Source organism: Microtus oregoni, unplaced genomic scaffold, assembly GCF_018167655.1.
Source record: "Microtus oregoni isolate MIOR12 unplaced genomic scaffold, Mior012 000054F_ref0000373, whole genome shotgun sequence".
NCBI classification, from domain to species: Eukaryota; Metazoa; Chordata; class Mammalia; order Rodentia; family Cricetidae; genus Microtus; species Microtus oregoni.
The window spans coordinates 2880922-2941869 of NW_024543830.1; the positions used below are offsets into that span (position 1 = coordinate 2880922).

The window sequence follows — 60948 nt, forward strand, 5'->3', positions numbered from 1 at the left end:
GATCTTCTAGAAGACTTGTCTTTACCACCTCAGTGAGTTACTCCTCAGCAATTGTGAACAGCAACTGATCAGATTTGTCTATAGTTACTCATGAGCAAGAATGAGAAACACCCTAATACCCCCAAACCCATTCTGATGATGTTACTAAGTCTCCACACAAGAGGAGGTAACTCATTCCTGTTGTGTAAGATTGGTCCGAATATACCAGGCGGTAGTGGCACATGCTTTTAATCCCAGCACTCGAGAGGCAGAGGCAGGCAGATGTCTTTGAGTTACAGGCCAGCCTGGTAAAAGAACTAGTTCCAGGACAGGCTCCAAAACTATAAAGAAACCTTGTCTCAAAAAACCAAAATAAGAAAAAAAAATTGATTGGCCCAAATAGAATAAAACAAACTGGAGAAGGGGAGCAGAAGCCACATAGTTTTTCACCAACATGCCCAGAGGCCAAGGCAGAAGTCTAAAAGATGTTGCTCCTTCAGGTGCAGACTTTCAGTGACCAGCTGAGCTTTAGTGGAGACAAGGAAGCAAAGGTGAATCAGACTCCAGAGTCAGTGTAGTGGTACGCCCTGGGAACTGGGTGTGCTCCCTAGACTGCTGCCACTTCTGAGGTCTTGTGACACGGGGAGCTTCACGAAATCAGGGCTGCTATTCAGAGCCTTTTACCCTGCCAGTGACCCAAGCCTGGCCCAGATGTAGTGACTATCCCGTGTGATCCCTTTAAGCCAACATTCCATTTATTAAGCCTCACTGGGTTATGAAAAAGGATGGAGTAAGAGAGGCTACGTATGAGTTCTACATGGCAGGTCAATCACCCATGTCACCAAGGACAGATATAGATGACCAAAAGGACGCTTTCCCACACATTGCCCTCAACTCTATGCTTGCTTTGAAAATGTTCCCTATAGTTAGATGTCCTTCAATGGTCCGTGCTTGCTTACAATGCACAAGCCGTGGGTTTGATGCTTAGCACCGCAAGCCTGACAACCAAAACATCACCTTTTTCCCTTGGTTCACAGCTGTACAGTATTTGGAAAACACACATATAATCTATACAGTATAACCCACTTCACTTATCGATCACTCCCTGAGCACCCTGACCGCATCCCACCCATTACAATGCAGAGGACCAAACAGAACACCGAGGAGGCCATGAAGATCTTACAGGCTCAGCCAGACTTCAGTGACAACGCACAAGTCTAAAGAGGACAGATGGAAAAGTTCAATGTAAGAGGGGAAAAGTTAACCACACAACAAAGAAAACCACATTTTATTAAACTGGAAAACAATATTGGAGGCAATTTCCCCCCCCCCCCCCAAAGCTGGGAAAGGTTAAGTGCAAGTGGCTACAGAGAGAACGAACAGGTGGTCTGTGCACACATGCCTTGTGTGTGTGGGTACACATGCCACTTTCTGTCCTTCCCCATATACCCCAGAAGGCATCTTCAGGGCTACCCCCAGCTTTTCTTTCTCCATTCTGTAGCCTGTTTCTCCTTTGACCCTGGAAAGTCACGCCGCATCTTCGATGGAGGAAATTTAGCATCTCTAACCACAGGTCTGTGATACAAAAGTTGCAGTTTTGGCTCTTGAGTAGTTTCTGTTTGCATTCACCAGAGCAGCCAGGGGCCCTTGGTCAAAGCCCGAATCTCAAAGAAAAATGTCAAACCTTTAGAACTGTTATTTTATTAAATGATATTAATACACATTCCAAAAGGATTTCATTGTTCTTGCCTCTTAAAAGCATGTATTTGTTTTCCACACTGAACACATGAGAGTATCAATCCAACATAGCTATTTCCCCCCCTAAATCTTAACAGGTTACCCCACCAATTAAAAATATGGAGGTGGGGGAGGGAGCAGTAATTTACAGCCGATTCAAAACCTAACAGCTGAAGCTTAACTGTGTCAATGGTAATGTTAGGACCGAGTGGATATTCTGCGAGAAGAAAGCTGAGCCAATTCACATTGTCTAGATAGCCTTGCTGTACCATACATAGCATATTGTTTCTGATATCAGAAAGGATCTGTCCTACACTGCTCACTGCACCCTCCAGGGAACCAACAGAGTTCTGCTGACCTCCATCCTTGGGAGGGCAGAGAGGTGCAGTGAGGAGCTATCATCTAAGCTGACTGGAGAGTGAACTCTCAGGAAACCTTTAAGGATCCTAGTTCTGATCTAGCATCAAGGAATTTTGGGTGGTATAGAGTATTCATAGAATTCTTTGTCTGTGGTTTTACAATGAGCACCAAGGACCTTAGGGACAACTACTTAATTCTGCTTCATGACTCAAGTCCTCGCTGAGACACACTATGTTGTACATTCTTTAAAAAATATCTTGTTTATTTTGTTTAAACTCAGGGGAAAATACAAAAGTCAGAGGATGGTACGGAGTTTAAATCACAGACACAGAAAGAAAATCCCTTGTTTTATCTTTATGAATACCAGAAATGTCTTTTGTTTCACTATATCACATATATACAGTTGTCTTCATTTACTGTTGCAGACAGATTTCCTTAAAATATCCAACAGCTTCATACAATCCTCACTTCCACCCTGAAAAACACTCAAGATTTTGTGGCAAAAACAAAAAATGTCCCACAAAAGCCCAACCCCTGGGGAGTCCACCCTTGAACTGTACAAAGTACTTGTCTCATGTATTGGCCAGTATGTGTTTGAGGACAATTGCTGCTACACTCCAGAAAACACTATCCCGGTACTCCCAGGTTTTCTTAGAAAACCAAATGGTCAGAGAGCCTTTTCAAGTAAACAGCGGAAGAAAGAATTCACATTCTTTTATTCTAGACTGAAGAACATCACTTAATTTCGGGGGGGGGGGGGACCCAATCCCGAAAGTCACAATTCTCCTGCTCTCCCACCCCCGTTTGATGCTTTTTTACTAAACAAATGTCTTAAGACTGAATATAACTATATTTCCTTTGCTTTGCTATGCTACATACCCAATCCCCTCACAAGGTCATGGAATCATGCATTTTTGTGGACTGAACTACAGAAGTTTGAGAAAGGAAAGAAAGAGCTGGATCAAAAAGGGAAGTGAATGAAGACGATTTCTTGCACCCTTACATGGAACACAGATCCCAGACTATGTTGGACAGTTTTTCTTCTGAAAGTGGTTTGTTCTGAGGCAAAGGATTGTCTTTGATCACATGTTGCACTTTTCTCCATCTTTCCTACCCCACTGAGAAATTCAAAGCACTCCCTTGATTCCTGAAAGTTCTATCCTAACTTGTCAGAATCCCTTCAAAAGCTCATTACTGTTTGACACACCTACCTGGAGATTATTAGCGTTTACCCTGGTGCAACACACCAACAGAAATTGTAGTAAGCGGTATTTGCTTCTCAGATAAAGATAAAAGCACTCCAAACACAGTGATTGTCTTTCCCCTAAGTATAAGATGCAGAAACACAAACAAGCCTTTTAATGTAAGGAAGAAAACTCTTCCCTTCGTGGCAATGACACAGGCAAAACATCTGCAAGTTGACATGGGAGGTGGGCACCGAAAACATCTAGTTACTAACTGCTGAGGGCCAACTTGGATTCAACAGGACCCCACTTCCCCTGTAACAAAGGCCAGCAATACCCACCTGTCTTCTCCTCTGAAGGAACAAGAGCAGGGTAAACAGAGGACTGAGACGGGGAAATTACTCTAAAGGCAAAGTACTTCCTCCGGTAGTTCATGTTTGCAGAAAACCACCAGTGAGGCGGCACTGTAAAACGAACGTCTACGTAAACATTTAAGAAAGCAAGGATAATATTTTAGCTACACTTGTTTAAGAATTTAGTCAGAATTAGTAACTCAGGGAGAAAAAGTCAGGGAAAACAGGGGGTAAGAGCTTAGAACAAATATGCAGACCCATCCAAACGCTTCCTTGTCCACAAAGGACAGATGGTCACACAGCACCATTAATGATCCCTTCCCTAGTTTACATACCATGACCATTCCTCATCTTCATATTGAAATTTTATTAGGCTTCTCACTTAAGGATGAGACTTTTTCTTTCTTTTTGAGACAAAGTTCCACTATATAGCTCAAGCTGGCCTCAAACTTGCCATTCTCTCCCGTCCCTGCCTCCCTGCACTAGGACTATGGGTGTGTGCCACCACACCCAGCAAGAGAAAACTTTCTTCTACATAGACTGAAGTTTGTACTGCCTAGATTCACTGCCTGGTAATAGTGCAGAGGAGAATGCTTAAAAAACAAAAACAAAAGATAATAAAGAACTCTGTCTCAACATGCCTTTAAAATAAAGCAAATACACCTGGCAGGCCCAAAATTGCCCATATTTTGTCCTTCTGCAAACACCTCTTGGCCTTCAGCAGGGCAGAGCATACAAAGGGAGAAAAGCCGGTCCCAGAAGTTGCTTAGCTGGAGGGGGAAGGAGACAGAGATCCTCCCACCACTATTAGCAAGTTCAACCCCCAAATGACACCCCAACATTGCACATGTTATTACCTGTACTGACCGAAGTTTTATTTCAAATGTAAGTTATCTTTCCAATAGAAATGGGATAAAATATTGTTCTCCTTCCTACTCCCCAAACCCACAGCCAAATGAAGTGGACTTAGTTATGTTCACTTTTTTTTTTTAAAGAAAGGGGGAAAATGCAAGTAATTTGGGAAAGGTCCTAAGTGCACGGCCACCATGTATGCTTTCTGAATTTGGAAGGGAAGCCCTTCATTAAAAACAAACAAACAAACAAAAAATTCAAGAGAGGAAACAAAAACAAGAAACCAAACTACTACTTCCAATGCTCTCTAGACTGTTCAAAATGCCTTCCCTGATTTCCATCAGTACCTGGGAGGGAAGAATGGGCGTTTTGGTGCAAAGAACGGAGGGCCTCTAACAAAAGGTGGCCGGGGTCTCTTTAAACTGTGGAATGGGTCTCTGCCGAGAAAAGCTTCCCTAGGCCGAAAGTCTGGCCGGGGACTCCGTAAAATCATACCACTCCGGCCGATGGCGTCTCTGTGTGCGGGACCCAAGGGAAGGCCACTGCTGCTGGTGTTGCCTCCCCCACCTCCTCCAAGGGCTGGGCCCAGATGCTCCAGAGGGCGGGAAGGCAGGCTCAGGCTCTCTCGTGCACGGCTAAGACCAGGGCCATTGAGGTCCCTGGGTCCTGTGAGCACCCCAAAATGCTCAGCCAAGGTCCCTTGAAGGAGGGAACTATGGTCCTTGGGAAAAACTGCCACAGGCCCAGTCACTCCATGCTCTGGCAGTGGTGGTGTTGGGAAAGGTACAACCCCAGAGTGGTCAACAGGAGGCGGAGGAGGGGGTGGAGTAGCAAAGGGGACACCACTCCCTCCACTGCTGCTAAGTTCCCCAGGGGGTGGAGGAGGGGGTGGGGGAGGGAAAGGAACTCCGCTGTGCTCTCCAGGAGGAGGTGGTGGAGCAGCGTGGGCCAGAGATGCCTCCTTTGTAAAGGGGTTCGAAAGATCCACAGAGGGCAGATGAGTGGGTGCCTCTCGAGAGAAGATACCACCATGATCCTTAGGAGGGGCAGGTGGGGCAGATGACGGCCCCACTGGCTCTCTTTGGAAGGGTGTCCCATGTTCCAAAGGGGATGGGGGGAGATGATGCTCAAATGTTGAGTTGAAACTGCTGGAATGAAAGCTGGCGACACTCTCCTGAAACTGGGGTGCCCGTTCCTTGTATGGCGTTGTCTTAAAGCCAGTGAGGCCTCCGCTGCTCCCACCCCCAAGGGATGCCAACTCAGAGGCACCTGAGGGACCATTGTCAAAAGAGCTGCCTGGTGTGCTCAGATCAAACCAACCTACTCTTGAAACCTCTCGCCCATGTCCTCTATTTCCCTTCCCAGGAACTCGTATGGACTCTACAGTCTGTATTGGCTCCCCTGACATCCTCCTATTGGCTGCATTATGATAACCCAGAGTTTCTATGGGGGCTCCCTTTTCTTCTGTGCTATCAGGCAAGTCTAAACAGGAGGAAGAGACGCGGGTTTCTATGCGATAGTGTTCTTCCTGTTGCTGGTCAGGGGTAGGCAAGCTGGGCTGGGTGAGGTTTGACAGACTGACACCATCACTTGAAGTACCCTTGTTGGGGGTCTGGCCAAAATGCTTATCATCTGAGGGTTTGCGCGAGGCGTTTTTAAGCATATTCTTAAACTCAATCGTCGATGTGGCGGAAATCGTGGAGGCCAGGACTTTGTCCACACCTGATGTGGGAGGGTGTCCAGTTGGAGCAGCAAGGGTATTCTGCGAAGAGAAAAGGGAACGATGTGGGACTGAGTGAGGAGAGTCTGGGTACTGCTTCTGTGGCAAAGTGAGATGCCCAGTAGTAGGCTGAGACAAGTTACTGTGGTTGGAGTCAGGGGTGAAAAATGAATCATTCTTACTCGGTGATGGTGACCGATCAGACCCAGGTTCATTCCCTCTTATGCTGAAGGCACCAAATAGCCCAGGGGGAGATGAGAGCTGATCACAGTTCTCACTAGAGTCAAGGAGGGCCCTTACAGATGGAGGGAAGGCAGACTTTACCCCAAACTCTTGGGCCCTGTGGTTATAACTGGACAGAATTGGCTGATACTCAGTGGTGTCAGAAAGCTTGCTTGACTTCAGGATGGATTTGGCTGGTTTCTTCTCTAAGTTCATCACGGCAGAGGGGGGAGGCCCTGAATACTCAAAATCTCGGTAATCCTCATCTTCCTGGAAAGAAGTATCAGGGAAGAACTTTTCCTGTGACGACTCCATCAGGGAAGATGGTCTCTCTACTCCCTCCGAAGGCTGCTTGTAGGGAGAATCACTGGCCAGGCCAAAGGGCCGATACGTAGACACAGAATTGGGGAGCTCTTGAGGGTAGCTTTCATCTCTTCCAGGGGGTGGTGATCTTGTACTGCTGGGTGTTGAGGAACCAGGGCTGATGATCTTAGATAGTAGGGACATAGTATCTACACTGCTGGATGTGGGCTTGTCCATCATCTCATCCTGGGTGGGCGTCCCACTCCGTTCATCCCGAACAGGGGTTCCATCAGTGTTGTCTGCTGAAGTGCTAGTGGGACCACGCTGGAAGTCTGAGGAATGGCTCTCTGATGGGGCACTGGATCCCAAACTGCTCAGGATTGGGATGTTTAAATTTAAGCCACTGAAACCAGGATTACCTTTTAAGAAGTTGTGGATCTTCATTTCCAGGCTTGGGGAAGTGGACTCTGATTCCAGCTTTGGCTTGGAGACCTCTGAGGATTGGCACATGGCAACTTCAGCAGGTGGGGCAGCAGGGCTAGTATTGTGGGTACCTGTAAATCCTAAAGTACTGGACGGTAATTTAAAAGGAGTGCTGGGGAGCACTGGGCTCTGCCCAACCGGCGCCTTGCTTGCTGAAGTTGAAGAGACTTCAGCAGTTGACGAGTTAGGAGAATAGTTGAAGCTTTTGGAAATAAAGGACTGTGTATTGGAGAGCAGGTTTCGCCCCTTTATGGTAGAACCTGTGGTGCTAGCAGGGGACGTTGTAGAGCTCTGGGATGCAGCATCACTGGCTGGCACTGGGTTCCCAGTAACACTCTGAAGTAAAGATGACAGGCCTGCAGAAACACAGAGTAGAGGAGTTAAAGAACACTACCCACACCGTGATGAAAACAAGGCGGGCTTATTAGATATGATCATTCACTCTGGTGATGAAAACAAAGTGGGCTTATTAGATATGATCATTCACTCTGGTGGGAACCAGACAGATTTTAAAACATGAAGTTAAAAGGAATCTAGACTAAGCAGGCAGTGTCTAAATGTCACAGAAAACATCAGGCCTATTTATCAACATAAGACAGCAAAGCATTCAGACATTCCCAGAACAATCCAGATAAAAGTCCAATAATAAAAGGTCACAGGAAAGGGGGATTTTCAATGTCAGAATCATTCATAGTTTAAACAAAGCAAAGCAGGAGAGGAACGGAAGCAAATTCTTAACACAACATTCCAAGCCAGTATCTGTGTCTGAGCTGTGGAATCTCTCTAAACACAAATGAATTTCCCACCTTTCTATTCTTCATAATTTACTCCAATATGTTAGCAAGCACTGCTGTTTTCATGAAGAAAAGAACATATACAAAATTCAGAAATCTGCTTTAATAGAGAATATATGAAGAAGTTTATCTCTTGTTAGATTAGTGTCACTTTTAAAATTATTTTGCATGTGTATGGGTGTTTGGCCCCCCTAGCCTCATGTATGTCTATATGCCACATGCATGGCCAAGGAGGCCAGAAAAAGGTACTGGATCCCCGGAACTGGAGTTACAGACTGCTGAAAGCTATGTGGGCAATGAATTTCATCTCTCCAGCCCTGTCTTTTTTAATTAATTTTTTATTTTATGTGCATTGGTGCTTTGCCATGGGTGTCAGAAGCCCTGGAACTAGAATTACAGACAGTTGTGAGTGTGGGTGCTGGGAATTGAACTTGGGTCCTCTGGAAGAGCAGTCAATGTTCTTAACCACTGAGGATTTTCCTCACCCAGTCTTGTCTTTTATGGGGGATGGGAGTTTGTAGGAGGGGTCTCATGAAATCTAGGCTGGCATTAAACTCTAATCCTTTTAAGTTGGGATTTTAAGTGTACACTATCACATCCAGTCTTTTTTCCCCTTTAAAATTTGAATTTATTTAATTATTTATATTTGAGGCAGGATGTCAACTACCTAGCTCTGGCTGGCCTTGAACTCATGGAGCTCTGCCTGCCTCTGCTTTCTGAGTACTGAGATTAAAGGCATATGCCACTACAGCCAGCTCTTTTCTTTTTTCTAAATTATTTTTATTTATGTGTATATATTTGTATAAATGTATGTAATATGTGTTCAGGAAGAAGGCATTACATATTCTGGAGCTAGTCACAGGTGGTTGTAATCTACCAGATATGAATGCTGAGAACAGAATTTGAACCCTCTACAAGAACAGGTCACGCTCTTAACTGTTGGGCCACTGTTCCAGCCCCTCTTTTCGTTTTCTTCTAGTTTTTTTTTTTTTTTTTGAGACAGAGTGTTGCTATGTACGCCAGGCTGTCCTCATTCAGTCTTCCTTTCTCTTAATAAAGGTAGGATCACAGGCGTGCATCACAGAGATTGCTTTCAAGACCAAGGCTGTGAAAGACAGCAGTGACAAACAGAAAGCAGGCACCACACAAAGATGGACAAAGCCAGACCAAGAGAAGTGCTGATATTTACATACAAAAATGCACAATTCCTGCTTTACCGCTAGGAAAACCCAAGGATTATTGGTTTGTACAAACTGACAATGATGAGATTCAACTCTGTTCACTAACTGACAAACCTCAGAACCATGAGAAAAAAAATCTTTGTTGCAAGCTAAAGTTAATGAAATCAAAGTGCTCTGAAAATGAAACGAAACAAACCCCAGGATCTCCTTACATAGCTGGGATGGACTCATGGTATTCTTCCCTGCCAAAATTACAAATGTATACCGCCATGTCCGGGCAAAAAAACAGTCTAAAAGACAAAAAACTAAAAAGGAAGATCCTGTGAACCAACCATATTTTGTCAAGTTTATTCACTTCCTAGACATAAATGAAAATTTTAGTTCTTGCTAAATCTGCCAAAAGTATCTTTTGGTAAAGAAATATCTAAAGAAAATATTCCTGGGGGCTGGAGAGATGGCTCAGTGGTTAAGAGTGTTGCCTGCTCTTCCAAAGGTCCTGAGTTCAATTCCCAGCAACCACATGGTGGCTCACAACCATCTGTAATGAGGTCTAGTGCCCTCTTCTGGCCTGCAGGCATACAAACAGACAGAATATTGTGTGTGTGTGTGTGTGTGTGTGTGTGTGTGTGTGTATATATATATATATATATATATATATATATATATATAATAAATATTTAGAAAAAGAGAAGAAAATATTCCTGATACTTCAGTTAGTGCTTCTTCAAAATATCAATTTAAAATCGTATTTACTAAGGAATTTAAAAATTAACTCTCTTTGTGCACAGGCACATGTGGCACCTACATGTGGGAGCCAGAGGTCAACTTCAGTATCAGCCTCTCAGGAGCCTCCACCTGTCTCTGAGGCAAGGTCTCACTGGGAGCTGGGGCTAACCCATCAGGCCAAGTCAGCTGGCCAACAGGATTCTTTTGTTACTGCTTCTCTGGCACAAGGATTCCAAACACAACTCCAGGCCTGGATTTAATGTGGGTACCATGGATTAAGCTCAGGTCTTCATGCATGCACAGAAAACAATTTACTGCCTGAACAAATCCTAAAGTTAATTTCAGTAAATGGGCCTCATCATGGCACGTTCATACACCACGTGTCATTAAACTTCATTAGTCACCTTTCCACCCTCCACCCTCCTCTCTGTGGACAGGAATTCCATCTGCTGTCATGCCACATCTATTTCACCCCCATCCACGATCTTTTCTTCACCTCTCATGGATCTTTATTTTAACATCTACACAGACAGACACAATTTATTATGCCTTTGACAGAAAATATGGTTATTTGTATTTCTGTGTCTTGCTTAACACAATAATCTCAGTTACACCCATTTCCCTGCAAATGTTGGGTTTTTCAGGTTCTTCATGAGGCTGGATTAAATTAGAAGGGTAGTGTGCATATTTCATCTCTCTTGGCTGGTTCCACTTTCTGCCACTGAAAGCAAGGCAATATTAACAAGGACACACAAGAATCCCTGTGCTGTGTTCATGTGAGTTCTTCAGATGTAGACCCAGGAGCAATCATATCTGAGTTCCATTTTCAGTCAGGAAAGTTCATCCTGACTTCCATGGTGGCTATACCAGCTTACAAACCTACAGACCAGACACAAATTTTATTATTACTGTTTCTGCTTCACATACTGGCATAAATTGTGATCCTTCTGACACTGCCTCTCAGGTAGGGGTCAATTGCAGCATGTCTGTCCTTTGTTTATTCTTTTATTTTTCAAGACTAGATGCTCTAGAACTCACTATATACACCGCACTGGCCTCAGACTCACAGGGATCCACCTACCTATACCTCTCAAGTGCTGTGATTACTGGTGTGAGGTATGTATGACTATTATGTCTCAGACACTGTGGGCATGTGCTTTCACAGAGCACTGTCTTCTCAGATAGACACTGTCAGGCCAGTGCGATGGCTCAGCAGGTAAAACACCTGATGCCAAGCCTGACGATCAGCGTTTGATCCTCAGCACCCACATTGTATGAGAGAACCAATTTCAACAAACTGTCCTTCAACAAATAAATAAATTAAAAAAGATATTAGACTTTCGTAATATTTGTAATATGACGTTTTTGTCACTTTACTACATTTCTTTCACGTCAACAAGCCGTGAAGTCTTTCTTTTGAAAATTTGTCAACAAATTGTGGATAACAAAAACAGAACAAAGTTCTAAGAAATTTTCTTTTCTTGTTTTGAGACAGGCTTTCTGAACTCAGATCTGCCTGCCTTTGCCTCCAGAGCACTGGGATTAAAGGTGTAAAAAAATTGTATTCTCAGGGTGGTAGTGGCACATGCCTTTAATCCCAGCACTCAGGCAGGAGGACTCTAAGATACAGTTATGTATCTGAAGGGAAAAAAAACTAATATGAATGACTTTAAATTTGTTACTCCATCTACAAGATGGTGGTAGAAAGGGAGAATCCAAGAGCACTGTAATCTCTCTTGAGTTGTACAAGATGAGCTATTAGAGATTATCAAACCTTTTTTTGTGCTTAAAACAAAACGACCACCACAACAACACAGTGCTAGAAAGATGGCTCACTGGTTAAGAGCACTGACTGCTTTTCCAGAGGTCCTGAGTTCAATTCCTGGCACCCACATGGTGGCTCACAACTGTTTGTAGCTCCACTTCTAGGGGAATCTGACACCCTTACCCAGACATACATGCAGGCAAAAACACCAATACATATAAAAATAAATTATATATATGCATATTATACACACACACACACACACACACACACACACACACACTCACACACCACCACAGAAACAGAATCCCACTGTAGCCTAAGTTAGCCTTCAACTTGAAATCTGAGTATCCTAAGAACTGGGATTACTGGGAACATCAATTCTTTCCTGTTAGTTCCAATAGAGAGAGGTTTCAGATGATCACTGAATAGTATTTACTTTTATAAAATAAAATTCTTTGTCTAAGGATAAACAATAATTTATCCAGAACAGTTTGGAAGTAATACATAGCTGTAGTGCTCTTCTCACAGCACGGGGCTCTTCACTAATACTGACATGTTACACTACATACATTCTGTGGCTGAGACTAGTCTATGCATTATAGGATATTTAACAACATCTGTCTGACCTGGTTTTATAATGATGACACTCTTCTGGAATTCATAATTGATGGCATAATTATACTGAGATGCTTAAGAAAGGTTGTGCAGGTATCTGGGTAATAAGAATTGAAAGATCAGGTAAGACTCATGAAAAACTGAAGCACTTTTATGTAGAAGATGTAACTGGGAAGGCCAAAAAGAGAAGTTTAAATGAGGCACAGATTACAGATAGAAGAAAAGAAAGATGTATTATAGGTCAACATTAGACCTCAACACATACCAGGTAGTGGTGGTGAACTCCTTTAATATCAGCACTTGGGAGGCAGAGGCAGGTGGATTTCTGTGAGTTCAAGGTCTACAGAATGAGTTCCAGGACAGTCAGGACTACACAGAAAAACCTTGTCTTGAAACCATCCTCATAAGGGGAAAAAAAAAAAAAAAAAAAGTCAACACACACTAACCCTATTCTGAAATTAATATAACCCTCCAATGGTGCCATGGTGCAGGTCAGAGTATTAAATAATCAAGAAAACTGGTTTTCAGTTTTAACATCACACATCAGACAGGCTTAACCAACCAAATCACAGCAACAAGCCTAGTTTTCCTATCTCAACGGGATGGTAACAGACTAGATAATATTTAGTCTGTTTCAATGTTGACATTTTCAATTCTGTAAATGCCACTTCACAAGTGGTAACTATAAAGGCACTAAGGAGTTAACTATAGTGTACATTTCATGACTTTGGATTCTCAGAACTAGAATACAAGATTACACTGTTACACAATTCAAGTCCCTCTGGCACATGTCCGTTTACCTTGGAGTGCAGGGGCTGACTGTGTCTGGGTTTTGGAAAGAGCAGAGAGAATGCTCTCTGGGGTGATCTCCACCTTCGAGAGGATATTTGCCAGAGGGTTGTGAGATGTTGTTGTGGCAGGAGCAGGTGTTTTCAGGCCACTGGTGAGGTTGCAGGGACTGGTAGGTGTTGCTGGAGAAGGTCTTGATGCAGAACTGACCCCTGGTGGCAGAAAGATGAACTCAAGAAAATGCAATACTCAATTCATGACACTTTCCACTCAATGAATGATTGTTTAATAGTAATTTTTGTGACTTATGTACAAATTGTGCCCATTCTGACACATACAAAGATAAACACCTGAAAATATGAACTGTTCTATTTATAATATTCTTAAAACAAGCATTATGTTATTTTCACACACATTGGTTTTCACAGCAGCAACCAGACAACCTACTTCTACTCTGATGATATGCCTGGTGTGTGGGCTGTGGTGGGGGGTGTGGAGATCAGTGATGTGGGATGTCCTTCTGTATATGTGTTGCTTTTATTGGTTGACGAATAAAGCTGATTCGGCCAATGGCTTAGCAAAGTAAAGACAGGCAGAAAATCCAAACAGAGATATAGAGAGTGGGTGGAATCAAGGAGATGCCATGTAGAAGCTGAAGGAGAAAGATGCCACAACATTACTAGTAAGCCAGTCTCGTGGCAATACATAGATGCATAAAAATGGGTTAATTTAAGATGTAAGAGCTAGCTTGGAATACACCTGAGCCACTGGCCAAACAGTGTTGTAATTAATATAGTTTCTGTGTGATTATTCCAGTCTGGGAGTCTGGGAAATGAAAGTACAGTCTCTGCCAACAGGTTGGGAAGTGGGGGGAAGGGATGGGATAGTAACGACAAGCCTATGTTATTGGCCAGGGTTTTTCTTTGAAACAACCTTTAAAATGACATTATACAAACAAACTCCTTTACACTTTTACACCTCAAAATATTGGGTTGGTTATTAACACATTAAAAGGGGAAATGCAGACAGGAGAAAATAAGTAAATGAAAAATAGTCTAATTAAAAGAATAGATACTATCTTTTCAAGGTTGACCGTGACAATGGAAAGGGTTGGTAACAGTTAAATTTCCAACTACTAGGTATATAAAGGAGTATACTCTCTTAGGTAACAATTTAGTCCTAACACATGAAAATACTTTAAAAAAATCTACATGCTGTTTTTTGGTTTTGTGTTTTTGAAACAGGGTCTCCAGCTGTGCAGTGATAGCACACACACTTTTTTTTTTTCCTGGCACACACATTTAATACCAGCACTAGGGAGGCAGACGCAAGCAGATCTCTTTGTGAGTTCGAGACCAGCCTGGTCTACAGAGTGAGTTCCAGGACAGGCTCCAAAGCTACAGAGAAACCCTGTCTCGAAAAAAAACCAAAAAACAAACAAACAAACAAACAAACCAAACTGAACAAACAAACAAAAAAGAAATAGGGTCTTAACAATATAACCAATGTTGGCCTAGAATTCTTATTCTTCCTCATGGTTTTCTGAGTGTCAGCATTGTCTAGGCCACATGCTGATCCCTAGCCCCAAATAACACAGAGTGGGCAGAGCACAGATGAAATATCTGTTTCCCCATCTTTCTGCAGTTGTGTGTTGTACATTCTAGTGTTTTTATTGTTGTTGTTGTTACTGTGTGGAGAATGGGGGAAGCGTGTGGAGATCAGATGACAATTCTGTGGAGTCAGATCTCTCCAGTCACATATGATCCTGAGAACAGTCAGGAGGAAGTGGTGCATGCCTTTAATCCCAGCATTTAGGAGGCAGAGACAGACAGATCTCTGAGATTGAGGCCAGCTTGATCTACAAAGCAAGTTCCGGAACAACCAGGATTGACTGCTTTAGAGAGAAACCCTGTCTTGAATTAAAAAAACAACCAAACAAACAAAAAACCCAAACAAACAAACAAAAAACCCAAAAACAATAAAAACAGATCCTGAGAATTGAATGCAGGGCTCATCAGGTTTGCATAGCAAAGATCTCAGCATTCTTTACAAAGCAAAATGCTGAAAACATAGTGATATCTAATAACAAGGACTATCATACATTACAATTAAAGTTGACATAGATAAATTTTCTTGTGTATGTGGTATATGCACAGGTACACTCATTCACATGTGTGCACCTGGAGGCCAAGTGATATTGGGTGTCTTCTGTCACTATCTAATTTCTGGAGACAGTGTCTCAAACACTAAATCTGGAGCTTTATGTTTCTTCTAGACTGGTTGCCAATCCCAACCTGTCTCCACTCACTCCAGATGGTGGGGTACACACATATGGCTAAGCCTAGTTTTTACATGGGTGATGGTGACCTGAACTTAGATACTCAGACTTATGCATCAGGCCGTTCTCTGGACCATTTCCCTACCCACTCTCATATTTTTTTCAAGAAAGGGTTTCATGTACCCCAGGCTATCCTTGAACTCCGGATTCTCCTGCTCGTCTTCCAACTGCGGAGACTGTAGATATGCACCATCACAACCAGCTAGCTGTTTAGACAATTATTTAATGACATAAAAATGTGTGATATCATAAAGTTTTTAAGTAAAATGGCTTAAAAATAATATAGACAATGTTTATTTTTTCTTAGTTTTTCGAGACAAAGTTTCTTTGTGTATCGTTGGTTCTCCTGGAACTTACTATATAGAACAGAATGTATTCAACTTCACAGAGATCCATTTGTCTCTGCCTCCAAAGTGCTGGGATTAAAGGTATATAGCACCACTGCCCAGACAACATTTCAACTACTAATAGTATTACAAATATTTAATCCATCAAATTCATGCATCCATGAATATTTGTGGGTGGTTTGTTTTGGCATATTAAGATTATTTTTGAGCTTTTTAAAAATAATGTCTATCCATTTGTTAATGTATTTAAAATGAAAAAATTTGTCGGACGATGATGGCACACCCCTTTAATCCCAGAATTTGGTAGGCAGAGGCAGGCGGATCTCTGTGAGTTTGAGGTCAGCCTGACCTACAGATTGAGTGTCAGGACAAGCTATAAAGCTACGCAGAGAAACCCTCCCACCAAAAAAAAAAATTGAAGAAATTTCACCATTAGCAATAAAAAAAAAATTGATGGTTCAGTGAAAACCAAGATGGAATCCAGGTTTTACCATCCTCACTAGGCTCACTTACCAGTGTTTTTCATGACTGAAGTTAAGCTGCTAAGGATGGAACTAATTTTTGCCAGATCCACATTTGCCAGGTTTGGCAAAACCAAAGCAGGGGAAGGGGACAGAAGCGAAGTGTTCATGGGCTTTGGAAGAGGTGGAGCTGCTGTCGTGGGCACAGTTGCTGGGGCACACGATGAGGCCTTCGAGACACTTTCTGTTGACTTTGTGGGTACAGAAGTGGAGACAGCTGGTTTTTCCAGAGGTTTTTCTTTCCTGTCCTCTACTGTTTGAACAAGAGGCAATGTTATAACCTATTTTCTAGATTTTACTTACAATATGAACCAATATTATGTCCCTAATATTTCCTACTCTGAGGGCAAAAGCCCTACTCTCACTTTATGTTTTAAAAACAAAACAAAACACAAAAGCCCCACCAGTTCCTAGCAGCCATATTAGATGGCTCAAAACCCCTGTAACTACAACTCCAGGGGAGTAGATGCTCCTTCTGTCTTCTGGGGGTATACACAGATATGTACACTCATACACATAAACAAATATAAGAGAGGGCTGGAGAGATGGCTCAGTGGTTAAGAGTACTGACTGCTCTTCTAGAGGTCCTGAGTTCAATTCCCATCAACCACATGATGGCTCACAACCATCTGTAATGAGATCTGATGCTCTCTGACCTACAGGCATACATGCACACAGAGTACTGTATACATAACAAATAAATAAATCTAAAAAAAATACAAAATAAAAAAATCAGTCTTTATAGTTTATGATCATTCCCAACATAAATTATCTGTATTTTACTTCTTAACATGAATTATTTTATGCACATGACTGCTTTTTTTGTCGGCATGTTATGTGTATATGTATGCAGCTCCCCAAGAGGCCAGAAGATGTGTCCTCTAAAAGAGCAGCAGTGCTCTTACCTGCTCCAGGCCTTAGGTAGTAATTTGAAACTGCAATTTTTTTAAGTCTTAAATTTTGGACATATACTCCTCTTACTACTTTAAAGAACACAGGGTAAGTAGTGTATTTAATTCAACACAAGCCAAACTACTTAATAAAAATAATTATAAAAGTACAGAAGTCAGACAAACAACCATTTAAGGTTAGTTCTGAAAATTAATTAATCAACTGCAGCTTTGGAATTCTTTTTCCTTAAATTATTTTTGGATTTATATATGTTATGAGTATTATGTCTCTATTTATGTACGCCACATTTTTCCGGGTGTCCAGGGAGGTTACAAGAAAGTGTCGAATCTCTTGGAACTGGAGTTAAAGACAGCTGCGAATTGCCATGCAGGTGTTGGAAACTGAACCCAGGTTCTTTGCCAGAGCAGCAAGTGCTCGTAATTGCTGAGCCATTTCTTCAGACCAGTCAAATTAAAAAAACACAAACAAAAGTTTAAAGTTATAAATTCTTGTAATATATTTTGCTTATCTCAACATATCCAAATTTTGTTTTGTTTGTTCAAGACAGTGTTTCTCTGTGTAGCTCTGGTTGTGCTGGAACTCTCTCTGTAGACCAGGCTGGCCTTGAACTAATAGACAATCCACCTGCTTCTTCTTCCTGAGTGCTGGGATTAAAGGCATGTATTGCTGCCATCACCTGACTTATATCCAAAATATTTTTTTTCAGTAAGGTATAAAAATAAAAATCATTTCTGAGCACTAGGATACGGCTCAGAGTTAAGTGCCTGTGAAAGGCCCTGGGTTTGATTTCCAGTACCATGAAAAAGCAAGCTTGGCTAACTAATTAGCAGGAAAACAAAGTCAATACAGAATATAAGCTACTTACCAATGATTTTTGATCCATCATCTTCTACATCAGAGAGTTCCATGTCTTGCACATCACGGTTATCTGTCACAGGCTCAGGTGTGGCAGATTTTTCACTCTCCATGGCTGGTGACTGGGATTCCTCACCTCCCATTCCCTGAAACGGAGACTCAGAACCAGTTGGGGAAGGAGCATCCATACTTGGAGAAGGAACTGGTGATTCCTCGGGATCAGGAAGGGTTGACTTCAATTGATCCAACTTCTTCTTTAAGTTGTTTACTCTGTTAGCAAAGGTTTTATAAGCCTAAGTAAGAGAGGGGGGAAAAAATACATTATTTCTCTGAAAAAAACGAACACCCAGCCACCATTTTGACTATGATCACATTTCCTCGTTATTAAAAACAATGAGAACAAAACAAGAATATCATCATCTGTTGAGCACAGAGTAGTCTGAATATCTACTGTGTTCAGTGAATATTACAATCCAGTCATCTGAGTTAAAAATCTGTTTTTTTTTTTGGGGGGGGGGGTTTCTCTGTGTAGCCCTGGCTGTCCAAGAACTCACTCTGTGGACCAGGCTGGCCTCAAACTCAGAGTTCCACCTGCCTGTCTCCCAGTGTTGGAATTAAAAGTTGTGAGCTACTACTGCCCAGCTTTCCACACATATACACATAACCCTCTCCCCCTCCTTCCCTTTCTATATGTGTACACATGTATATATGCATATATATATAATATATAAAATAACTCAGACACATTTATTTTGGGGGTGGGCATACAGGTATGTAGGTGTCACAGCACACATACAGAGGTCAGAGGAAAATTTGTGGGAAAGCTGGTTTTCTCCTCTCACACTAGTCCCAGGGACTGAACGCAGGTCATCAGGTTTGGCAGCAAGTGCCTTTACCCTCTAAGCCATCTCACCAGCCCCCAAAACTATTATAGTCTATATACTGAGTCATACATGTTTTACCCATATATATTTTTAGTCTTAGTTTTCATTTCTATAACACTGTGAACTCCTAAAAATAAACAAATGAATGAATGAATGAAACAAGGAGGAAAAAAGAACCCATCAAGGCATGATAAGCAAACAATCAAAAGCAGAGGGACCATTACAATAAGTTACTATGGTAACCTAGGCTGTCTAGAGCTTGGAGGAAATCACTTCTTGTTATTTGAAGCTGAAACCTTTAATTAAAACATTCTAGGGAAAAAAAGAAAAACAAAGAAAAAAAACAAAGAAAAAAATTCTAGGAAACAACTGCAGGCTTCTCTTAAGGTCTACCCCTATGAGAATAGAGTCCCCAAACTTTCATATGTTTGTGTTTTCTCTTTGTGAATACGCATGACTTGGAGGGAGGGGTCATTATACCTTCCCCTCAAGAAACCTATTTCGCTCTGGTACCCTGAATCAGCAAATCCTTGCTTCTTCGATCACTTGTATGTTAAAAATTACAAGAGTACTCCTAGTCATTCATGGTACTCCAGCTTTAAAAAAAACCTCTACAGCTGGGCAGAGGTGGTGCACGTCTTTAATTCCAGCACTTGGGAGGCAGAGGCAGGAGGATCACTGAGTTCAAGGCCAGTTTGGTCTACAGAGCAAGTTCCAGGAGAGGCTCCAAAGCCACACAGAGAAACCGGTCTTGAGGGGAAAAAAAAACAACTTTGTAATAGTCCAAATGTATAAGGCACTATAGAAAGAACATAAATATCACACACACACAAAAGGAAAAGGGGAAAACGAGAAAGAAATACTAATGCACAATGGTTAGGATGTTTATAAATGTTAGTATCTGAGGGATCCATGCCTTAATCTAATCAGCACTTTTTACTATTCAAGAGTAATTTCTTTATGTGTCTAATGTCTATTTTTTTTTAAGATTTATTTATTTATTATGTATACAACATTCTGCCTTGATATATGCCCGCACGCCAAAGGAGGGCGCCAGATCTCAGTACTGATGGTTGTGGGCCACCATGTGGTTGCTGGGAATTGAACTCAGGACCTCTGGAAGAGCAGTCAGTGCTCTTAACCTCTGAGCCATCTCTCCAGCCCCTGTGTCTAATGTCTAATGCCTAATGCTTATTCTCAGTGTTACTCACCATATGTAAAAAGTATCTGACATACAGTAAGTATTCAATATAAAATAGTTGCAATTACTTACGTTGGCCACCACTTTCACTTCCTTGTACTGTGCTTCATAGAAAATTCCAGCATTTTCTAGTGCTTCTGTTAGGGAGGGCCCGTTTTTCACCTGTTTATCTAATCCATTCACAAACTCCTCTAGCTTTGAACTTGCTTCTTCAAATTCTTTGGAAAACTTCTTTCCCCCTGTTTTATCTAAAAGAATGGAGAAAATATTTATATTAAAATTAGAAAAGTTAAAAACATTAATCTCAGCCACGTGGTAGTGGCACACGCCTTTAATCCCAGCACTCTGTAGGCAGAGGCAGGTGTATCTCTGAGTTCGAGACCAGTCTGTTCTACAGAGTGAGTTTCAGGACAGCCAAACAGAGAAACCCTGTCTTAAGGCGAAAAAAATATTTTGAGTAAAATTCCTTTCCATGCAACAGTTCTTACTGTTCTGTGACACTTTTCCTGCTGCGTTAGCTGAAAATTATTTTTGTTTTGAGTATGAGACTATGTAGTCAATGCTGGCTTCAAATTCATGGTCTCCTGCCTCAGCTCCCCAAGTGACGAGAGTCCTAGAATGAATGTGCCACCACATCTGTTTTCTAGTGTACGATATTTCTCGTCCCAACTTTAAGACAGAGTTTCAATAAATTGTTTAGGTTGTCCTTCAGTGACTGATATTACAGACTTGTGCCACCAGGCTATAATCACAATAACAGTTTTACCTTTAAGAAGTTAAACCAACACCTCCCCCGAGACACACACACACACAAACACAAACTTGTGATTGTTCCAAATGAAGGTGCCTTTAATAAGATAAAGTTCACCTGAAAGAGTTATTATTTTTCTTTTTTTTAAACATTTATTTTTAGCCAGGCAGTGGTGGTGCATACCTTTAATCCCAGGATGAGGGAACAGAGGCAGGTGGATCTCTGTGAGTTCAAGGCTAGTCTAGTCTACTGAGTAACTTCAGTACAGCCAGGAATAGACAGAGAAACCCTGGTAAAAAACAAACAAAAAACAACAACAACAACAAAAAACAACCAAACAAATTTATTTTTAAATTTTATGTGTATGGGCAAGTGTTTGCATGTATGTGCACCACATGCAGGCCCTTGATGCCCTGGAACTGGAATTACAAGCCAATAGCGGTGAGTCATCCAGCATGGATACTGAAAACTGAATCTAGGTTCTCCGGAAGGATAGCAAGTGCGCTTAACCACTGAACCACCTCTCTAGCCCCATCGGTCACTTCTTTTAGCCATACTCGTCCTTAGGAATATCATATGAAGCTCCATTCTCTTTACCTGTATCTACTTTCTGTCTCTCATATGAGAAGCCACAGTTCAGAGAAGTCAAGTCATCTCATACAGTATTCACTCTTCTATGAAAGTGTCCTTAAAATTCAACAAATGCTTCTCTTCTAATGCCTGCTGGAATAGAGCTGTGGATGGATATGGGCATTCATTCTGTCTTTGCCTTTCATTAGCTATGCAACTTGAGCCTACTAATCTCTTCATGAGGCCTGTTTTCTCATGGGTATAACAGAGCTTTATAAAATGCTTCCAGGTTTTGATTGAGATTAAATTAGATGGCCTGTGTTCAAGTTAAAGTATGGTGCAGTGGACAGGGATAATATTCAATATCCAATGGATAATATTCAAGTCACTCTGATTAGCAAGTATAACATCACTTATTCTGTCAAGACTTTTTGTTTATATTCAATGGACACACCCTTAGAGATATTACAGAATAAAAGCCCAAGCATCTTCATCTTTGGTGACTAAATACACATTTATGTATTTAGTAAATTTATATCACCATTGTAGAACATGAGCAGACGCTAGAAGTACCATCTGGGTTGCTGAGAACTGTTTAAAAACAGAGTGCACTGCTTTTATTCCTTTCCCCATCATGGTTTAAGTATAAAGCCTCCCGAGTGCTGGGATTAAAGGCGTGCGCCACCACCGCCCAGCTGCAAAAGGCAGATATTAGGGTTAGTTACAGGTACATGGCTGGTTCTGTTTTACGCGAAAGTGGTCTTGTTCTAATTAATGGTCTACATTCCCCTTCTCCCTCTTTGTAGTCCCTAGCTGCAGTGGTTCAACATAGCTACTCCGTTCTTTAGAGCATGTTCTAACTTTATGTAGATAATGCAGGTGGACAAGCTAGATTGTTAGAGGCAAAAATGGGAACATTAAACAAACACCACAGAGCTCACTAACAGCATTATGATTCTGCTATAAAATGTGGATTTTCCTCTTTGGGGAGAAAGCTTATAACTATTTTGTATGGCTTATCTGGAAACTTCTGTAAATCTTATGTTCTATGACTTTAATCCCAGCACTCTGGAGGCGGAGACAGAGGCAGGTGAATCTCTGAGCTCGAGGCCAGCCTATTCTACAAAGTGAGTCCAGAACAGCCAGGGTTTACACAGATAAACACTGACTCAGAGAACGAAAAAACAAACAAGGAAAGAAAAACTTAAGTCCTAGTAAAATATTGCTATTCCATAAATAATTGAAGTAAAACATGGTACAGAAAGGAACAAAATGGACATATAAATGAACAGCTAACCATCATTTATTCATTATTTCAAAAACATGCATCAAGAGCAACAGATATGTGTAAATGTTCAAGCATTAGAGTATAGAAATAGTCAAGTAAAAGATAATCTCTGATTGTAAGAGGCTTATCTTCTAATAAATTATGAGTATAATTATATAAAATCATAATATAAAAAAGGAGAAGACAATAGAGCAATCTTACTAAAGAATATACTCAAATCAATTAACCACAAAGGGGAAACAAAACTGTTTATATCTAATTCAATATAACAAGGAAGTGAAAAGAGCAGGAATTTAGGGGCTGGAGAAATGGCTCAGTGGTTAAGAGCATTGCCTGCTCTTCCAAAGGTCCTGAGTTCAATTCCCAGCAACCACATGGTGGCTCACAACCATCTGTAATGAGTTCTGGTGTTTTTTTCTGGCCGGCAGACATACACACAGACAGAATATTGTATAATAAATAAATAAATAAAGTTTAAAAAAAGGAGTAGGAATTTATATACAAAGCCAGGTGTGCTGGTATACAAGAGGTTCAGGCAGGCAGATCTTTTTGAGTTCAAAACTAGCCTGGCATATAGAGTGAAACCCTATAACAAGCAAGTAACTCCCTGTCTCAAAAATGAAAAAACAGGGGCTGGAGAGATGGCTCAGGGGTTAAGGGCACTTGCTGCTCTTGCGAAGGACCTGAGTTATTTCTATATTCACACGGTGGCTTACAACCATCCTTAACTCTAGCCCAGGGGATCAATGCCATCTTTTGGCCTCTGTAGGCACGAGGCACAGATGTGATGCACATATAGACAGTCTGGCAAAATACTGATACATATAAAATAAATAAGTCTTTACCGCCACCCCCCCCCCAAGAAACCCAGGAAACCTCCTCCCCTCAGGGGAATTGATTTATTTATAAAGTTCATACAAATCAAACTGCTACGTCAATGGAACACAATCACTTCTGAAAATTGCTTTACCTGAAGGGGTTGAGGAATTCTCCCCACTCCTCTTTAAATACTCTGTAATGATCCCACCCAGAACTAGGTTTAAAGTTCTTTTTATGGGGCAAACCAGTCCGAAAGGAAGAAAACTTTGAGCTTTTTTTGTTGTTGATATCGCTTTTATGTTGTTGTTGTTTTAATAAAACAGGTTTACTCTGTGTAACTCTGGCTGTCCTGGAACTTGCTTGGTAGACCAGCCTGGCCTTGAACTCACAAAGATTCAACCACCTCTGCCTCTGGAGTGCTGGAATCAAAGGTGTGCACCACCATCACCTGGTTACTTTGAGCTACTTTATTTAAGGATGTGTTTGTTACCTTTTAAACACTTGAGAGTTTCTGTGCTGCAAACATCCACTCTCATAGTTGACAACTGTTTCTCCTTCAGTTCTATCTGATCTTCTGATCGTTTGTACGTCAACAATTCTTCAATGAGGGCCTGAGACTGAACATAGACCACAATCAATTCTCATTCATAAGATCAAATATTCTCTCCCCTAGATATGTAAGACTAATGACTAAAGAAGCCCTAAGAGGAAAAATAAATTCTTTTACTTTTCCTCAGAAAACAGAAATCGATCTTCAACTCCCAGTCAAAAAACATATTCTTAATTACATACTTATTTTAAAACTTACTTTTAGTTCTTGAAGACAGTTTTACTATTTAGCCCTTGCTCCACAGATCAGGCTGACCACAAATTTGTCCCTGCCCCCTGAGTGCTAGGATTAGCCTTCACAACTGCAATCAATAAGTTATAAAAACAAAACCAAAAAAAAAAAAAAAAAACCCAAAAACCAAAACTTTTATTTACATTAAAAATGTTGGGCTGTGGGCTGGAGAGATGGCTCAGTGGGTAAGAGCATTGCCTGCTCTTCCAAAGGTCCTGAGTTCAATTCCCAGCAACCACATGGTGGCTCACAACCATCTGCAATGAGGTCTGGTGCCCTCTTCTGACCTTCAGGCATACACGCAGAAAGAATATTGTATACATAATAAATAAATAAATAAATAAATAAATATTAAAAAAAAATGTTGGGCTGTCTATAAGAGCTAGTTCCAGGACAGGAACCAAAAAGCTATGGAGAAATCCTGTCTCGGAAAAAAAAAAAAAATGTTGGGCTGGAGAGATGTCTCAGAGGTTAAGAGCACTGGCTGCTCTTGCAGGGGTCCTGAGTTCAGTTCCCAGCAACCACATGCTAGCTCACAATCTATAATGAGATTTGGTGCCAGAACACTACATAATAAATACATAAATAACTATTAAGAATGTTTTTATCTTCTAATTTAATTTTCATTCTGTACATATGTGTAGGCGCACAGCACCATGGTGCATGTGGAGACCAGAGGATAACTCTTCAAGAGTCAGCTCTCTCCTTTCATCACGTGGCTCTCAGTTATGAAACTCAGGCTTGGTGGCTATCTACCCAGTCCCTAATTATTCAAGTTAATTTACAGATATGGGGTTAACATCGAAACAAAAGCCCCTCTCTAAACTTAATTATAGTCCTGTGCTGCTCTAAGAAAATTTTAAGTTTAGTAGCATTAAATTAAAGAAGAAGGCTCCCTGGTAACATACACTAAACACACAGCTTAGCTGGCAACAGATGTTCTACACTGTTGTTTCTTCACTAGGAAAACAGACAGAACTCCAGATAATCTAATCCTATTCAGATTCCCCATGTACACACGAGCAGAAATAAATATGACTGGGAACTGTGACTTCAATGGTGAATAAATGATCTTTACTATACTTAAATTCTGGAACTTACTCGAAACTCAGCAACTATCTTAGATTTGAGAGCAGCTTTTGGATTCGTGGATGCTGTTGAATGAAAAAAAAAATCAATAAGAATACAACACAAAGACTTGACCAAATCTAGGAAAATCTGAGATGTAGAGTTAAGGGTGTACTCTGCAAACATACGGCAGCCATGCACACATAAATCACAATATAATCCTGCAGCAAAATAATTGGCTATGAAATTTAAATACTCCTAAACATAACCAATAGAAAAATAAACTATTTAGATAAGTCTAACAACTTACCTCCAAAAGACTTGTTAAGTCCCAGAATTAATGATTTGGAGACACTGAGGTAGATACATGAAGCACCTCCCTCTAGTCTTATCAACTGTAAGAAAATCTCAGTATCTCAATGTAAGAGTGTCCAGGAACAAGACATCCAATTAATCCTGAGCACTGGCTGAAGAAAATTATTTATCAACTTCCATCTGGCTAAGTTTAGATTTTTTTTTTAGCCGACTTAGTTCATAGCAACAAAAGATCTAAATGCATTATCACTGCACTTGAACTTTGGTCAGACTGATGGCTTCCGTTGTTCCTAAGCATGCAATGTATGACCAAAAGGATGGCAGAGGACTCCCTTAACCATGATGAGTAAGTATCATATGCTTGATGGAGCAAAACATCCCAACTCTCTTGTTTCACCTCCCACTTCTCCACTGTCCTCCACCTTGTTCCCTCCAAACCTTCCAGTCTCTCGACAGTCCTCCGTTTGCCCACAACAGTCTATAACATGCAGCATTCCTCTCCCTTGATATCATGCTGGGTAAATAGGACAAACACAACAGTAGCTCCAGATAGAGAATGAGTTTCTGGCCAAAATTGGAGGCCCATGTCTAATCTGGTAGAGTGTATCCCCAAATCTGAAGGCTTTCATGGCTCCCAGAGAAATGCTTCTTAATGCCTAGTCTCCTCTTCAGCTTTGTGGTGTAAACCAGCCGCCTCTAACTCCGCACATCTCTGAATGTAGAAATTAGCCTGGTACTATCAAGCTTTTTTTTCTTCTTTCAATCCCCCAACTACTCTTGGATCTTCGCTCAAACCCTTTTTCTGCATTTCCTCTGTTTAACAGTAGTTTTTAAAAGAAGTAACTTCATGCTGGCTTGATTAGTCTAAGACTGGGAACCTCCCAGGCCTAGAAACACAGGCTTGCCCATGGTTTATGCCAGGTACGGTGTCAAACGGTCTACAGTTTCTTCTGCTCCAAAAGGAGGAGGTAATTTTATATTAGTTGAGATTTTGTTCCTTACTTTGTGATTTCTTCCACTGCTTATTCGGTTGTTTGTTCAGATTTTCTTTCAGCTGCTTCTGAGTTTTGAAAGTGGTACCTGGAAAACATTGCAGTTTTTGCAGTCTGGCATTATGGGAAGCTGTTCTGTCTGTCCACTTCAGTGCCAAAGATGTAGCAAGAAAAAGGTAATCCAAGACTGTGTAGTTTCTTTCATTTTTTTCTTTTATTTTTATAAAAACAAAAATAGACAATACCCACCAAATCTAAGAAGCTATTAAATAAATGTAATTTCTACAATTAATGAAATCTCCAGTTCTGAAAGAGAATAAGGCAGAGGCTAAAAATAAGTTTCTTTTGAATAGAATACAAACGTGTATGCAGGATTCAACAGCTTCTTAGAAGGTGTTCTTTTAAAAGCCAATTTCTAGTGAAATGATGATCATGGCAATAATTACCATGAACTTCTATTTGGTGGTTTAATAACATAAATCTTATATATAAGAACTAATTTACTTAACACACACATACATACACAAACACACAAAGAATAGATATATAATTATTGCAAAATGAAATCAAATGGAGCTTAGAGACTATACAATTATGTTCACCACCAAACAACTTAAAGATGTGAAACCATGCCCAAACTTCCCCAACAGTAAGAGGACAGAACAGTATTTACCAAACATAATCAATGAATAGTAATATTTAATGAAAGCAAACACAGAAAAATAACCAGATGACTATCATCATTTAACATATTTACTGTTTTTAGTCAGCAGAAACAAAGGTCCAACTACCTATCCCAACCAATTTAATTAAGTCCAGATAGTCATGTTTTTATGTATTTAATTTTAAACAAATCAGGCCAAATTCCTTTACCACTTTAGTATTATACAACAGGACTGGACCTGTGGATACAGAAGAATTGCAAAGACTGACTTTTAGGGAAAAAAGGCACTTACTTAAAGCTTCTCTCAATGCCACAATCATGTCTTCTGGGTACACATTTCTATCTTCCCAGATTTTAAAGATTCGCTCTATTGACTTAGAGACGGATGGATCCCTAAAAGAAGAGTAAAATATACAAATACTGAGCTAGAGATGGCTCAGTGGTTAACAGCATTGCCTGCTCTTCCAAAGATCCTGAGTTCAATTCCCAACAAACATATGGTAGCTCACAACCATCCATAATGAGATCTGGTGCACTCTTCTGGCCTGCAGGCATACATACAGGCAGAATACTGTATAAACTAACAAACTAAGAAGCCGGGCAGTGATGATGGTGCAGGTACTCTGTGATTTTGAGGACAACCTGGGCTACAGAGTTAAGTACCAGGACAGGCTCCAAAGCTATACAGAGAAACTCTGTCTCAAAAAAAAACTAATTAATTAGTTAATTAATTAAAATATATAAAAATATTGACATATCCTCAAACTAGAAATCTGTGAATAAAGTTACCAACAATTTAGTATCTAGCAAATTTCTTGTATTATTTTTTTAGTTTTGTTATTTATTTTATTTTAAAAAAAGAAAACAAAGTATTTTTTTCATTTTACATAGCAATCCCAGTTCCCATCCCATCCCCTCCCTTTTCTCCCTTCCCCCATCCACTCCTCAGAGAGGGTAAGGCACATTGCTTTGGGGAAGGTCCTTTTTAATTCTGAGAAAAGATCTACTATTCACTGCACTTTATGTGCTTTGTCTGCATGCACACACATGGGCCACGATATCTCTGAATTAGAGCAACAGATGGTTGTGAGTCCCATGTGGATGCTGGGAACCAAACCTGGGTCCTCTGGAAGGACCAGCTAGTACTCTTTACTGACCCAATCCTCCAGCCATATGTATACCTTTAAATATTTATTCCTACATTACCTATTGCTAAAAAAAATTACCTTATTCAACACTTTATCAATGGCAAAATGAGGCTACAGATATATAGTAAACATTGTGATGCTTATAAGATACATGTAGTGTGTATACTCATGCAGACACTAGCCAGCCCACACATGTAGTGTGTATACTCACGCAGACACTGGACGGCCCACACATGTAGTGTGTATAGTCACAGACATTGGTCTGCCCACACGTGTAGTGTATACTCACGCAGACACTGGACTGCCCACACATGTAGTGTGTATAGTCACAGACATTGGTCAGCCCACACGTGTAGTGTGTATAGTCACAGACATTGGTCTGCCCACACGTGTAGTGTATACTCACGCAGACACTGGACTGCCCACATGTAGTGTGTATACTCACATAGACACTGGACCGCCCACACATGTAGTGTGTATAGTCACAGACATTGGTCTGCCCACACGTGTAGTGTGTATACTCACGCAGACACTGGACGGCCCACACATGTAGTGTGTATAGTCACAGACATTGGTCTGCCCACACGTGTAGTGTGTATACTCACGCAGACACTGGTCAGCCCACACATGTAGTGTATACTCACACAGACACTTAAATGGAGAGGGAAAAAATGGTATTTATTTATCTTTGTTTTTTTGAGACAGGGTCTCACTCTGTATCCTTGGCTGGCCTGTAATTCAATATGTAGACCAGGCCCTGAACTCAGAGCCACCTCTGCCTCCCAAATGCAGGGATATAAAAGCATATACCACCATGTTCAGTATAAAAAGAAATTTAAGCCAGGCATTGGAAACCTACACCTTTAACCCCAGCACTGGGGGGAAAGGCAGGTGGTTCTCCATGAATTTGAGGCCAGCTTAGTTCACATAGTGATTCCCAGAACAGTCAGGGCTACACAAAGAAACCCTGCCTTTAAAAAAGCAAAACAAGGGGCTGGAGAGATGGCTCAGTGGTTAAGAGCACTGGCTGCTCTTCCAGAGGTCCTGAGTTTAATTCCCAACAACCACATGGTCACTCACAACCATTTGTAATGAGATCTGGCACCCTCTTCTGGTGTGCGGGTAGACATGGAGGCAGAATGTTGTATACATAAGAAATAAATAAATCTTAAAAAAAAAAAAGCAAAACAAGAAAACAACCTCCCACCAAAAGAAAAAAAATAAAAAACATTTTTTTTAAAGGAAGAGATTGTTCAAAAAAGCAAAAGTCGATGGCATTATCGTGGGGTAGTTTTTATAATCCCGGCATATGGGAGGCTGAGGCAGAAGAATCATCAGTTTGAAGTCATGTTAATTACCGTGAGAAACACACATTAAAAAAGATATGGCTCAGAGGTTAAGAGCACTGGCTGCTCTTCCAAAGGTCCTGAGTTCAATTCCCAGCAACCACATGGTGGCTCACAACCATCTGTAATAAGATCTGTTGCACTCTTCTGGCCTGAAGGCATACATACAGGAAGAACCCTGTATACATAATTAATAAATAAGTCTTAACTGGGCGGTGGTGGCGCACGCCTTTAATCCCAGCACTCGGGAGGCAGAGGCAGGCGGATCTCTGTGAGTTCGAGACCAGCCTGGTCTACAAGAGCTAGTTCCAGGACAGGCTCCAAAACCACAGAGAAACCCTGTCTCGAAAAACCACAAAATAAATAAATAAATAAATAAGTCTTAAAAAGAAAAAAAAAATAACAAGGGAGAGCAAGGATGATGACTGGGACCCACAGGGTGAAATGAAGAATTAACTCCTGAAAGTTGTCCTCCGACCGCCACATGCACGCTGTGGCATATGTACACACATGCATAAATACATAAATGTGAAGATAAATCAAAAACAAAACAAACAGTGCTGGAGAGAAGACTAAGTAGTTTAAAGCACTTATTGCTCTTGCAAAGGACCTGGTTTGGTTCTTTTCACCCACATGGAGCTTACAACAGTCTGTAATTCCAGTCTGAGGATCTGGTGACCTCTTCTGGCCTCTACTAGCACTAGGGGTGTGTATGTGTCCACGCGCATGCGCGCGCACGTGCACACAAAGCATTCATATACACATATAAACTTTAACAAAGCTAAGAACTGAGAGGAAGCAGAGTGACAGAGCACTGGCTTACCAAGTGTCCATACAGAAGGCCCTGACTTCCATTCTTAGCACCAAAACAAAACAGAACACGAAACCCAAAATAATTGTACTAGGATATAAATACTGGGTTTGTCTTCCTTTTAAAGTTTACTGAAGGGGCTGGTGGGATGGCTCAGTGGTCAAGAGCACTGACTGCTCCTCCAGAGAACCCAGGTTCAATTCCCAGCACCCACATGGCAGCTCGCAGCTGTCTGTAGCTCCAGTTCAAGAGAATCTGACATCGTTATACCAATGTGCATGAAATAAAGTTGTTGTTTTTTAAAAATAAATAAATAAATAAAAATAAAAAAATAAAGTTTACTGAAAAATAAGCATTAATCAACTCCACACTACAACACATGTTCTAAGAAGAGGATTTCAACCTGATCACATACCGCCGTACATGCAAGCAAAATATACATACATATAAATGCCTATAACATCAGCAACTAGGATGCTGATCTCCAGTTAAAAGCTAGGCTAGAGTATATATGTAGCAAGACTATGCCTTTTAAAACAAAATTTTTATAAAACACTAACTCTGATATTTTCTAGGGGGTTATTAACTGGAACAAACAAATGATACTTCCATTTTCTCTACACACACACACACACATTTGTTTTGTTTTGTTTTTAGAGACAGGGTTTTTCTGTGTAACTTTGGCACCTGTCCTGGAACTTGCTCTGTGACCAGGCTGGCTTTAAATTTACAGAGATCCACCTGCCTCTGCCTCCCAAGTATTAGGATTAAAGGCGTGCACCAGCAATACCCAGCTTTCTCCTATTTTTACATTGAGATTCTTTCATCATTAAAAAAAAAATCTGTAAGTTGAAGAACACTAAAAATTAAATTACAAATGAGTACAGAGAGAGAGATGAAGAATTGGATCCCCCCCCTTTGTTTTTTTTTTTTTTTTTTTTTTTTTTTTGCTTTTTTTAGATAAGGTCTCACTGAATAGCCCCAATGGCCTCAAATTCAAGAAATCTGGCTGAATCTGCTCCCCAGATGCTAGGGTTAAAGAAAGTGCCACTACTCCTGGCCATGAACAAAATATTTTATTTGGATCTTGAAATATGCACAATTATTCAAGTTCTTCCTTATAAGTAGGAAAGAAAAGAAAATTTTTAAATTTTCTTAAATCCCAAAGTACAGTAAAGATTTACTTACTTCACTAGAGCAGCTGCTTCGGGAAGCACATCAGCAAATGATTCACGGAATATGATTGCATTTTTCCTCTTACAATTCTGTATGACATCATTGGCAAGATAAAAGAGATTCAAACGGTGGGGATATGTAGCTGGAGATGAAAGACAATAAAAAAAAAGTTTTTATACTTAGTGAAACTTGTTCCAAATATATTGTTTGCAAACAGCTAACTTTTTAAATTACATTTCATTATCTTAAGCTTATGAGTGTTTTGCCTGCTTGTAGGTATATCACAAACCATGCAGTGCCCACGGAGACCAGAAGAGGGATCAAAGCAGTCAGTGCTCTTAACCTCTAAGCATCTCTCCAGCCCCAGTTAACTGTTTTCATATGGTCTAATTACATGAATGGAATAACAAGTAAACAATTAACTAATGGATTAACTTATCAAATGTACTAAAACCCTAAACCATTTGAGGTTAAATTTCTGCTCAAGGTACTCTTCAAGTAGACCACCTCACTCTGTAGATGTTTGGCACTAAAGGAAAAAAAATCCTTTAGTGGCTTTAGACACACTAAGACAAAATTGTTTCTCCAATTATTTGTGAAGACACAAAGAGAGAGAAAGAGAGAGAGAGAGAGAGACAGAGAGAGACAGAGAGAGACAGAGACAGAGAGTTGAATAAACTCAACTTGTTACAAAAATACCAAGCACAACACTGAATTCTAATCATATATCAACCGTGTAAATAATGTTTAATAGTATATTCTACACAAATCCCTAAATCAACCAATCTAAACACCACTCACATTAACACCTAAAAGTCCAAGTCTTCCCGTTTACCAGTTATTTTAATTTTCTGAGTGTTCTGGGGATAATTTGACTTCATATATACATAAAGGTTAAGCTTTTCCAAGGCTCAGCATACCTAAGGTTCACTGTTACATGCTGGGCAATTCCAATTCCAATATTCACTTAGATGATCTGTGTTTCTACAGTTCCACGGGTTCTTCAATCTCAAACTCAGTAACTTCTAAGATCTCTCCCATATTGCTTTCTCTTCAGATAATCTCCTACTCTCATTACACTGGTTCACAATTTCATCAGACATCAGTTCATTTTCCAACTCCTTGGTCTCTTTTAGGATTCACTTATTTCTATTAATTCGAGAGTATTTGATAATTATTTAAGTTACTCTTATTAAATCCCTCATTTTCTCTTTCTTCTTTACCTAATTTAGTTTTCTAGAACATGCATTCAAAAAAGTCCAAAATTAGGATTAGTCTAAATGAATGCTTTTATTGTACCATTCTTTGCTATTTTTAAAAAATTAGATTAGCTGGGTGGCAGTGGGTGGCACACACCTTTAATCCCAGCACTCAGGAGGCAGAGGCAGGCGGATCTCTCTGAGTTCCAGGGCAGCCTGGTCCACAGAGCGAGTTGCGGGACAGGTTCCAAAGCTACACAGAGAAACTGTCTCGAGAACAAACAAACAAAAAAATTAGACTTATTAAGCCAGGCAGTGATGTGCACGCCTTTAATCCCAGCACTTGAGAGGCAGAGACAGGTGAGTTCGAGGCCAAACTGGTCTACAGAGTGAGTTCTAGGACAGGCTTCAAAGCTACAGAGAAACCCTGTCTTGGGAGAAAAAAATGTTTTTGGCCTGTATGCGCACATGCACCATACATGTGTACCATCCCCTTCTTTTCTGTTTTCTCTCTCCCTCCCCCTTTTCTTTTGAGACAAGGGTTGGTGGCTTGAAAAAGAACGGCCCCTACAGGCTCATATTATTTGAATGCTTAGTCACTAGGGAATAGAAATGTTTGATAGGATTTTTTTCCCCAAATCACTATGGAGAAGTTGAAAGGGCTTAATAATTATAAAAATGAGGGCTATTCATTTTGTTTGAGATAGAGTCTCATATGGTCCAAACAGGTCTCAATATATTATTTAAAGATGACCTTGAGCCGGGAGGTGGTGGCGCACGCCTGTAATCCCAGCACTCGGGAGGCAGAGGCAGGCGGATCTCTGTGAGTTCGAGACCAGCCTGGTCTACAAGAGCTAGTTCCAGGACAGGCTCCAAAACCACAAAAAAAAAAAAAAAAAAAAAAAAAAAAGCTACGGAGAAACCCTGTCTCGAAAAAAAAAAAAGATGACCTTGAGCTAAACCTCCTGCCTCCCTAATATGAACCTCCCTCACACTGGAATTACAGGTGTGTACCCCCCGCCCATGAGGAGCTGGGGATCAAATGCAGGGCTTTATGAAGCACCCTAAGCAAGCACTATCAAATGAGCTACATTCCCAACCACTGGATTGCTGATTTAAATGTGGCAATATCAAAATAAAGCTGTTAGCCTGGCAGCAGAACAACTGGGCAAATTTTAGCATGATAATATTACTATTTTATGTCTACCCTGGTGAGGGGCAAAACTAAGAGATGGCTCAGCATCTAAGGGCAAGTGCTCCTCTTTAGAAGACCAAGGTTCACGACTGCTTGTGACTACAACGGATCTCTTATAACCACACTTTGAATAGCGCTGGCACATGGTGTATACATATTCAGGCACTTCCACACACACAGTAAATAAATAAGCAAATATTTAAAAAGAAAAAGAGGTTAAGTGAGGGCAGGAGAGATGGTTCCTTGGTTAAGTGATTGTCTGTTCTTCCAGAGGACCAGGATTAGATTCCCAGCACCCACACAGCAGCTCACACAGCCCAAGGGGATCTGATGCCCTAATCTGGTTTCTGTAGACACTAACATGGTACATAGATAGACATACATGCAGGCAAAACATCCAATTAAACAGAAATGTGGGTCATAGAGAAATACTAATAAAGAAATGGAAAAACAAGTATCTTTACAAAGATAAAGAGACAGAACAGCCCATCAAAATCCCAGCAAAATTCTTCAAAGACCTCGAAAATGGTACTCAATTTCATTTGGAAAAGCAAAAAACCCTGGATAGGCAAAACAATCCTGGGCAATAAAAGAACTTCTGGAGGCATCACAATCTCTGACTTCAAACTCTACTACAGAGCTACAGTACTGACCACAGCCTGGTATTGACATAAGAACAGACAGGAGGACCAATGGAACCGAATAAAAGAACTGGATATCAATCCACACATCTTCGAACACCTGATCTTTGATAAAGAAGCAAAAAATAGCAAATGGAAAAAAGAAAGCATATTTAACAAGTGGTGCTGGCATAACTGGGTATCAACATGTAGAAGAATGAAAATGGACAATGTGCATGCCTGGTGCCCCCAGAGGCCAAAAGAGGGCAACGGAACTAGGGTTAGACAGTTGTGACTCCTATGTGAGTGTAGGAACTGAACCCAGGTCCTCTGGAAGAGCAGTCAGTACTTTTAACCACTGAGCCACCCCTCCCCAACCCCTGAGAAGGGTTTCTCTGTAGCTTTGGAGCCACCACCACCACCAGGTCTGGTAATTGTACTCTAAACACCCATACATATCACAAGAATCTATCTTACTATGTTTCAGAGTCTTTTTTTTTCTTTTTTTTTTTTTTTTTGAGACAGAGTCTCACTGTGTAGCCCAGCCCTAGCTGTCCTGGAACTTGCTATGTAAGTTACGCTTTCTTGGAACTCAGAGATCCTCCTTCCTCTGACTTCAGAGCGCTGGGATTAAATACATGAGCCACCATACCAGACCTCTCAGGATGCTTTTCATTCAAAATATAATCCTCTTGACCTACAATATGTTATACAGTAATTAATCCACCTGAATTTTTTAAAAATTCCACTATTGGAATGGTTGTTGTTATAGTGAATGTCTAAGCCTAGCACTCGGGAGGCAGAGACAGAGGCCAGCGGATCTAAGTTCGAGGCCAGTCTGGTCTAAAGTGAGTTCCAGGACAGCCAGGGCTACATAGAGAAACCCTCTCTCGAATCCCCCACCCCCAAAACAATCCGCTAAAGATAGGCAGTGGTGACACCTGCCTTCAATCCCAGTGCTCAGAAGGCAGAGGCAGGTGAATTTCTGTGTTTAAGAACAGTCAGGGCCTTGTCTCACAAAAGAAAACACTAAGCACAAATTTAGTGTTAATTTGGATCTATACTCATAATTACTAGCGTATGTGCTCAGAACTGTATTTGCTTGTTTATGCCTTCATCAAAGATGATTTACCTTCCTTCACCCAAAGAAATAGTCTTTAAAAATCATTAGCTGGGGCTGAATAGATAGCTCAGTGGTTAAGGGCACTTGTCGCTTTTGTAAAAGACTGAAGTTTGGTTCCAAGAACCCACTTGACTGTTAACTCCAGATGCCCAGATTCTGACACCATTTCTGGACTCCTTGAGCATTAGCATATATGCACATGCCCAAGCACATGAACACACATGCTTAAAAAATAAATCGGGGCTCAGTGATTAAGAGCATTTAATCTTGCAGAGGGCTGGGTTTCATTCTCAGCACTCACATGGCAGCTCATAATTATAACTCCAGTTCTTGGGGATCTGATCTCCCACTTGAACTCTGTGATCACAAGGCATACATGCAGTGCACAGACATACATGCAGGCAAAACACTCATACACATAAAATTAAATCTTTTGAAAATAAAATAAAATTTAAAAACTATTAAAAAAACAAATACCATTATTTCTTAAACTAAAGACCAGGTAGGCCCTCTTGTCCAGCTGTATGACCCTTCCAAACATGGCTCTCCTCATTAATACAATAGGGTACTAATATTAGTTTCTATCTGCTCAAAGTAGTTGTCAAGATTATGTGACACAAAACATCCAGCATCTAGTACATGAGCTAAAAGTATAATCAGTATGTTTCTGAGTACCGTGTGTGTGTGTGTGTGTGTGTGTGTGTGTGTGTGTATAAAATACCCATATATATGGGTATAACTACACAATTCTTCTCAGGCGACCTACGGACGCCAAAGCCATGTAGTTCAAACCTGCTCTCATTATCTGTTTTTTCCAAATTCCCAGCCACCAAAGATGTAGAGAATTCATCTTCTAAATGTTCCTCTAAATTATAACAACATTCAACTGCGAAGTTCTGCTTTCTAAATACTTCTAGGTATTTCTCCTTCTCTTGTTTATTTATTTATTTATTATATGCTGTTTTCTGCCTATATGTGTGTCTGCAGGCCAGAAGAAGGCACCAGATCTCACTATGGATGGTTGTGAGCCACCATGTAGTTGCTGGGAATTGAACTCAGAACCTCTGGAAGTGCAGTCAGTGCTCTTAACCTCTGGCCATCTCTCCAGCCCCTCTCCTTCTGTTTTTTATTGTTGTTTTTTTCGAGACAGGGTTTCTCTGTAGCTTTGGAGTCTGTCCTGGAACTAGTTCTTATAGACCAGGCTGGTCTCAAACTCAAGAGATCCCCCTGCCTCTGCCTCCCGAGTGCTGGGATTAAAGGCGTGCGCCACCACTGCCCAGCTCCTTCTCTGTTTTAATTCAAACTTTTTTGGTCAGATTATGTAATAGCCTTCTAACATTTCTTTCACTTTATGTCACTATGTAGTTCAGGTTGGCCTTGAACTCACTATTATATTTAGTAACTAATATCAGTTTCAGATACTGCAGTTTGTGGTTCTCTTTTATTTGAGATAGGGATCTATGTAGCCAGGCTGCTCTTAAACTATGTAATCAAGGCTAGCCTTCAACTTCTTATCCTCCTGCCTCCATTGCCAAGTGCTGAGCTACACAGACCAGGGGTACCTCTGGCTTCACAAAATATACTAATGTTGGTAGAAAATAGAAGCCGCTTCCCATCCTTCACTGACTCACTGTCTAGCTCAGACTGCCCGTAACTTGGTATGTAGCTTAGGCTGGCTCTGATCTTGCTTTGACTCCCCTGGTGCTGGGACTACAGGTATACACCAAGTTTCATTACTTTCTTGATTTTTTTTTTTTTTAATAATAGAGCTTCACCAAGTAGCCCTAGCCGGCCTCAAACTCAGAAATCCACCTGCCTCTGCCACCACACCAAGCTTCTTTCTTAATGTCATCTATCCCTAATCTCACTTTCACTACAAATCCTATCCTTGCCACCCAGCCTGGGAAACTCCCCTAACTCATTCCTCTCTATTGTGATCAGCTTTTCACCTTCAAGAGTGATGGACATGTATCTTTGTGTAGAGCCTTTGCCCAGGATTACAGTGCCCTGGGTTCAATTCCCAGCACCCTCTTCATATCTCACAGAAAAAGGACCTAACGAGAAAGAAGGGAAGATATCATGATTGAGGTAATCTTTCCTAAATTAGCCAAGAGAAAAATTAGAAGAACTTTTTCTTCCTCCCCCCCCCCCTTTTTGGAGACACAGGCTCATAGGTTGTCCCAATTTACTACAAAGCCAGGAATGACCCTGAATTCTTCTGCCTCCACTTAAATAAAGTTTAGCTATTTTGAAGTGCTGACCAAACAAATGGTTCTGAAAGAACTACTTAAATGTGGCCAAAGATACTGAAATCCAATGCAGCCACGTACAGTACACATAGTAACTACAAAGGTGCTTCAGGCAAAGACTAAAGTCAGATGCAAAGCCTACAACAGCTAATGACTAATCTTAAATTAATTCTTTTTTAAATTATTTTTATTTTCTGTGTATGGGTGTTTTACATGTATGTATATATGTGTGTATGTATGTATGTATGTATGTATGTATGTGTTACATGTGTGTGTATGGTGCTCAAGGCCAGAATAGGGTGTGAGATTCCCACACTGAAGTTACAGAGAGTTCTGAGGCCATGTGGATGGTGGGTCCTCTGAAAGAACATCACGGGCTCTTAACTGCTGAGTCATCACTCCAGTCCCAGCAGATAATGTATTTTGCAATGATAGTCTATGTTTGCTGCTATATTTTTACAAACTCAGGTTTTTATTAGATGGCCTAGAATATGATCACTGATGATTTATTAAATTCAGGGATTTGGCACTGCATACCTGTCATCTCAGCACTGGCTGATGCAGATCAGGGGGATCATTGTGAGTTCAAAACTAGCCTGTATAAATAGTGAGTTCTAGGTTAGTTGAGACCCTTTCTCAACACAAAAACCAAACAAAGCTTTAGGACAGCCTTGGCTACATTAGGACCCTGCCTCAGAAATACACACACAGGAAGCAAGTCTTTCACCGTAATTTGACACTGTGTGTACCTCTGACACATGCTCACAGGATGCCTTCTTTCACCTGCTTCCCATTTCTGGAGCCGTGCACACAGATACGGTTACTTTGTGCTCTGCCATTGAGGTATCCTAGAAATTTCTGTGTAACCAAGTTTCCCAACATATGTGCTCTGAAACAACAATCACATGAAGAAGTGGATTCACCGGGCAGGTGGTATACACACCTGTAATCCACTTAGAAAGTGGAGACACAAGCATCAGGAGCCGGAGGCTATTCTTAACCAAATCCTGAGGGACTCCACGGTCAAATAAGTATAGAAAATGCCGAATATCCTACTCTCCAACCCTCAAGGGAGTTCAGGAAACATTTATTAATGGTAATTAAAGTTTCACAGCATAAAAGTATATTTAACAATAATTTGGTAGCGCCTTACTTGTTTGTTTGTTTATTTGAGACAAGGTTCTTTAAGTAACAGCCCTGGCTGTTCTGGAACTCACTCTGTAGACTAGAACTCACAGCGATCCTCTGCCTCCCGAGTGCTGATTTAAAGGCTTGAGCCACCACCGCCCACCTGAATGCCATTTTTTAAAAGATTTATTTTATTTATTATGTACACAGTGTTCTGGGAACTGGATCTCGTTACAGATGGGCATGAGCCATGACATGGTTGCTGGGAATTAAACACAGGACCTCCAGAAGAGCAGTCAGTGCTCTTAATCTCTGAGCCATCTCTCCAGTCCAAGAATGCCATTTTTAAAGTGAAGTGCTAGTTGGGCAGTGGTGGCACACACCTTTAATCCCAGCACTCAGGAGGCAGGGGCAGATGGGTTTCTGTGAGTTTTTTTGAGGCCAGCCTGGTCTACACAAGAGCTTGTTCCAGGACAGGCTCCAAAGTGACGGAGAAATCCTGTTTCGAAAAACACTAAAAAATAAAAAACAAGAATAAATAAAAAGCCATTCTTGGACTGGAGAGATGACTCATACTGGATGCTATTCTAGAGGTCCTGATCTCAATTCCTAGCAATCATATGGTGGCTGGAAACCATCTATGAGATCTGGCGCCCTCTAATGGTGTGCAGACATATGTTGGCAGAACACTGTATACATAATAAATAAATAAATAAATAATTTTTTTTTTTTTGAAGAGATGGCATTTTTGGGTTGTAGAGACTCCTCCGAAGTTAAGAGCTCCAGTTCTTAGGGCTCTGGAAACTTTTTCCTGGTCTCCATACACATTCCTCAAATAGGATGCATAGACATACATGTAAGAAAATCACCTATACAAATAAAATAAGGGCCAAAAATGGCATTCTTAACATCACCGTATTTTGGGAAATGTATGATCATGAATCTTTAGTTCTATTTTTGTCACTACTTTACTGTATTTTATGCACTCTTATGCTCATGCATATGGTGCAAACTATAGTCTGAGAAACCTAAGATGAGAGATATAAATTATTAAATCTAATAATAAATAGAAATAAATTATTTTATTTTATTCAACTCTAGAGATTCCACCTAGGGTATGGCACACGCTGATGGGCTTGAGTCCCATCCCTAGTTCTAGAAGTCTATAACCTAGTTGGTCCTCTGAGAAACTGTGAGTTCACATGCTCTTCCCTTGCCTGCTATCAGGATTTTACTTGCCCAGGCTAATCTTAAAGCCCTTGTCTCAAACTGATCCACTGTTCCAGGACAGGCTCCGAAGCTACACAGAAACACTGTCTCGAAAGACAAATTTCAAGTAACTTAATAGTTTGGAAATTTTTTGCTCTGAGATAATGTGCTTCTAACTCTAACAGTCTGTAAAATAGTAATTATATCAATGGCAGCATTTTTGCTTTTTAGCAAAATAAACTGACAAACTTGAGATTTCACACATTATAAAAAAAAAAAAACTAAATTTGGGAGATTGCTCAGTTGGTAAAAGTACAGCAATGGGGGAAGGAGGCTCTCTCCAGGGTTTGCTGGCAAGACAACCCAGTACCAGGCCAAGGCCAGTGAGTGTGGTTGTGGGTGTTCACGCAGATTCATGGAAAACACAGTGGCACCTCAGGGATGATTTCAGCCGTTTCCAACCACAGAGTGGATTCATCTCTATCGGAGGCTGTGGGAGGAGTTACGGCAGGTGACAACTAGTGTTCAGATGTCAACCCACCAACAAATGATTCTCTGATGGAGAAGATTCCTGTCTAGGCAGGGCCTATGGGATCAGCGACTCTGGAAACTGTTGCTCCTGTCTGCAATTACACATTTGCTAAAGCAGCTATGGTGTCTCCAATACCTGTACTGTGGTGTATAATTTCATATGATATGTATGTGTAATCTCATGTTTGCATCTCAATCAGGAAGATGACTTTTCATTAAACATTATAATTTTGATATATAGAAAATATATTAGGATATGCTTCATAACTACATCTATTGACCCACAAGGACTGGAAGACACTTAAAAACCTTTGTTCTTTTTATTCAAACTACACACAACTAGCTCATTTTTACCTCAGAGCAAGTTCAAACTAGACTGAATGTTTCTGTAAATAAATTCTGTAAGTTAAAAACTTCATAGATATGCACAAGGTCAGAGTTACGGAAGTCTAACCAAGGTTATTAACACAAAGCAACCTAAAAAATCATGTCAAGGAGCTCAGCGGTTAAGAGCACTGCCTGCTCTTCCGAAGGTCCTGAGTTCAATTCCCAGCAACCACATGGTAGCTCACGACCATCTATGATGAGATCTTGTGCCCTCTTCTGGCCTGAAGGCATACAAGTAGACAGAACACTATATATAATAGATAGATAGATAAATCTTTAAAAAAATTTAAAAAAAATCATGTCGATTCTTCACTTGCCAAGTCTGGTTGATAAACACCTATGTCTTGCAGCTTGTCTCACCGGGTACTGTGCCCCCCCCCCCCCATCAGTCTCAGCCTCTGGTCAGTCTTACACCAGAAACCTTAAAACCTTGCTTTGTCATGGTAAATGGCTCTGTCCTTATAATATACCAAAATATGTGTTAGGACCGATGAGATGTAACTCTTGTAACTTTTTTTTCTTATTGCCTCAAGTCTCTTATAAAAAATGCATTTAGGGGGGCTGGAGAGATGGCTCAGTGGTTAAGAGCACTGCCTGCTCTTCCAGAGGTCCTGAGTTCAGTTCCCAGCAACCACATGGTGGCTCACAACCATCTGTAATGAGATCTGGTGCCCTCTTCTGGCATTCAGGCATACATGGAGGCAGAATGTTGTATACATAATAAATAAATAAAATCTTTTAAAAAAAATGTATTTAGGGGGCTGGAGAGATGGCTCAGAGGTTAAGAGCACTGACTGCTCTTCCAGAGGTCCTGAGTTCAATTCCCAGCAACCACATGGTGGCTCACAACTGTCTATAATGAGATCTGGTGCCCTCTTCTGGCCAGCAAGCATACAGACAGAACACTGTATACATAATAAATAAATAAATCTCTTTAAAATGTATTTAAGCTAGGTAAACAAAGAAACAGGAGAAAATTAGAACAAAAAAAATGAAACAAAAAACTAAAAAGAATTAAAACTTAGAAAAAAATTAGAGAACAAAAGAAAAAAGACAGAAAAATAAAGAACATGACCCAAACATCATATGTATAAATTTATTCTGTACCCCTCAGACAGAAAAACCTTAAATTCAATTTCGCTACACTGTGAAGTTTTTCTTCAAAACCTGGAGGTAGCCTCGAGTGCACGTCTGTCAACCTACTAATAATATTAAGGACGGCTTTCCCTTCTATTCAGGACTTCTTTATTGTTCTTACACCTTAGCAAGTTAATTTCCATGTCCCCAAAACATTTTAATTAAGCCTCCAAAGGGATAATGCCAAATGAAAATTCTCAATCAGAATACTGCAGTTTTCCAAGTTTTTTTCTAACCAGATTTTGCATAGGTTTTAAGAAGCAAACATGATTCAACATATGTTAAACAGAAGGTCCTGAGGACAAAATGCAGCTTAAAGCATTCAGGAGCCAGCTGCAGCTGTGTAGGGGTAAGCCCTGACAAGTGAGAGATCCTGTCTATTAAAAAAAAAAAAAAAAAAGACTGGGGGTCCTCAGCAGTTAAGGGCAGTGTTGCTCTTGCAGAGGACTTGATTGCTGGCACCTACATGGTGGTTCACAATATGTGACTCCTCCAGTTCCAGAAGCTCTGACTTCTGTGGGCACATCAAGCACAGAGTAGACATACAGACATGGAGGCAAAGAACTCAAACACAAAAACTAAAAGAATAAATCTTAAAAAATAAATAAAATAAACACCACCAAGGATGCTCTCTGGATGAAGGCTACCTAGTACACCCATTCATATGAATACGCACACACACAAGTTAGTTGAGCTGGATACAATGGTGCACATCTGTAATCCCAGTACTAGGGAAGCCAAGGCAGAGGAAATACTAACAGTTTTTTTTACTAACATGAGCTACATACATTAATTCCTCGTCTCAACCCCAAAAGACAGAAGGAAGCAGCAGCAGTTTGCCCCACATGTTGCTAGGTCTTGTGTTCAATTCCTAGTGCTACAAAAGTATATAAAAATAAAAAATAAAGAGGGAGCAAGGTGGCTCAACAGATGCCGCAAAGCCTGATGACAGTTCTAACCCTGGAACCCATGTGATGGAAGTTGTCCTCTAACCTCCAGATAAATGCCGTAGCGTGAGTGCACTCATACGTGCAACACAAACACGCAGTGCAACACACACACACACACACACACACACACTAAGTAAGTAAGTAACTGGAGGCATTCTGAACACTGGCTCAGACGGTCTTCTCACCCTTCATCAATAACACTTCTTTCAGCAACAGACACCTACAACTGGTAAAACACAGAACATAATAAGCTGTAGGCTGCCCAACCAACACATCTACCACACAACTTCCACACCTAAGGCTCAAGGAGTATCATGAAAGAGAGGGTAAAAGATTTAAGAGCCAGAGGCACAGGACACCTATAGCTAAATTGTGTACCTTAGGAATGGCAGGGAAAATAAACCAATAAAACCTCAAAAGAAATGGTTGCCTGAACAAAATCAGCATGACAACAGTCAGTATGCTAACTTGGACAGCAAAATTTCCCTAGGGTCCCTACCCTAGAAAAAACTACAGGTGGTCAATGGCTACTGAGACAAGAAAAATTAGTTTCCCTCATGGATGAGATCCCAAATGGGATGTCCGCCCTAGACATAGGAACAATACTGAGTCAGTAAGTGTATATACATGTACACGTGCACACACACACAACAATAATCAGAGACCATGAATTTGGAGAGGGGAGGAATTTAGAGGGAAGGAAGGGGTAGAAGTGATGTATGACATTCTCAAAAAGAAAAAAAAAAATAAGAGGCTGGAGTGATGGCTTTGTTCTTGCAAAAAAATAAAAAACCAGATTCAGTTCCCAGCACCAACATGATGGTTCACAACCACCGTACATACAGTCCAGGGAATCTGACACCCTCTCCTGACCTCTGCAGGTCCCAGGGACAGATGTTCTCATACATACATGCAAGTAAAACACTCATACACATAAAATTAAAAGAGAAAAGTTTAAGGCATGATGGGCTAGCAAAAGACCTCAGGGGCAAAAGAGCTCAGGGGCTAAGAGCACTTAATTATTATGTCTAGAATATATTAAACATTTTTTTTGTTGCTGATACATAGCCCTGGCTGGCTGCAAATTCAGTCCTCACATCTTAACTTTCCAGGTCCTATGGTGATTTAAATAATGCACGGAATACATTAAAACAACTGCAAATGAGGGACTTACACCTGTGAATTGTCTGTAGCTCAAGGTATTTTAAAAAACAAGACACCCCAAAATTTAACATATTCAAAATTAAATTTCTTTTTCTTTTTTATGATTTCTCTGTGTAACAGCTCTGGCTGTCCTGGAACTTGTTCTGTAGACCAGGCTGGCCTTGAACTCACAGAAATCTGCCTGCCTCTGCCTCCTGAGTGTTGAAAATAAAAGTGTGTGCCACTGTACCTGGCTTCAAGACTAAATTTCTCATCTACCCTTCAAAACCTGCTCTACTTGCAACCTTCACCAGTAACCACTAACTCCTTATAGTTGCTGAGGCAAAAATCAAAGTCATTGAGACAACTCTTGCCCCATATTGAATCCATCCAAAAACATGAGATCTCCCTGTATGAAAAGGTTCTTACGAAACCCATCACTACTTTCAATGAATACTTACCAATAAGATATAAGTAATGAATAAATCTTGTTGGCCAGATGTCGTGACTTAAATCAGAAGCAAGTAATATAGCTCATTTTGTTAGATTTATTTTATTCTATATGTGTATTTATCTGCATGTATGTATACGCACCACATGTGTGCTTGGTGCTCAGAGAAGACAGAAGATGTTGTATCCCCTGGAACTGGAGTTATTATTATTATTTTTTATTTTTTGGTTTTTCGAGACAGGGTTTCTCTGTAGTTTTGGTGCCGGTCCCAGAACTAGCTGGCCTCGAACTCCCAGAGATCCGCCTGCCTCTGCCTCCCGAGTGCTGGGATTAAAGGCGTGCACCACCACCGCCCGGCCTGGAGTTATTATTGATAGCTATGAGCTACCATGTGAGTGTTGGGAACCAAATCCATGTCCTCTCTCTCTTAACTGCGGAGCCCTCTCTCCAGCTCCTATAGCTGAGTTTGTAGAATGCTTGTCTAGCATTCACAATATCCAAGATTCTATCACAGTCACACAGCAGTGATCCTAGCACTTGAAAGGCAAAGGCAGAAGACCAGTTCAAGATCATTAAGGCTAGCAAGGGCTATGTAAGACTGTCTCAAACAAACACGAGCTAGCACATATTCAGTCAGACACATGTACACCATATTATCATAAATCAGTTACTATCCCTCCTTTGCTAAATGGCTCTCAGTATAAAAGTTCTGGGCTGGGGATATGGCTCAATTCACAGAGGGCTTGCCTAGAATTCACAAGACCTGGGGTTGCTGGGGATTGAACTCAGGACCTCTGAAAGAGTAGACAATCTCTTATCCTCTGATTCATCTCTCCAACCTGGCTATTAATATTTTTTATTATATTTATTTTGTGTGTGTGTATGTGAAACTCCCACAGGAGTTCTCTCCTTCTACCATGTGGGGCCTGGGGACAGAACTCAGGTTGTCAGACTTGGTGGCAAGCACCTGTATACCAACCAAGCCACCCCCTACATACATTGCCCAATTTTTGCCTTCTTCCTCAAAGGTTACCTTCTCAGTCACATTAATCTGATACTCCAACCTCTCTAACACCCTGCAGTCCCCATTTCTGTTTGATAGCATCTATCACCTTCCATAGATTTAATTAACTTGTTATTCACTGCATCTGCTGTCTGTCTCAACTCACTAGAGTAAGCTGTCCGACAGGAAAATGCCCTGCCCACTGTGATCTTAGTGCCCAGACAGTAGCCGGCACAGCAGGTGTTCTGTAAATATTTCTGATGGTTAACAGGCACAGGAGTGCAGCTAGAGGGAGGAACAAACCCCCGTTCTACAGCACAGTAAGGAAACTATGCTCGACAACAACTACATTTCAGAACAGCTCATACAAGTTCTTCTGTTCTTTTTTATATATCTGTGTCTCTGTGAACGCATGTGCGCTTGTGTGTGCCCACAGAAGTCAGAAGAGGGCATCAGACTCTTTGGAGCTGAGCTGCAGGTGTTTGTGAGATGCCTAATATAGTTTCTGTGATCCAAACTTGGTTTTCATGCTAGAGCAACAAGCACCTTGAACTGCTAAGTCAACTTTCCAGTGTCTTGTAGAGGATTTTCAATGTTCTAAGTGCAAAGAAATGATGAGCAACTGTGGTGGTGACAAACAACTTTAATCCTGGCACTCAGGAGGCAGAGGCAGGCGGATCTCAGTGAGTTTGAGGCTAGCCTGGTCTACACGAGCTAGTTCCAGGACAGCCTGAACTATTATACAGAGAAACTCTGTCTCGAAAAAAAACAAAAAGAAAACAGTCTGGAGAGATGGCTCAGTAGTCAAGAGCACTAGCTGATCTTCCAGAGGATCCAAGTCCAGTTCCCAACATCCACATGGTGAGTCACAAACATACAGTATACACGCATACATGTAGATAAATGCTCGATGCTGTGGTCTCTCCTCTCATTCAAGCTACTTGGGAGTCTGAGGAAAGAGGATCCTGAGTTCAATGACAACATAGATAACACTCCATCTCAAAATACAAACAAAAAGTATTCTGTAACTCAAAGTTCAATACAGTGTCTACTTCACCTGTATTAGTCATACACTGGGTATGTGTGGTAGTATTGTTAGTATACTCTACAAATCTAGCCTAAGTATCTGCTGCAACAGATAGATTACAAGAAGGTAAACAGTTGAAGGAAGAGACCAGACCTGCACAAAATGCTGTCATGTCTTTGATAAGTATAAAAACCAAAGGTAAATTAGCAGGTTGGGATTAAGTTCAGTGGTACTGGAGATCACATGCCTCTGGTATCTCAAGATTCTGAGGTCAGTCTCAAACTCTTTTATCCCATAAGACTGAACTCTCTACTGACTAGTATGTATCTCAAACATTATCTGACCAAAACCTTTTCATTACTTAATGTAAGTGAACCTCACATTTAGAGAGGTTTTTATTTAGTATGAAACTTAAATATGTTCAACTTGTTTTCCCTTTTTTATTGATAAAAATAGACATGATTTTCAGAACATCAAATAAGTACTTCTCCCACTGTGGGGAAAGAATAAAAAGCAGAACAAACACAGCAGTGGTGGCACACACCTTTAATCCCAGCACTTGGGGGCAGAGGCAGATGGATCTCTGTAAATTCGAGGTCAGCCTGGTCTACAGAGGGAGTTCCAGGAGAGAGCAACACTGAAAAACCCTGTCACGAAAAACCAAACCAAACCAAATCAAAACATTAAAACCTCAGGATTGGAAAGAGTGCTCAATGGTTAGAGCAATTGCTGCTCTTACAGAGGAACCTATGGTCCACTTTGGAACCTGAAATTTGAACTGGGAAATCATTGCATAGATCAAGACAGTAATTGTGGGGGGCTGGAGAGATGGCTCAGCACCTAAGAGCACTAGCTGTTCTTCCAGAGGACAGGAGTTCAATTCCCAGCATCCGCATACCAGCTCATAATTGTCTGCAACTCCAGTTCCAGGGTACCCGACACCCTCATACAGATATGCATGCAGGCAAAACACCAAGGCAGCACATTAAAAAAAAAAATTAAATAAAAAAAAGACAGTAACTGTGATCCCAGGCTAGTTTGGACTAGAGTCAAAAAAGCAACAACAGAGCAGTAACAGTACCACATGGAAGATCACAAACAGCTGTATCCAGTTCTAGAGAACCAACACTCTTCTGGCTCTGCAGGCACCAAGCTCTCAAGTGGTATACACACATACACACACACAGAGGCAGGGAAAACACTCATACACACTCATATACTCATAGTGTGCGCACACATGCACAGTAAATACTAAAACTTCAACAGTCTCCACAAAGATACGTGTTTGAGGAGATAATATTTACCTTGGTTTGAACATTATATATATACATATATATGTTCATAAATATGTAAAATTTTATGTCAATTTAAAAACATAAAAACATGGGCTGGTGAGATGGCTCAGAGGTTAAGAGCATTGCCTGCTCTTCCAAAGGTCCTGAGTTCAATTCCCAGCAACCACATGGTGGCTCACAACCATCTGGTGCCCTCTTCTGACCTGCAGGCATACACACAGACAGAATATTGTATACATAATAAATAAATAAATATTTAAAAAAACATAAAAACAAAAAAAATTAGGTTTTCAGGGCATATCTTTAATACCAACACTCAGGATGCTGAGGCAGGAGGATCTCTAAGTTTAGTCTCCTGGTCTTCATAATAAGTTCCAGAACAGCCAACACCACACAGTTCATCCCTGGGTTATGCCATACTTTTAAAGGCTAGGCATAGTATATAATCAATCCCACATCTGGAAACAGGAGGATAAGGAGTGTAAGGTCAGCCGAACTACAGGAAACCCTAGCTCAAAAACAAAACAAACCTCTACCAACCTAGAAGATTAAAATAAGAGACACAATACCTCAAATTCTAGCTAATCTACATGGGCTAGGCTTGAATAAGAAGCAAATTATCCAGAGTTTTCTGCACTATAGAAATACTTTATCCTTTCCTCTTTTTTTCCCTTTCTCTCTTCTGTAGACAAGTCCTCCATTAGCCTTAATCCTCCTAGCTCTGCTTCTTAAATATTGTGATTACAGCAAGTCCCACTATACCTAGTTGCCTTTCTATTTTTTGTAATTTTAACTAAAGATGGCTGAAGGGTCAGTGTGACTGTTCAAGTGGGAAAGGAGTCAGTCATCAAGCCTGATGAACTGAGTTCCATCCCTGGAACCCACAGGATGAAGGAAGAGAACTGACTCCTACAAGTTATCCTCTGACTGACCATACATGCACTGTGGCATGGATATACCCTTGGGCCTCAAAACAGATAAATGCAAAAAAATATATTCTTTAATAGCTGAATGAAGTCTTATGCAATGTTTTGGTTTATAATTGATTGTTAATTAAGACTTCTACTTTTCCTGCAGAACTCATTTAAATTTTCATTTTTGTTTCCTAAAACATCAAACCACTCAATGATTAAAAATAAGGGATGGAGCTGGGGGGGTCCCAGCACTCGGGAGGCAGAGGCAGGTGGATCTCTGTGAGCTCGAGGCCAGCCTGGTCTACAAGAAAGAGTTCCAGGACAGGCTCCAAAGCTACAGAGAAAATCTGTCTAGAAAAACCGAAAAAATAAATTATTATTATTATTATTATTAATAATAATAATAATAGATGGGCAGTGGTGGTACATGCCTTTAATCCCAGCACTAGGGAGGGAGATGCAGGCAGATCTCTGTGAGTGAGGCCAGTGTGGTCTACAAGAGTTAGTTCCGGGACAGCAAAGCTATCACACAGAGAAACCCTGTCTCAAAAAAAAAAAAAAAAAGACTGAGTCTGAGTGGCTAAGAGTGCATACTGCTCTTATACAGGACCTGAGTTCAGTTCCCAGCATGCACATCGACATTCACAACTCCAGGTCCAGGGAATCCAACTCACATACCCCCCAAGGCAAGCACATGTGTAGAATAAAAATAAAAATAAATTATCCCGGCCAGCAGGATACGAATAGGGGTCCCTGATAAACCTAGAGGAGAAAAAGGAATGGAGGGGACAAGAGACTCAAGAAATGACAGCAAAACAGGCTTTCTGATCCAGGTGCCACTTTATTATTGGGGAGGGTGTCAGGTCTGCTGGAATTCAGGTCTGGAGATAAGGAAATACTGAGGGTCTGTGATTGTTCACTAATAAAGGAATAAAGGAAATGTTCAAGGCTTCTAAAGCCTGGGGCCTGCAGGTCTCACTAGGCTAATTTCCTAGGTGCAGAACTTGCCCTGCAAAGGTGAATATTTTACTTGTGAACTTAAGATTGCATAAATAAAATCAGGTCTCAAAATACAGGTCCTTGCTTCCAACAGTAAATCATTTTTTTAAAAGATAAAACAGAGGTCTCAGGAAACAGGGTTTCACTTTTGTCCCTTTTGTCCCTTTTGTTCAGACCACCTTCTAATTCACTAAGAGGTTGATCTAAGTTTCTCCCAGAGGGGTAACCTCACCTCAGTACTCCAAGCAAAGCTAAGGATCTCAGCAGAAAATAATTCATGTTTCTGAGGGTTAATTCTATACTAAGATAGTTGCATTATCTCCTTAAACTCAGCCCATAAATTCTGTGAGTACAATGCTCCCTGTATCTCTTTATCTCTTAAGATAAAGGCCATGGTTTAAGTACTTTGCACCCCCAGGATGAATCAATGGAGCTAAAATCTGAACATAGCTCTAATTCTAAAGTTTTTCTATCTTTCTATACTGACTCTTGTTTTATACTTAAAATGGGAGAAAAAAATATAATACATCCTGACCCAGCAAGCAAGCCATCCCTAATGTTTCACTAAATTATAAACACTTTCATAATCAGGAATCTTAAAAAATTGTTCAAGTTTTTTGGGGGTGGGGTTTTAAGACTGTATAGCTCAGGTTGGCCTCAAACTTGTAATTCTCCTGTTTCAGAATTCCAAGTGACTGGACTGCAGGCATGTGCAACCAGGCCAGGAGTATTTTTTTACTCATTTTGCAATACTATTTTGGCAAATATTTACTGATCTATATCAAGTGCTTGGGGATATAGGGACAAACAAGACATAACCCTGACAATTGAGAAAAATAGGTAATAAAGATATAACAAGTAAATACAGTAATTTAGCATGCTGAAAATAAGATGATAAGCCTGCCAGGTGTGGTGCTGAATGCCTTAAACACTAGCACTCAGGAAACAGAGGCAGGCAGATCACAATGAATTGGAAATCAGCCTGGTAGACATGGCAAGCAAGTCCAGGCTTCTCTGTGAGTTTGAGGCCAGCCTGGTCTACATAGTGAGTTCCAGGCCAGCCAGAGATAGATAATGAGTTCCCACCTTGAAAAAACTGAACGAAAAAAGAAAGGGGAAAAAAAGGAAAAAAACAATAGGAATTGAAGGTAATGAGAAAAGGCCTTCCTGAGGAGGGTAATACTTGAAGTGAGATCCACAAGAGAAGGTGGCAGGAGCTGAAGAAGGCTGGACAGGTAACACAGGCTCTTGGAGGGGCCACAGTACAAAAAACTTAACTCTACTGCAACAATATCACTGGTAGGTTAAAAAGAAGAGGCATGAGCTGGGCGTGGTAGCCCACTCCTTTAATTGAACACTCCAGAGGCAGAAACAGGCTGATCTCGTTTAGATTGAGGCTAGCCTGGTCTACATAGCAAGTTCAAGCACAGTCAGGACTACACAGAGAGAGACCGTGTCTTTAAAAAAGAAAAAAAAAGTAGAGGCCTACTATCTGTTCATAACGTAGAAAGATCACATCAGAAAACAAGCACGGTGGTGAACTACAAACCAGCAACAGGGAGGCTGAGACCAATGTGGGCGACACACTCAATATCAAACCAGCCAGGGTAGCTCAGACAGAAGATAATAAATGCTACAGACATACCTAGATGAAATCAATGAAACCTGCCTATCGAATCCATCTCCAGAAAGCATGCTTGCTCATTGTTTTCATTACAATGCATAAAAAAGCCTGTTATTACTACACATCGTAAGATTGAGGAACCAGTGAAAACATCTGGGGACTTGAGGTGTGTGTAGTCTAGTGGTAGTGACTGTCTGCACAGAACTCAGGAGGCCCTGGGTTAGATGCCTCATAAAATGACAGAAAGAAAACATCTCCTGAACGTCTATAGCACAGTCACTTAAAGTTAACTGAGGTCTAAATGACTAAGAACCGATGTCAAAAGAAAAGGGAGAAGCAAAAGTGCCATCAGGAAAATGGACAGGGATTGGGAATGCCCAGATACCTACCTCACAATTTTGCCTAAGCAAACTTAGCAACCAAACTCTGCCAAGATTTACACAAAAATAAGTGATAATGCAGGCCTAAAACTATTTGTGTCTTACTTTTCAGCACCCAGGTTCCGTAAGCCAGAAATCCATCAGGTGTAAATGCGAATGTCCACAAATTATTCTCAGCTATGTTAGAAAGTTAAATTCCACTCCAGCAGATTTTTTAAAAAAAAAATGCATTTAACTTTATTTACATTGTGTAGAATGTACTTTTGAAATGAAATATTGCTCTCCTACTCTTAGTACCAACATACCAACAAAGGAAATAAGCTCAGACACAAAACAGCAGCAGGAGCAGGAAAAATTCTGGTCTCATTGCTGACTAAGAAAAAAACAGCATTGTCACTTGTGATCCCACAAAGCAGAGATAGGAACCAACTTATTCTTGAAAATGGCATAAGCATAGAGTTTAAGGACCAGGGAGCAACAGCAGGAAATGAAGGCTGCTTCCTAACTGAAGACAGGGTGGAAGATGATCTCGTCACATCAGCACTGTCTACTACACTGATGGACCCAAAACATCAAACACTGCTCCAGAGTTAATGACAGACTCGAATCCTAAATACATTCTACTGAGTAACCTTTAGCAAAATCACATTTCTGAGCCCTAATTTCCTTAGTTATAAGTTAGATTATAAAGTACATTAAAAGGTTTAAGGATATGGCTGGCATGCGGCAGATACTTAACATGTGAATCTGTGAAGGTAATAGCATTATTTAATATTGCAGATTCTAATTTGGCAAGAAATAAATGAAGAAGAGATCTGATAATAGTCAACAGAGATTACCTAATCTGTCTTTTTCTTGAGTATCCTTCTCAGCACTGTATTTCAAAGAACTGTCCCATCAATAACTTTAAATACAAAAGCTTTCAAGTTTGGGGCCTTTAATTTTGTTCACAAACAAGTAAACTCAAAACTATTCCAGAAGCAAAGACAGCGGTGCAATAAGCAAACTGTTAAATGGGTGGCACGGGCAAAAGGCCAGAAGGGGGAGAGCAAACTATAACTCTAATAAATATGTATGGAACTGGGATTAGGGTTGCTTGGAATTTACTATATAGCCCAAACTTCAAACTTGTGGCAATCCTCCTGCCTCAGCCTCCAGAAAGGCGTGAGCCACCACGCCCAGTTTAACAATCTATAGTTTTAAAAGACCGCTTTTCTACACTAAAGCGGCGATGCGGGGAGAGCCCCACAGGTTGAAGGGAAGAAGAAACTATAACTGGGGGGGGGGGGGGACGTATATGCTAAAATAAAGAATACTGAGAAGCCTACACGCCCCATTTTGATTGCCTATGCAAACCAACTCGGTTCTCTAAAATGTAGTTCAGGTGGCTGGAAGTGGCCGGAGACAGTGTATGTTTCGGTAGCAACGGTGATGCCGACTACAGCTTCCCAGCGAGCCTGACTTTTCTGCTGCACACACACAGGTGAAGGGAAAACAGGTGGCCGCCTCCCAGCCCCGTCGGCGCTCAGCCCGCTTCACAGGCACCGCCGGCCAGGAGAAGGCCCCTTCCCCGATCGGCACAGCCCCAGGGTCGCGGCGACAGCAAACCCTGAACGGCCCCGCAGGTCCCGGGGAAGGGGGACAGCTCAGAGCTCCACGACCAGGAAACCCAGAAATCGCCAACACGCCAAGGCCTCGAAGGAACGAACGGACGCTACGATTTCCGTGAAGGCTCAGAAAAATCAACAGGACACCTTCCGAGGCTCGGGAGAGAAACTCGCGGACGCCCGTGGGTCTAGGCCCAACGGCCCAAGGTCACGCCAAAGGAGCCGCGGAAAAATTCCAAGCAATGAGCCCCCTGCAGACCAGGGCAACCCTGCCTAGGAATGGAGTCTGGGCTCGGGGGCACCCGCGCCCGAGCTGTAATGGGAACCCCAACTGAATGCAGCGGCTCCGCGGGCAAAGCCCCGAGGATCGGGGGCCGCACAGCCTCCATTTCGCCAGCATCCCCCTTCCCGGTGCCCCCACACTCACATCTCCGCAGCCACTTCATCCAATGGTAGACGATCGTGCTGTGGTGCTTCTTGTTCTCTATACACCAGGAAGACAGGCCCTGAATGGATTCCATGGTGTTGGTCACCGACTGGAATTTTCGATCCAACGAGGACTCCAGGGCCCCGGCGGACGAGGCCGACGAGGAGGAGGCCTTACTGCTGCCTCCGCCGCCGCCGGCCGCCATCTTCCCGGTTTGCACAAGCGCCGCTGGTCCTGTGGCGGCGGCGACGGCGGCGGGAGCGGGCAAAACAATCAGTGCGAGTGCGTGAGAGCCGTGGGAGGGAGGGAGGCCAGGGGGTGGGGGATGCTGCACGCGCCGGGCTCTCCGGGAGGCAGGACGACTAGCGGGGCACGCGGGCGGCCCCCACGCGCGCCGAGGCGGGGCTGCGGCGGCCCAGGGTTGTCACTAGGGTTCGGGGGTCGTGCTTGAACCGGCGGCCGGGACCATGCGACGCCCTGCCAAACGCCCGGCGGCCGAAGCCAACACGTTTAGCCGCACGGCCCTCAACTCTCAAGGCCCTTCCCTCATCCCGTCGGCCGGACTCCGGCGAGCCCGGGCGGCCTCGGCATCGGGAGCGCAACGCCGCCGGACCGTCCCTCTGGTGGCGGGACGCTGTCCTCTAAGCTCGCTGCCCCAGAGAAGGCCCACGGCGCCCGAGTCACTATTTTTTTTTTTTTTTTTTTTGCAACGCAATAGCAGCAGAGGACCAGCTAAAGCAACGCGCACGCGCGCGCTAGCCCCGCCCCTCCGCTTCCTCCTGGCCCTTGAGGCCCTGATGGCCCTGCGATCTGGCCAATCACGGGAGGCGTCGGGGAAGCGCGCGCAAGAGTCGCCCAGCCCTGAGCGCTGAGGAGGTGCGGCATTCCCTCGTGCGCCTGCGCGTTAGGTCTGCGCCGAGCGGGTTGGGAGGAAAACCTGGGGAAGGGAGATACGTAGCGCTCCCGCCCTGCCTTTCGCTTCCTAGCGGGGTTGCTCCCTTGGAGCCTTTAGCTCGCACAAGACTGGGAAATTTACACCGTCTTGTGGCCGCTGTTTCCGGAAGCCGCGGCTGCGTCCGCTAGCACCCCTAAATCGGGGATGTGCGGGTGACAAAATGGCTGGCGTCCATCGTACGGCGTGGTAGGCGGTGCGCATGCGCCTGTCCCGCTAGCCGTTCTCTACGCAGACTCCGGGACTAAACGGAGTTACACACCCGACTTGGGTGATATCATTCACAGCCGCTAGTCGACCGTCAGCACTCTAGAAAGAGGGAATAAGGAAATTAAACAAAAATTTCTCTGTAAAGTTCTCGAGGCGAGGAAAGAGTAATTGACAAGATGTGGCTTCTTTGGTCGATTATAATAATCTCACAATTCTGTAAAGCACTATAGTTTACAAGTCTTAAATATTGCGTGTATTAGCCTAGACTCAGATTAACAATTAAATATCATCTGCCTATGTTAATCTTTTGGGAATATTTGGGGGTTCGTGTATTCCTACTAAATAGGCCAATTTCATTTTAATTATGCCTCAATAGAAGAGAGGGGTTTTTTGTTTGTTGTTTTTTAATATTTATTTATTATATATAATATTCTCTCTGTATGCCTACAGGCCAGAATTACAGATGGCTGTGAGCCACCAGGTGGTTGCTGGGAATTGAACTCAGGACCTTTGGAAAAGCAGGCAATGCTCTTAACCTCTGAGCCATCTCTCTAGCCCCAGAAGAGAGGTTTTTGCGGCAAGGAACTGTTTCATCAAGTTCACATTTAGTATTCATTAATGTCGTTGTGCCAAGAACTGTTTTAGGATTGGGGAAATGATAGCAAAAACAAAATTCCTCCGAATTGACTTGATATTGTGAGGGCCAGCCATGATAATCTAAGTCTGGGCAGGTCACCCAAAGAAAGTTCTTCCTCCAACCCTTATCACATGGGACTCTGGCCATTGATGAAATTCAATGGAGGCTGGGGTCTCAAATGTTTACCCTGAGACAATGCCTAGATGAAATCACGGGACCCCCACCCAAGAACAGACCATCCACAGGAAATTCCTGGCGTTCCAACCACTGCACATAGAAACACCTACCAGCACAGTCACCAGGAAACCCTATACAAATGTCAGCCAATCAGGGGTCTTAAAACCTCAAAAAAAGCTCACCCCCACCTTTACTACTATAAAACCCTATTCTAACTGAGCTCGGGGCTCTCAGGTTATTCCAATAGGTTAGACATGCAGAGAGACCGAGTTTGCAAACTTGATTAAAATAAAGGCTCTTTGCTTTTACATATGGGACTCTTGGTTTCCTTGTGGGCTTGAGGGGATTGTGAATTTGGGCATAACAATATCAGCATCAAATCACGAGTATATTAGGGAGTAAGGAGTCATAAAAAGGCATAGAATAGGATTAAGGGGGAAAGACTGAGTATATGAATAAAAATGGTGTGAACCAGTTTTTAAAAGAAATACTTGAAGCCAGGAGGCGGTGGCCTGCACCTTTAATCCCACCAGAGGCAGAGGCAGGTGGATTTCTGTGAGTTCGAGGCCAGCCTGGTCTACAGAGTGAGTTCCAGGACAGCCAAGGCTACATAGACAAACCTTGTCTAGAGAAACCAAAAATAAATGAATAAATAAATAAAATATCTTTAAGCAAATGTCTACTAGATATAACTTACCTTGCTGTCCATCTTGCATTGTTACAATAAAGGGCTGGCCAATGCCTCCAGTAAGGAGTGAGGTCTGGATATTACCCAGAGGCCCTCCATCAGTCACTATGGTGATGACCCTCTGGCCGCCACTCCCCACCACTTGCTGGATTGATGAGTCAAGTGAATTTCCTTCTTCGATTTCCTCTAAATTAGCTAGGGATAACAAAAGTGAATTTAAAATTTATATATATATATATATATATATATATGTGTGTGTGTGTATATATATATATATACATATACATACATATATGAATACAAGTTTCATCATCCTCTTTTTGGAAAATAAAATTTTTGGTTGACTTTTTTTTTTTTTTTTTGAAATAGGGTCTTCTGTACCCAAGCAACTCAGCCAGTCTCAGCCTTCTAAGTCCAGGACGACAGGACTGAGCACCAATAATCTTCCAGAAAAAGCTTTAATGAGTAACAAGTCAGGAGAGAAGAACACAGGGACTTTGCTAGAACAGTATTTTCTAAAAACGTCCTTACCTAGATGTTAGCAGTGTTCAATAAAGAGGTCTTTGGTGCTGTTGGCAGCGTACACTGCAATCACAGCACTGAGGATCCTGAGGCAGGAGAACTGCCTTGACTTCCAGGCCAGCTTGGGCTATGTGGTGAGATTCCTTCTCAAGAAACAGAAAAACAAAAAAACAAAAACAAACAAAGATCCAACTCCCAAATAAAAAGAGATCGGTGCTACGAATAAATACATTTTGAAACGCTAGTTCGTATGCACTTAAACTTTCCAGGTGTGACAGGGCATGATAAATCCTATTTGGGAGACAAAGGCAGGAGGATGTCAAGTTCCAAGCTGCATATAGAGTCTGAGGCCAGCCTGGGCTACGTGAGACCCCTTGTCGAAGAAAACCAAGCTATATATTTACTTTTTAGGGTAGTGGGGTAGAGGACAGGGTCTCATTGTGTAGTCCTGCCTTACTTGGAACTGTGTAAACCTGACTGGCTTCAAAGAGATACACCAGACTCTGCCTCCTGAGTAATGGAATTTACCAAGAGCTTCAGCGTGAATGGCTGTTTATGGTCTTACCTTTCCAGTTTTCTTAGATAAGTTAACAGTTTCAGAACAAGATTGTTGAATCCCACCAGCCATTGAGGCTAAATCTTCGGGATGGACATGCTGAAGGCCAGCCTTGGTGGTAAAATAGGGACTCAAGAGTAGTGAAAACAGAGGCCCGGAAGATGGCTCCGAGGTTAGGAACACTGGCTGCTGCTCTTCCAGAGGTCCAGAGTTTAAATCTCAACTAGTATCATGGGGGCATATGATGCTCTTCTTTAGTAAGAGACATGTAAACTAGATTAGGGACTTTAGGATGCGTAAATACTTAGTATAAATATTGTGGGGCGGTGGTGGCACATACCTTTAATCCCCCCACTTGGGAGGCAGAGATAGTCAAATCTTTGAGTTCAAGGTCTACAGAGTGAGCTCCAGGACAGGACAGGCTTCAAAAATACAGAGGAAACCTTATCTCAAAAAACCAAGATAAATAAATATGTCTTTGTATGGCTGTTAGGGGTTCAGTTCATCAGAGCCTGGACCTTCCCTCTGCCATATAGGCCTTAAAATTCCATCTTGGAGTGCTTTCACACCCTGACACCTTGTTCTCCTCCCACCCTCCTGCCAACTCCACACATCCTCTTTCAGACCTGAACCTCTCCATTTCCCCCCTAAGCAGGTCTTTGGCGGAAATCACTGGTGTATGTGTGTGGGTGAGGGGTTTGTGCATGTCCCAGTCCACCTGTGGAAGTCAGAGGACAACTTGCAGTTTTTCTCTTTGTTTTTTTTTTTTTTTTTTTTTTTTTTTTTTAAAGATTTATTTATTTATTATGTACACAGTGTTTAGCCTCCATGTATGCCTGCAGGCCAGAAGAGGGCGCCAGATCTCATTATAGATGACTGTGAACCACCATGTGGGTTGCTGGGAATTGAACTCAGGACCTCTGGAAGAGCAGTCAGTGCTCTTAACCTCTGAGCCATCTCTCCAGCCCCCAGTTTTTCTCTTTGTGGGGGCTAAACACATTATTGATTAACTCCAAGTTACCAATAATGTATTGGTTTTGCATTAAGAGATCAAAGCACTTCTCGCTTGGGGTCATCTAACCAAGAGTAAGTCCAGATTTGAATCCTCTACTTCATGTTTCCTGTATCTTCCATCCTGTCTGCCTGTTGAGTGAGTCTGAATCTGTGCCTGCCTGAAGGCTGTTTTGTCACTCTGACTCTTGGCTTTGCTGTCTTTACTGAACAGCTTGAAAAGTGTCACATGGGGAAGGACTATGGGGTACTTATCAGAAACCTTTAACAGAGTTTAACAAGATGTCATTGACTGCAAAGACCCCAGCTGACCCAGAAAACATTACGATAAACATCACTGTTTTACCATTCAATGTCCAAATGTGTTACATTTATGATGGACGTTCATTTTAGAAGATTGCTTTCAGCCTCCATTTTTTTAAATATTTATTTATTATTATGTATACAATATTCTGTCTGTGTATGTCTGCAGGCCAGAAGACGGCACCAGACCTCATTACAGATGGTTGTGAGCCACCATGTGGTTGCTGGGAATTGAACTCAGGACCTTTGGAAGAGCAGGCAATGCTTTTAACCACTGAGCCATCTCTCCAGCCCCCCCCCTTTTTTTTTTTTTTTTTTGGTTTTTTGAGACAGGGTTTCTCTGTGGTTTTGGAGCCTGTCCTGGAACTAGCTCTTGTAGACCAGGCTGGTCTCGAACTCACAGAGATCCGCCTGCCTCTGCCTCCCGAGTGCTGGGATTAAAGGCTAAAGGCGTGCGCCACCACTGCCCAGCTCAGCCTCCATTTTTGCTGCTTTCAGCAACTGATATACATGCACTATGGATGGTGACTTGGAAGAGCGAGCACCCAATTTGAGCTTCCAGCTGTATATTGGCTTAGGATGTAAAAGCTGATCATGGGAAAAACCTAAGACAAGTAAGGTTGTGTGTTACATTCTCATAAAGGTACGTTAAGGAGGAGTCTGAGTAGCTTATCGGTCTTAAGTGACCTCAAGGTGTATTATTAACTCTGGCTGTGAGGTCCAGCCATATTCCAGTCTCCTAGAATTAAGAGGTATTTTCATAACATTGCATCAGCATACTCTCCTTCTACCATGTGAGTCCTGGGAATTGAACTCAGACTATCAGGCTGGGCAGTAGCCCATTTTGTTCTCTTAAAAACAAAACAAGGCGGGGCTGGAGAGATGGCTCAGTGGTTAAGAGCATTGCCTGCTCTTCCAAAGGTCCTGTGTTCAGTTCCCAGCAACCACATGGTGGCTCACAACCATCTGTAATGGGGTCTGGTGCCCTCTTCTGGCCTGCAGGCATACAGACAGAACATTGTATACATAATAAATAAAAAAAAAAAAAAAAAAACAAGGTTAGGCAGTAGTGGCTAAAGCCTTTAATCCCAGCACTCAGGAGGCAGAGGCAAGAGGATCTTTGCAAGTTAAAGGCCTGCCTGGTCTACAGAGTGACGTCCAGGACAGTCAAAGTTACACAGAGAATATCCTGTCTCAGAAAACAAAACAAAACCAAATCCAGGGGCTCTATGTAACCCAGGTTGGGTTCAAACTCATGATCTTCTTGCTTCAGTCTCCTAAAGTTAAGATTACAGATGTGTACCACCTTCTATGACTATTCTGTTTGGACAAATGTAGTATATGTATCCTCTTAGCTCTTCACAATTATTAATCTTTACAA

At 41.6% G+C, this 60948-nt stretch overlaps 1 protein-coding gene across 8 annotated transcripts; it reads right to left on the minus strand.

Annotated features, from left to right (window-relative positions):
* Positions 1-1300: 1300 nt before the first annotated feature.
* Positions 1301-55197, minus strand: LOC121437858 (regulation of nuclear pre-mRNA domain-containing protein 2). 8 transcript variants are annotated; one of them, XM_041637956.1, is made up of 12 exons: positions 54512-55197; positions 31926-32055; positions 27725-27825; positions 26779-26856; positions 25495-25547; positions 24043-24169; positions 20197-20372; positions 18050-18332; positions 16265-16525; positions 13078-13278; positions 7130-7549; positions 5996-6227 (listed from the first exon to the last, which is right to left on the minus strand). In XM_041637956.1, exons 1-12 carry the CDS (start codon positions 54714-54716, stop codon positions 6139-6141), a joined length of 2124 nt encoding a protein of 707 aa, XP_041493890.1. In that variant the 5' UTR covers positions 54717-55197; the 3' UTR covers positions 5996-6138. The 8 variants fall into 8 exon arrangements, with proteins under 8 accessions (XP_041493887.1, XP_041493888.1, XP_041493889.1 ...); XM_041637959.1 differs by having other exon boundaries at positions 6368-7549; XM_041637953.1 differs by having other exon boundaries at positions 1301-7549.
* Between the last annotated feature and the right edge of the window lie 5751 nt (positions 55198-60948).

What these genes read in the sequence shown, in the direction of transcription:
- LOC121437858 (XM_041637953.1), bottom strand. Translation starts at nt 54,716, where the DNA reads ATGGCGGCCGGCGGCGGCGGAGGCAGCAGTAAGGCCTCCTCCTCGTCG. An exon ending in GCAGTGGAAGAAATCACAAA is followed by an intron (nt 25,548 to 26,778) that starts GTAAGGAACAAA and finishes TTCATTCAACAG; the next exon opens with CATCCACGAATCCAAAAGCT. An exon ending in TGATGGATCAAAAATCATTG is followed by an intron (nt 16,526 to 18,049) that starts GTAAGTAGCTTA and finishes TTGTTCAAACAG; the next exon opens with TAGAGGACAGGAAAGAAAAA.